This window comes from Lactuca saligna, chromosome 9 (genome assembly GCF_052625555.1).
Source record: "Lactuca saligna cultivar CGN05327 chromosome 9, ASM5262555v1, whole genome shotgun sequence".
In the NCBI taxonomy this organism is placed as follows: domain Eukaryota; kingdom Viridiplantae; phylum Streptophyta; class Magnoliopsida; order Asterales; family Asteraceae; genus Lactuca; species Lactuca saligna.
Genome location: NC_136425.1, coordinates 42,568,542 through 42,640,630, shown reverse-complemented (window position 1 = coordinate 42,640,630; position 72,089 = coordinate 42,568,542). Strand labels below are relative to the sequence as shown.

Below are 72,089 nucleotides of genomic sequence, written 5' to 3'. Positions count from 1 at the left end.
TCTAGAACAACAAAAAGACTCGAAAGACGATCAAATTGAATAAAACACTATAACTTGATGATGAAGTGGAAATGGCGATATTATCAACCATGGTTTCACAGGTTTCAAAAGGGAAGGTGCATCTCAACATATAGTGTCTCGTGACAACTTGAAATCGCCACCACACTACTTGTTGTCTGTTGTATAAATGAAAATGTAGAAAATCCAAAACCAAAATTAAGCATGTGGTTTTGAGTTCGTCCTAAAAGAAGAGCATATGTGGAAAAGGAGTTGTGAAATTGATACAAGCACTTCAACAATTCGAGATTCTAGATATTTATGTAACCTATTCATCATTTGTAATCCGAAACTGAATGTTCAATTGACAAAGAAAACCATAAATTACCAAATAACTGATATCAAAAAGGTTAAACATGATGATCATCTGTCAATCAATCATCATAGCAAGAAGGCAAAACAGAACAAAAATAAACACATTCAGAAGGTTAAACATCATGATCATCTGTTGATCGTGTTGGGTTTTTGAGCATTCTAACACTCCTATGGTGTACATGCAACCCTAAATACCTTGGATCTATGTTTTCTTTATTATACATGAAAATATGAATATTCCAAGGTACTACCCTAACTAGCATACAATCTTTATGATACTTGGGTAATAACATATATAGAATACATACCTTGTTGATGTAGCTTGACTCCATGAAGATCGAGAGCCTAGTGCCCCAAGTGTGACACCTCAAATGGTTCACACAACATCATCAACACTTGGAATAACCATGAGAAGAAGACATGAGACATGGAAATCGACTTGCCCTCCATTTTATGCACTAGTGCCAATTTCTTGAACTAAAGGGGTCCTTATATAGTGTGCACATTAGGGTTACACCATGTAACCCATGACTTTACCCATTCCTTGTGCTCCATGGGTTTTAACCTCCATGGAGTATCCATGGGTCACCACATGGGTTAAACCCAACATAAGGAATCATGGATCATAAGCCTACATATATAAGAATGAATGGTTTACACAATTAATCCCCATATATTTAATTAGTCTCCTTTTGATCACTAAATTAACTCCAAATTAATTCTTGATCAATACTAATTAAATAACATGATCTCATATTAATATACTAGAACTTATAATATATTAATATGTCACAAATGTCTTCTTCTCATAAACGGTTTATCCAAATGTTCCTGTAACACCGTAGATTTCAAGGCAAAATTTTTATTTTGTTTAATCAAATTAATATTAAAACACTTGTTTAAAATCTCATACACATTTGAATTACAAAAACATAGTTCCATTTTCACTTAGTAGAAAACCAGGATCCTCCAGAATACAACTCTTTCTTTGGTGTGTACAATCGAGCCGGTGCCATCCCGCGTTACTGAAAGAACCTGAAACAACATAACATAACACACTGTAAGCACGAAGCTTAGTGAGTTCCCCAATATACACCTTACGCACATACGCCTTTCCAGGCCCTGACCTTCTGGTCCCTGCACAATGCCTTCCGGCCCATGAGATAATCGCCTTCCGGCCCATAACGTATTCGCCTTCCGGCCCATAACATATTGCCTTCCGGCCCATAACATATTCGCCTTCCGGCCCATAACATATTGCCTTCCGGCCCATAACATATTCGCCTTCCGGCCCATAACATATTGCCTTCCGGCCCAAAAACATATACAGCACATAATACATTTACTCTAACACATAAAGCACATATATCGTATATCATACCTGACCTTTCTGTCACATAACACTTTGCCTTCCGGCCCATATATAAACATGCATATCACGCGTAGCAACTAACTTTCCATTTATAGCATATGAACATAACACATAACATATTCGACCTTTCGGTCACACAATCAAACCCTTCCGGGTACAGTATAGTGAGAAAACTCACCTCGTGGATGCTGGAAGTTAGCAACTCCTGAAATCACTTGCACCTGGTCCGCCGAGCTACAAGCTCCCTATAACAATATATCTCTTATTAATACTTTTATCTTCCACGTTAACTGACCCTAAGAAATCACACACACAGGTCAGCTCTGGTCAACGGTCCACGGTCATCTCGACTGGACTCGGCGAGTACCCTGGCGACTCGGCTAGTCTAGTCGTCCTCACAAAATCCTGGATATTCCCTTTCTACTCGTCGAGTATCTCTCTTGACTTGACGAGTTCCTCGTGGAAGAATCGCGGGGCCACCCCGACTCCACTCGCCGAGTCTGAAAAACAACTCGGCGAGTCCCAGTGAATCTTCAAGCTACTCGCCGAGTCTGCTCGTCCGACTCGGCGAGTCCATGCCATGCAGTCGATCAAACTGCTTCCTGAAATACCTATGGTCCTGAAATACACAATCATGGGACTTCTGGACCTCTAAACATCCTATTACTGGGGTATAAACGTTTGGGTAACAACATAATAATCCATCTAATCACCAAATGGGTTTCATAAACCCTAGATCCGTGTACACATCAAAATAACAGGAATGATCCGAAGTATTACCTGAAAACGTACTCTCTGTGTCCCCAAACCTCAGAACTCGATCCCCTTGATCTTCCTTTGGCCAAAACCCTTCCTCTTCTTGCCTAACAAATTCCTTCAAGGTCACTAATGGCCTTCAAGCTTGCTCTAGATGCCACAGTCGCTTAAGGTTCTTCTCAATCGGCCAAAAGACGAACAATGACGGCCTAAAAGGCGTTATATACGATCCAAAACCAAACGGCTAGGGTTCCTGCTGAACAGCGTCGACTCGCCGAGTCCCTATCTGGACTCGTCGAGTCCAGTCGCGAACCCGCGACTAGATCTGCGATCCTACTCGGCGAGTCAGGCTCCAACTCGCCGAGTCCCCCCTTTAAAACACCCCAAAATGTGATTTAACAATACTTTGAGATTTCGGGCTGTTACAGTTCCGATTCCATGCAACCCAAATGGACCATGTCGAGTCGGGTCAAGTACATACGAATTATAGTTATGGACTTAGGCATTAATCCAACAAATTGATCATCATAGTAGCCAAATGAGATTTTTGTGATGTCTTATATGTGTGTGAGACAACAGAGGGAATTTCTAATCTGGTGCGATCGTTGATGTGTGTGTGTGTGTGACAACAGGAAGAATCAGTGATGTTTATAGGAAATATGTTATCGTGATTTGTGATGCATTGGGCAATTGTGATATGAGGTAGTAAGTAACAAGGGCAATATTGTCCATTTAAAATGTGTTTTTAATTATAATGATTTACGATTATGAAAAAGAATTATAAATCATTAAAAAGTATCAAAAAATCGATTTGGGTATATATGATATTGAAAAACATTAAGAAGGGCAAACACGATATTAAGAATTTAGATCTGACAAATACAATATTTAGATGTTTAGTAAGGGCATATACGAAATTTCGCCTTTATTTTACTTCAAAAATATCAAATATATATTTGTAATTATGTATTTTATGTAATCTGATCTTTAGTTAATCCTTTCCTTTCATTCCATAAAAAAAATCGATAACACGTTTTTTCCCTTCTAATCTAACCTAATTCTCTTATTTTATTCATTGAAAAAACTCGACATCATAGTGATAGTGACTTATGTACATACATAAAGAATTCCTCACCTGCTACAAAAAGCAAAAACATCACAAGGAATGTTCTCTTCATTCTCATTTCTGTGAATTAAATCAAATAACCAATTTGTCGGGGATGTTCAATTGTGGGTCTAAATATTATTGGTTCTGAATTTCTTGACATTATATAGACAAATGTTAGCTCACACAGTCCTTTAAATTTTAAGAAAATGAATATTCATGATTTTTCAAAATAAGTAATCATTACTTTTATATTTACAACAAATTAATTAAAGATGTTCACATTTACAATTTAAACCTTATAGAACTATGATATACATCAAACCATATAAAAATATAATCTTTGTTTTTTTATACATTAGTATATCCTAGATAAAGAAGATTCAAGTTGCAGAATTCGAAGAGTTCATATTAATCATTACATTTTGTTTTTCAATTGATATTGCATTTTGACATTATTTCTATACATTTTATCGATTTGCACATTTGGACGTGTAAACATTTGTTCACCATCACTTAGACAAACACATTGATGATTTTTACAAACATGAGACCCAAACATTCCACAACGATGAAAGCAATCTATAAAACTGTTACATTCTGGTGGAACCGAATTTTGAGAACACGAAGTCACGTCCTTCAAACCTAAGACATAAATTAAAAAAGGTAGATGTTAATTAATATGATATATATATATATATATATATATATATATATATATATATATATATATATATATAGTTTCAGGTTCATTTGAGACCATTCTAATTTTGTGAGACCGTGAGACCAAATCTAAAAATAATTTTAAAATGCAAAATAAATGGAAAAATCCAAAAAATCTTTTTTTAAATATTATTTTCGGAACTTGAATTAACTAAAAAAAATTAAAAAAAAAATTTTAAAAATTTTAAAAAAATCCCGTTTTTTTTTTTTTTGAAAAATACGTGGAATATTCTAAATAGAATATTACACTGACATATTCTAAAAAATAATTTTAAAATGCAAAATAAATGGAAAAATCTAAAAATTCTTTTTTTAAATATTATTTTCGGAACTTGAATTAACTAAAAAAAATAAATAAAAATAAAAAAAAATTCTTTTTTTTTTTTAAAAAATACGTGAAATATTCTAAATAGAATATTACACAGTATATATTTTAAAAATAATTTTAAAATTCAAAATAAATGGAAAAATCAAAAAATTCTTTGTTTAAATATTATTTTCGGAACTTGAATTAACTAAAAAAATTAAAAAAAAAAATGCGGCTTACGGTCTCACAAAATTAGGCCGTCTCACATGAACCTAACCCTATATATATATATATATATATATATATATATATATATATATATATATATATATATATATATATATATATATATATATATATATATATTTAAAAACAATTACTATGTTTTGCTGAATTTTAAGAAGTACAAAACCTTATGCAATATATATAATGAATTTATGCAGCTTTTGAACCGATCTTTTATTCCCTACTCAGTAGCATGAGATCCGGGAAAAATCATTCAATTCTGGCATGCTTTTCCTTATATCAAGCGTTGTTCCACTCCGTACCACCATTTACCCTTGCTCTCTCTAAAAAACCTTGACTTAAATTTCTCACTGTAAACCCTTTCTTTCTCTGCGAAACCCCAAAGATCCGCAACCCCTAGCCAGATAGGAAAGGTTATCGGCTATTCTTGCTCAACGACGACCTTCAATCACCCCTGCTAGATCTAAACTGAGTGTACAGGCAAGGTTGTAAAAAACGCTCAACGTTACCTAGTCGGTGAATTGGGGTCAATGGATTAATCGGTTAGGCGGAGATTAATCGGGGGATTAATCGGGTACCATTAAATGCTAATTTATTGAATTTTAAAAAATTAAATATGACTAATATCATATCAAAGTTCGTAAATACCAATAATATGATAACATAATAGGTTAATATGATCAATACAACACTAATCATGCCTCAAATAGTTTCCGTTGAGATAAAACTTCTTCAAATTGTTAAAATTTCATCGTTTTCGAATGTTTCACTTATTATGTATGCAGGGATTAATCGCTAGGCGTCCTCTAATCGGTCGAGTAGTGCCTAGGGATTAATCGGAGATTAATCGAGACCTAATCGGGATTTTTACACCAGTGATACCAGGCAGTACCTTTACAACTACCAACCCCCGACACCACCGTCATAACCACCACTGATTCTCCTTTCTCTGATATCTTTCTCTATGTATCTCATTGTACAAATCTTACTAAAAACCTCAATCATCTTCTTAAGCCATCACCACTAACCCTAGGATCGATTGTCTATCTGATGTTAGTATAACCTCATGACGAAGATCATGTCCCTCTCACAGCCAGCCACTCTCCATAACCAGTTTGAACGTACGACATCCCCCCAAGTACTTTCATATTTGTTAACCCCATTCAATCTCTTTGCTTCATCTCTTTCGTTCACAAAACCTTGCAGCACCACTCACCCTTTCACTCTTTCTACACACCACCTAAACGTGACCACCATAACCACCGTCGCTCACCGTTGTCGCCCCTTCTCCCTCTCACAATACAACTATGCCACCACTGTTATTCATTTTTTTTATACCACCACCATCGCTCTCCCCATTTACGGCCATGGCCATTGAAGACACCCACCATCAAAACATGCTTTTCCTTCACCTACCATTCTTTTTCTCCCTGTTAAATAACTATATTCACTCTTCATCATGTTTCTCTATCTCCCTACGTTTTCAGAGGAAGAGGTAATCGAGTCTATTAGATTATCTTTCACAAATTTTAGGCAATCTGATTCTTGGTTCATTTTGGGCAATTCGTTGAAAGCCTACTACTTTCGGGTCTTCATCTTGTATTTGGTATTATTGAAATTGACCTCGATCACATATACATAACGCAGGATGATAGGAGGTTTGTTATTCCTTACACATCTACAAAAATTGAACTAAATTTTTTGATTATGTTCACTATGGCAGATCTGATAAAAGGCCTAAGAAAAGTCATGGTGAAGTACATATTGAGAGCCTTACATATATGATACTACGACGTAGATGAGGCCAATAAAACATCATCCTGCATGTATAGGCACCGAGTCTTATATATACCAATTTGGTGACCAATAAGCAAATCATGCTTTAGATATGCTCAAGGTTTTGAAAGGGAAATGTATCCCTATTAAAATTTTCAAAATTCCATCACACAGTGCTGGAAAGGATAAAATAGGTATTGTATATGTTTCAAGGTGATGTAAGTTAGAATCTCTATTCAGGGATGTGAGGAGTTGCAAGTTGTAGATGGAACCATCTTTTGATGTTGAGCTCAGGTAAGATATCTATGGAAGTTCGATTCATGTTTTAAAACCTAAATTTATTTTGTTCAAAAAAATGTTTTTTTTTTTTTTTTTACTTTTTGTTATTCTAATAACCAAATAACATGTTTGAAGGTTACAACAGGTAATCCTCATGTTGATTTTCCATTTTCTTACTGATGTATCTGAGAGTTCGAGGAGGTTGCTATGTATTGATGATACTTTCAAGAAAATGAAGAGATTAATCAAGATTCGGGAATATAAAGAAAACCCATCAATCAAACTCACTAATCTCGCCTAAAATACATGTTATTTTTTCCTCTTGGTTTCTAAAATCTTTGTTTTCTGCATTATAGAATTAAATTGTGCACTCAACCTTCTGATATTGAGCTCTTCTTCCCATTCTATTTGATGCCAAATCATTGGCTCCCCGAGCATAACCAGATTAGTGCAATTTCTCATGTATGAAAACTTTCTAGAAAGTATGGGATGCAAATATCCTAACATTGGTGACTTTCGATGTATTTGTATGTTTGAATCTTTATTTTAGGGAGGTTTTTGCATAGAAAACTATACAAAACAATAGCCTCATATGTTTGAATGTGTTTTTTGGTTGAAGGGTGTATTTTAGGAGAAAACATACTTATTGGTAATATTATTGTTTTGATTAGTCAGATGTGGAAGAAAACTACTTGGATTTAGGATTATTTCCACAATCTTTGTATCTATATTTTTTATTGTATTTGTATTTTCTCTTATTTCTGGATCCGAATGTATGAGTGGTTAATTTCATTTCGCATAGTTGTTCTGTTGGGTTTCAATTTAAAGATAGGGTTCCTCATGTTGTGCACACATCAATGATCTTTGGTTGTTGACCATGTATGTCCCCTACCCTTAATTAGGTGTAGGTTAGTGTTGTGGTTTCTATGGAACCTGTAAATGGAGAAGGAAGAGCACAAACACGAGAAGGAGACTTATTCAAGTTGGAAGATCTTTTTGTTCCTCTTTTTCTCCTCACTTTCTCACATCACCACCACGCCAAAAGAAACTCTATTATAGATCAAAGGTAAAGTATTCTATTATTCGCAGCAATTTCAGGAAGGCTTGTGTAATTGACTACATCCTTCTTATATTGACTTTTGTTGTTTGAGTGATAGATTTATTGCCTGAATTAAAGGTAAAAGGAGGTTATGATATGAATTAATGACGATGCAATTGTCACCATTCTTCTTAGATCATCTATAACGATAATGGTCTTTGGTTATTTGTCGATGGTTTTTATGGTTTCTTATTTGTATTTTCAGATTCAAACTTTGTCTATAAGGTTATTATTGGCCAAGTTCTTTAATGTAGTATCTTTCTTGTATGACTTGAAGATTTCTATGATGATTATATATTTGTCCCAATTTTGGTTAAGAGTATGTTGTTAATCATAGTGCCTTTTGATATCTTTTTTCCAGATCCATGTGTGTGTTAAATTTTGGTTAAGAGTATGTTGTTACTCATTTGTAGGTATATAAGAAAAGGGCTTATACCATGAAAGGGGTAAGGTATATTACCATTGTAGTATTTTCCCCCTTTTATCATTCAAAATACATAGTACAATCTTGATAATGTATGGGAGAAGAGCGAGCATAGTTACTTTTGAGTCCATTAGGCATATTTCCATCACCTTTAATGTCAAGTATATTCTATTTACATCAAAATTTATGTATTTTCTACTTTTAGTATTCAAAATTTGTTTTATAGTACACATAATGATCCTATTCGGTGAATTTAATGGAACCCATGGTATTGTTTGTAGTGATATCAAGTATGTCCCTCAGTTCATGGTGGCTCATTTGCCCCTGTTCATACTAGCTATTTATTATTCTAGATGTTCATCATTTGGGTCGACAAATAGTCTTTGAGCAGCTTTTTACATTATTCGGTGTAATACAAAAAATGAAGCATCTGAGTTCAAATGGATTGGACTCAAGTTTAAGAGGTTGCTCAAGTTTCAAAAAATTTGGTTCTTATTTGCTAAAGTTTTATCAACCTCTTAAAGTACAATGCTACACATGGTTTGCTACTCTAGAGTACAATGTTATTTCTGTCTATATGTTTTGGTCATGTGGTTTGTTGTTTATTTTTGTAGTGTTTCTTTGTATCTTTATGTAAGACTTTGGTTTCATCAAACACTTTTTACTTTTTTTTAATTATTGTTCCCAGCTTATGATCGTATATTTGTACATTGATTTCATGTTTTTATGTACTTTTGGATAATGATGTTTTTTCTTATGTATAAAAATACCATTCAAACACAAAGCAGTTTAACTCCTATAATAGGTTAGTTTCTCAAAGTATATGGTCCTATTTTGTAAAAAACTGGAAGCAAAATGCTATTGTAACTGCATATATTTTCAATTTTTATTGCCTTAAAAAGAATCATGATGCAAGAAATGAGTTGCTACTTAAATAACATGTTTTTGGTGATTTAATATTTTTCAATACACCTTTTCATTCTTGACCATCTTTTGCTTTTGTCATTATTTAATTTAGTAAAATGTGACAAACTTCTATTGTAATGTTATTTTATTAGGTGTTCTTCAGGTATTTCTTAGAATTTAGGATACCAAATTATTCTAATAATTACTTTAAGTATATTGAATGAAGTTTATAATTCTATAGAAAAAGATTTTGATGCAAGTGGCATGCATATTTTTGTTTTTTTAATCGGTTAAAATGTTAGCATTTTATAATATGAAATTATTCTACATAGAAAAATAGAAAATTATATATTTTAGAATATTTAAATATACCATTGATAAATAAATTAAAAATCATCAATAGTTATACTAAAATACATATAACAACTACATTAAAACTTATATCCTACAAACAAAATACTATTTTTCAAAAATCATACTTAAATAAACAATCAAGAATTGAAAAACTTAAGGATTACAAAGTGTGCTCACCATATGCTCTTTAGAATATAATATGTTTTCAAAAATACCAGTGACTAAAATTGTTAAAAAAAGTCACTGATTACCCTAAACTGCCAAAATGCTGCAAAGAACTACTTCACACCTAAAGAAAAGTATCACCGCATTAAAACTATCTGCCGAAACAAACTATTTGCACTCATCGCTTGGCACAGGTAAACAGAAAGTGTATATATATATATATATATATATATATATATATATATATATATATATATATATATATATATATATATATATATATATCGAGAACCCTTATGAGATTGCCCAACATACCTTAGATTTGCATTAAATTGCTTACATGCTAATTCCAATACAAGTGTTGTTTCATAGCATACATAAGTATCCTCTTCTTGAATTTTAAAATTACAAAAAATGAAAGTGAAAAAGAGAATGGAAGGCAAAAAAAATTCCCATCGTGTTCTCGGGTTTTTAAGAAATGAAAAGAAACAATTTTGTTTTCTTTCCTTCATGATCAATGCAAAATTAGATGGATAATTTTGATTGGGTAGGGGGTAGTATTCCTTTCCTTTTATTCCATAAAAAGCATTGGGAACACGTTTTCCCTTCTAATCTCACCTAATCCTCTTATTTTATTCATTAAAAAAATTCAAGACCATAGTGAATGTGACTTATGTACATATAGAGAGAATTGCTCAGCTGCTACAAAAAGCAAAAAGATCACAAGGAATGTTCTCTTCATTCTCGATTTTGTATGAATTAAGTCAAATAATCAATGTGTCAGGGACGTGCAGTTACGTATCTATATATAATTAGTTCACAATTTCTTGTCATTATATAGACAAATGTTAACACAAACGATCCTTTAACTTTTAAGAAAGCGAATATTAATGAATTTTCAAATTAGGTAATCATTAATTTTATATTTGCAGCAAATTAATTAAAGATATTCACATTTACAACCTAAACCCTATAGAACTATGATATACTTCAAACCATTAAGATAACAAATAAATAATCCAAAAAATTAATTACTTCCTTTAAAACAACAAATAAACAATCTAAGAATGAAGTATTTCCTTTGTCATTAGTTGGTATAGAAGAAAAAATTATTTAAGTTTTTACGAATATTATGAACTATTAAATTTAACTAAAAATATAATTAATTTTTCAAAAACCATGTCATTACAAAATCTTGTCAAGTTCAACATAATGTGATGAAATATTTTATATGATAAATAGTTCGTCGTTATTATTTTGTGTAACACCGTAAAATTTAAAACAAAATTTATCATTTTTAAACACATTTTTCCAAACACATTTATTAACAAAATCTCATAGTATCATAACTTTGTTTCACAAAATATTTCCCAAGATCAAAATACATAAAAACCCATGCGTGTGTACGAATCATGTCGGCGCCTTCCCGCGATCATCACTGGTACCTAAAACACATAACACATAACACTGTAGGCATAAAGCTTAGTGAGTTCCCCAAAATACCATACATAACACATACTAGCCACTCGAGGCTATAACTCTATGGGCTCGTGGGCCCTAACTCTGTGGACCCTCTGGTCCTAGCTCTGTGAACCTTCCGGTTCTAACTTTGATATACTCTAATATACACATGGCATAAATCACATAGACACAATGCAGTGCAACACATCACATAATAGCATACAGTAACTTTGTCACATGACTCTAATTACCACTCAAGGTAAAGTATAGTGAGAAGACTAACCTCAGATGTCTCGGTAAATCTCTGACTCGGTAGAAATACTATCTAGCCTCCACCTAATCACATAAAGTAATACTCTTATAAATATAACTTTCAAGACCAGACTCAACCCTCTCTAGGCACCCTCAGAAGGATAAAAGACCATTTTACCCCTCCTTTAGCTCAAAGGCCCTCATTGTTGACCAAAATCTAAAAGTCAACCAAAGTTAATGGTCAAACTTTGACCCGACTCGTCGAGTGCACTTAGGCAACTCGGCGAGTCCACACGCGTCTACTAACTCCCTAGTCTCACTTGGCATGTCGAGTCCCTCCCTTTTCTTGATGAGTCACACATGGCATGAATCGTGAGGCTACCCCGACTCAACTCGCCGAGTCTCAAGATTAACTTGGCGAGTTCCGTCTTCAACTCCAGTCCTCTAATCCCTCTTTGACTCACTGAGTTTTCCCCCCACTCGGTGAGTCTACTCGCTGAATGATTTATGGGAAACCCTAACCCTACTCGCCGAGTCTGATCTTTGGACTCGGCGAGTTAATGTGATGCAAAAACTCCATTAACCTCCTAAGATCATATATGTTCCTTAAACCCATAGATCTGACCTTCCCAAGCATCATAATCACCTAAAGTTCAGAACTTGACACTCATATAACATCTAGATGGTCCTACTTGGTGATTTAGCCCCAAAAATAAACTCCTAAGTTCATGGCTCCCAAAATAACCCATAAAGCTCCAAGGGTTAAGGTCTCTGGACCTCTTTGAGTCCAGATCCAAAGCATAAACTCGAGAAGGGACCAACTGCTCCACATATCCATTCTCTAAAGGGGTTAGAAAACCCTAACTCTAAGAATCAACACCAAAATTGAAGAATGGTCTGAATAAATACCTTAAGATGAAGTCTCTGAACTCTGAAATCACCAGATCCGCTTCTCCTTCAGCCTCCTCTTGCCTTGGTCACCTCTTTTTTGCAATCACACCAACAAAATGATCAAAAGTGACCTCTCCTCCCTCACAAACGATCTAGATCTCTTAGGGTCTCTCTCTAGGGTTTGATAGTCGCAACTAACGGTCCTAAGGGCCTTTCAATAGGTGCCAAACCCGGGAAATTAGGGTTTCATTAAACAGCGTGGACTCGCCGAGTCCACTCATGGACTCGCCGAGTCCGGTCATGAACCCGGATGAGAATCTGCGACCCTACTCGGCAAGTCTAAGCACCAACTCGCCGAGTCCCTCTACAAAATCCAAAATAAATGAATAAAATAATATACCTGGGAATCCGGATGTTACAATTCCCCCCACTAGAATCAGACTTCACCCTCGAAATCTCACTCTGCAAACAACTCTGGATGCTGCTCACGCATCTCGCACTCCAGCTCCCAAGTTAGCTCTGACCCTTTCCTATGTTGCCACTGTACCTGCACTAGAGCCACTTCCTTGTTCCTCAGAACCTTGATCTTCCGATCTCTAATTGCCACCGGTCTCTCAACATAGTTCAGGCCCACATCCACCTGAATATCCTCTAATGGTATCACTGTCGACTCGTCGACTCGTCGGCTATACACTTTCTCAACTGCGACACGTGGAAAGTGTCGTGAATCTGACCTAACTCCGCATGTAGCTCCAAACGGTAGGCTACCCTGCCTACTCTCGTGATCACCCTGAAAGGTCCAATATATCGAGGCCCCAACTTGTCCCTCTTCCTGAATCGGATCACTCCTTTCCAAGGAGAGACCTTCAGGAGCACGAAGTTGCCGACCTGAAACTCGAGCTTGAACCGACGCATGTCCGCATAACTCTTCTGATGACTCTGAGCGGTCAACAACCTCTGTCTGACCTATTGTATCTGCTCAGTCGTCTGAAGCACAATCTCTATACTACCCATCACACGTTACCATACCTCTCCCCAGCAAATGGGGGTCCAACACCTCCTCCCATACAACAGCTCAAAGGGTGGGATACGAATGCTCTAATGATGGCTGTTGTTGTAGGAAAACTCTACCAAGGGAAAATATGTGTCGCAACTTCCGCTAAAATCCAACACACATGCTCGGAGCATGTCCGCGAGCGTTTGAATTATCCGCTCGCTCTGCCCGTTAGTCTGTGGGTGATATGCTGTACTAAAATGCATCCTTGTACCCAACTCCTCATGAAATTTCTTCCAGAATCTGGAAGTGAAATGCACATCTCGATCTAAGACAATCGAGATCGGTACTCCATGCTGTGATACCACCTCTCTCACATACAACTCTGCCAGCCTCTCCGCAAAAGAGCTCTCGCTAATAGCAAGGAAGTGAGCACTCTTCGTCAACCTGTCTACAATCACCCAAATTTCATAAACGCCCCTCGCAGTCCTCAGCAATTTGGTGATAAAATCCATAGTAATCTGCTCCCACTACCACTCGGGAACCTCTAACGGCTGCAACTTACCATGCGGTCTCTGGTGCTCGGCCTAACCCTACGACAGGTTAGGCACCTCTCAACGAACCACGCGACGTCCCTCTTCATACAGGGCCACCAATACTCCTTCTTCAGGTCCAAATACATCTTAGTGGCCCTGGGATGGATCGAGAACTTCGATCGAGGTGCCTCTTCCATCAAAATGGTACACATCCCGCCCACAAACGGTACCCAAATCCGACCCTGAAATGTTATAAGCCCCTGGCTATCGGTAACGAACTCCGATACCTGCCTGATAACTCGCTCCCTCTTCTAGTTTTCTGGTCTCACAGCCTCAGCCTGGGCCCCTCGAATGGTGTCCAACACCGGAGTCATTACTGTCAATCTCATGCAAATGTCCCGCATCGGGGCGCTTTCCGCCCTACGGCTCAGGGATCGGCTACCACATTAGCCTTACCCGGGTGGTACAGAATCTCGCAATCATAATCCTTTACCACGTCCAACCATCTCCTCTGCCGCATATTCAAGTTGGGCTGATCCATCAAGTACTTCAGGCTCTTGTGATCCGTGTATATGGTACACCGGACCCCATACAGATAGTGACGCCAGATCTTGAGGGCGAACACTACTGCTCTCAACTCTAGATCGTGGGTGGGATACCTTATCTCATGAGGCTTCAGCTGCCTCGATGCGTATGCTATCACGTGCCCCCTCTGCATAAGCACCGCTCCCAACCCTGATATCGACGCGTCACAATATACCACGAAGTCCTCTATTCCCTCCGGAAGGGCTAACATCGGGGCTTCACATAACCTTTGGCGAAGTGTCTCGAAGGAGGCCTGCTGCTCTGGGCCCCATGAGAAAGCAACACCCTTCCGGGTCAACTTAGTGAGTGGCACGACGATCTTGGAGAAATCCCTGATAAATCTCTGATAATAGCCTGCCAATCCTAGGAAACTCCTGATCTCTGTAGGTGACCTCGGTACCTCCCAACTCATCACCGCCTCAATCTTGGCCGGATCGACCAAATATCTCTTTCTGGTTAACAAGATGCCCTAGGAACTGGACCTCTCGTAACCAAAAATCACACTTGGAGAATTTGGCGTACAGCCTCTCCGGTCTCAAAACTCCGAGGATCTCTCCCAAATGTTCCTCATGCTGTTCTCTGGATCTCGAATACACCAATATGTCGTCAATGAACATGATCACCGAACAATCCAACATCGTCCTACATACTCTGTTCATGAGATCCATGAACACTGTTGGCGCATTGGTGAGCCCAAAAGGCATCACCACGAACTCGTAATGCCTGTAACGAGTCCTGAACGCTGTCTTCTGGATGTCCTCATCTCACACCCTCACCTGATGATATCCCGACCTCAAATCGATCTTGCAGAACCAAGATGCTCCATATAACTGATCGAACAAATCATCGATCCTCGACAACGGGTAACAGTTTTTGACCGTCAGCTTGTTCAATTCCCTGTAATCAATGCACATCCAATGTGAGCCATCCTTTTTCTTAACAAAAAGGATAGGCGCTCCCCATGGTGAACTGCTCGGCCGAATAAACCCCTTCCCTAGCAACTCCTGAAGCTGCGAGGATAACTCCTGCATCTTTAGAGGCGCAAGGTGATAAGGTGCCTTGGCGATAGGCGCAGCCCCCGGAACCAAATCGATGCTGAACTCAACCTGCCGCTTGGGAGGCACACCCGGTAACACTTCCGGAAATACATCCGGGAACTCACGCACTATCGGAACCTCATCTACTGACCTCGGTCTCTCTGAATCAACCCTCGTATCCATCACATATGCTACAAATCCCTTACAGCCCTGCTGTAGACTCTGCCTCACTCTAGCGGCTGAACAAAATGCTGACCCAGAATGCGTACCCTCGCTGTACACGGTAAGAACTCCACCACTAGGGCCTCGTATGGTCACCAGCTGTCTCTCGCAGTCGATAACTGCTCCAGACTTGCTCAACCAGTCCATGCCCACGATGACACAGACATCTCCCATCGCAATAGGAACTAGATCAATCGGAAACTCAATGCCGAAAATCTCGAGTACACACCCTCGGATCACCTCGGTGGCATACATCGCTCTCTCGTCAGCTATGGAAACTCTCAGAGGTTGACTCAACGCCTCTCGACTAATACTAATGTGCTGACTAAAAGCCAAAGATACAAAAGACCAACTCGCACCCGAATCAAATAACACCAAGGCAGGTACATAATTCACAAGAAAAGTACATACGCATATCATAATATAATCTCAATATCTCAACATAAAAGTAAATATATGAAATAATACATACTAGCCACGACATCGAGCACTGCACGGACCTCCTCCGCGGTCAACTGGAAGGCTCTCCCTTGCGCCTTCGGTACCTCGGCCTTCACTGGCCGGCTCTCAGTAGCTCTGATAGCAGCAGGGGCATATCCCTGAGGCGCTCCCTGGGTAGTCCCTCGTAACTGTGGACACTCTGCCTTGCGGTATCCGGTCTGGTTACAGTGAAAGCATACTGCAAACCCCGTAGGGCAATCCTTGGCCATATGCCCCTCCTTACCACATTTGTAGCAAGACCCCGCTCTGCACACCCCTTCGTGGCTCTTGCCGCACTTGCCATAAGTGTGGCCCTTCTGACTCCCAGATCGCGAATCAGCGGGCTTGGCCCGCTTGGCTGCCGGCTGAGATTGTGCTGGTCGTCGATCCTTCACCTGAGACTCAGCCTCCTCCCTAGCCTGGGTCTCCAGCTCTATCTCCCTCTTCCGGAAATTTGCCTGAAGCTCAGCAAATGTCCGATACATCGAGTTAGCCACGAACTCCCGTATATCCCTCCTCAAAATACTCAGATAGCGGCTCATACGTGCCTGTTCGGAGGACACGTGCTTTGGGAAAAACATTGCCCGGTCATGGAACTTCCTCGTAATCATCACTGTGACAGAATCAGTACCTTGCTTGAGGGTCAGAAACTCCTGGGCCAAACGCTCCCTCTCCACCTGGGGAACGTACTCATCTCGGAAGATAGCAGTGAACCTCTCCCAAGTTACTGCAACAAGCCCAGCAGTCGAATAATGCGCCGTCACAAACTTCTACCAATCCTTCACTCCCAAGCGAAGCTGGTTTAGCGTGAACCGGACTCTCAAATTCTCAGGAGATGAGCAAGTAAAGAAACATCCCTCTATGTTTGATATCCACCTCATCGCTGCAATCGGGTCCTGGGTCCCATCAAACTCCGGAGGTTTTGTGTTGCTGAACTCCCGGAACAACAACGCATCACCACCCTACGGTCGAGCCGCAGTTACAGCTGCAGTGGCCGCAGCAACAGCAGCATCAGAAAGAGCAGCGTATATCTCATCGAATGTCTCTATCAGGGTGGTCTTGATAGACCCGAACATCTCTGGAATCTTATCGTGGATGACAGCAGCCACCTCATCATGAATCATCTGGCGGAGCTCCTCGTTGCTCACACCCCCTCCACTGGTCCCTGGTCTGTGGGGTGTCCCTACCATGATGCCTCTCTGAAATACAACATAAGATATCAATAATTTGCTCGGATGTACACACACTCGATATCCCAACCCTACTTGATCTTTGGTACCCTAAGGATTCTTACTTGGGTTGCGCACTGACCCGGTGCCTTCGGTAGTACAACCCAATACTACCGACCACACCGACTCAGCATTCACACCAAGTCCTCCTCCCAGAGTCCCAAATCCCAAGTACGCTATTCTCTTTAATCATGTGCTACTCACTAGCAGATCTCTCATAAGCTCCTTGCAGCTATCTAAGCACTCTCAAGCATCCTTAGTAGCAAAACCCCTAGACTAAGGCATCATATATCAGGCCACTCTAGTCCTAATAAGAATACCTAGTCTTACTCTAGCATTCATAATATAATTTATCATATAGCATGGCATCATGTTTCTTTTAAAACTTACTATAATGGTATTTTGGGAAATCACCGTTCGGGCGCTGGCTGATCGTACACACGGCTCCGCTCTGTTTGTCTCAAAACTCTTTTTACTCTCTTTTAAAAATTTACTTTATTATCAAATTTTTCCTCAAATCCTCAATTTGAGTTCAGATACGCCTGAAGATGCATCCGAATCCCTCAAACCAAGGCTCTGATACCAAATTGTAACACCGTAAAATTTAAAACAAATTTTCTCATTTTTAAACACATTTTTCCAAACACATTTATTAACAAAATCCCATTGTATCATAACTTTGTTTCACAAAATATTTCCTAAGATCAAAATACATAAAAACCCATGCGTGTGTACGAATCATGTCGACGCCTTCCCGCGATCATCACTGGTACCTGAAACACATAACACATAACACTGTAGGCATAAAGCTTAGTGAGTTCCCCAAAATACCAGACATAACACATACTAGCCACTTTAGCCTATAACTCCGTGGGCCCGTGGGCCCTAACTCTCTGGACCCTCTGGTCCTAGCTCTGTGAACCTTTCGGTTCTAACTCTGATATACTCTAATATACACATGGCATAAATCACATAGACACAATGCATTGCAACACATCACATAATAGCATACAGTAACTCTGTCACATGACTTACCACTCAAGGTAAAGTATAGTGAGAAGACTAACCTAAGATGTCTCGGTAAATCTCTGACTCGGTAGAAATACGATCTAGCCTCCACCTAATCACATAAAGTAATACTCTCATAAATATAACTCTCAGGACCAGACTCAACCCTCTCTAGGCACCCTCAGAAGGGTAAAAGACCATTTTACCCCTCCTTTGGCTCAAAGGCCCTCATTGTTGACCAAACCCTAAAAGTCAACCAAAGTCAATGGTGAAACTTTGACCCGATTCGTCGAGTGCACTTGGGCAACTCGGTGAGTCCACACGTGTACACTAACTCCCTAGTCTCACTTGGCATGTCGAGTCCCTCCCCTTGCTCGACGAGTCACACCTGGCATGCATCGCGGGGCTACCCCGACTCAACTCGCCGAGTCTCAAGATCAACTTGGTGAGTTCCATCTTGAAATCCAGTCCTCTAATCCCTCTCTGACTCACTGAGTTTTCCCCCAACTTGGTGAGTCTACTCGCTGAATGATTTACGGGAAACCCTAACCTTACTCGCCGAGTCTGATCTTTGGACTCGGCAAGTTCATGCCATGCAAAAACTCCATTGACCTCCTGAGGTCAGATCTGTTCCTTAAACCCATAGATCTGACCTTCCCAAGCATGATAATCACGTAAAGTTCAGACCTTGACACTCATATAACATCTAGATTGTCCTACTTGGTGATTTAGCCCTAAAAATAAACTCCTAAGTTCATGTCTCCCAACATAACCCATAAAGCTCCAAGGGTTAAGGTCTCTGGACCTCTTTGAGTCCAGATCCAAAGCATAAACTCGAGAAGGCACCAACTGCTCAACATATCCATTCTCTAAAGGGGTTAGAATACCCTAACTCTAAGAATTAACACCAAAACTGAAGAATGGTCTAAATAAATACCTCAAGATGAAGTCTCTGAACTCTAAAATCACCAAATCTACTCCTCCTTCAGCCTCCTCTTTCCTTGGTCACCTCCTTTTTTGCAATCACACCAAAAAAATGATCAAAAGTGGTCTCTCCTCCCTCACAAACACTCTAGATCTCTTAGGGTCTCTCTCTGGGGTTTGGTAGCCTCAAATGATGGCCCTAAGGGCCTTTAAATAGGTGCCAAACCCGGGTAATTAGGGTTTCATTAAACAGCGTGGACTCGCCGAGTCCACTCATGCACTCGCCGAGTCCGGTCATGAAGCCGGATGAGAATCCACGACCCTACTCGGCGAGTCTAAGCACCAACTCGCCGAGTCCCTCTACAAACTCCAAAATAAATGAATAAAATAATATACCTAGGAATGTGGATGTTACATTTTGTATAATCCACACTTACAGATTTTGTATTAATAACTCTTTTTTAATATATCTATTTATATATAGATAGATAGATAGAGAAAGAGAGAGAGAGGGAGAGTGTGTGTGTGTGTGTGTGTGTGTGTGAGTGAGTGAGTGAGTGAGAGAGAGAGAGAGAGAGAGTTAATCAGGTTTTTTTGAGAACCCAAAGATCGGTGAGAACTTGCGAGCTCATAATCAGTTAATCAATTTTAAAAACCAAAAACACAAATCTTATGCAAATGGTGCGTAAAAGCCATATCTAGACTAAAAAATGATTTGACGATTTGTTTTGGGGATTTAAAAAATGTGGATTTATGCACAATCAACTGTTATTTAGATTGTTGATGAGCACAATCAACAATCGTATGGACTACTGATTATGAATACATACAAATTTCCAAAATGAATAAAAAAATTATCAAATATTTTTTAAGTCTGCATATGGCTTAGATGCACCATTTCGAAAAAATTGATGTTTTTGGTTTTTAAAAATGATGAGAGGATTATGAGCTCGCAAGTTCTCATGTTTTTTTTGTTCGCCCAGTAACTCACGATATATATATATATAACAAAAAGATAAAGAAAAGTGTATTTGATGTTTATTTTATTTCAAAAATATCAAATATATATTTGTAATTATGTATTTTATGCAATCTAATCTATAGTTAATCCTTTCCTTTCATTCCATAAATAATTTGATAACACGTTTTTCCCTTCTAATCTAACATAATCCTCTTATTTAATCCCATGAAAAAACTTGACACCTTAGTGAAACTGACTTATGTACATACATAAAGAATTCCTCACCTCCTACAAAAACAAAAACATCACAAGGAATGTTCTCTTCATTCTATTTTTCTATGGGTTAGGTCAAATAACCATTGTGTCAGGGATTTTCAATTGTGTGTCTAAATGTTATTGGTTCTCATTTTCTTGACATTATATAGACAAATGTTAGCTCACACAGTCCTTTAAATTTTAAGAAGGCTTTTCAAATTAAGTAATCATTAATGTTATACTTACAACAAATTAGTTAAAGATATTCACATTTATAATCTAAACCTTATAGAACTATGATATACATCAAACCATATAAATATATAAGGTAGATTTTAATTCACGTCCTTCAACCCTCAGACATAAATTAAAAAAAAAAAGTAGATGTATGTGTGTGTGTGTCACACCCCGAAACCAGATTGAAGAAAACGTTCAGGGGCGGAGGACGTCATGCTTAGTATCACAACACATGCATGCTTAGTATCACCACATATGCATCATAGAAATCAAAGTAACAAACAATCATTGCATTAATGATAAAGTGTTTACATTTCATTTGATCCACAAAAGATTGGCTCCAAAAGTAAACAACAAAACAAAGACATGAAGCTACTATGCTCCATCTTCTGAATCCCTGAGCGTGTACCTGTCTACTAGTTTCCTGAGAATACAAGTTATTTTGAAAGAGTAGATCAACATTTAAGCTAGTGAGTTCATAAAAAAATTTGTTATCAAAAGTATACTCTAAGTTCTTTTAGAAATGTTCGCCTTTTCCTCCAGAAAATCCTATATTTTTTGATGTGATGAAAGATAAGTGAAAATGACTCTTACAATTCCTTCTGTGAGTACTTAATGGATACAACTTATATACAATCTATAGTAAACAGTCAATCGATTGTGTGAATCTGCCTTAAGCCCACAACCAAAAAAGGAACATGAAATGAGGCGGAAGTCACACATCCCATTGTTTGTTAGATCTTCATTATATTACCATGGCATTTCCACTAGGTGCTTACGGAGTTAACTGTATTAGTTCTTTTATATTTGATGAAAAAATTCCTTAATAAAATCATATATTTTCTTTAGTAAAATGGTAACCATAATAGTTCCTTCTATAATCACTCAGTTTATACAAGCTATATATCATCTTATATCGAACTGACAGTTAAATGTGTGAATCTACCCTAAGCCCACAACCAAACAAGGAATAGGAAGTAAGGCAGAAGTCACACAGTCGACTGCCTATCGAATATTAATTATATATAACCCTAATGTACAAACTAAGGAATTATAGAATTAACCATTTAAGGTCTTTTATGTTATACTAATTTAATAATACATATTAAACCTTTTACAGATAAGTTTCAAATTTCACTAACTCTATTGTGAAATATTGTTATCGATAATAAATTATATTATTTTCATAAAGATCCATCGAAAACTGTTTACTTTAAAAGAAATATGTTTACCATAGAAAATCCTATAATTTCTATAAAAACCCATTGGATGTCTATGTTGTTCTAAGTTTGAAAAGCACAAGTAGACTCCATATACTTACTATAATGATGTCTAGTTTTGTTGATATGTTAAACTGAATAAAGACTTGGTTGTTCTGGATACCTGATACGACGATACTACCCTCCTATGATTACCTAATACATACGAGTTGCATATAACCGAGATCGAACAGACAGTTGAACGGGTGAATCTGCCCTAAGCCCACAACCAAATAAGGAAGAGGAAGTAAGGCGGAAAGCACACATTCCACTGTCTATCGAACTTCTGTTTTATCTAACCCAAAAGTATACATTGGATAATCACATAGTTAGTATCCTTTGAGATTGTTCATGAAAAGTATATTACTATGTAAATATATCATTGTTATCTATTGTGAGTTTTACGACCACAATAATTGGACCGGTTAAACACGACGTATTGTAGTCGTCGAAAAGAATATGACATTTTTCACCCGCAGACATGACGGTCTGGCAGTAGCTAACAGTGAGGTGCGAGATTGTCAATCCTGTATAGATCTATACACAAACTCATGCTCTCCCTCCAGGAGACTCTGATCGTAAGGGTAGACTTCCACTGGTACTTATATAAGTACTCGAAGATGTGTCTCACAAGCTAGATTAATGACTTTACAAGTAATAATGCGGAAAACCCTTTTTATAATTAACAGATAAGTTTATAAGAAGACCCTTTTGTTCCTTAAGCTAAACTTATTAAATTTTATAAGCTCGTTTCTATGTTCTATTCAAAGTATCATGTTCTAAATATAGTTTATTGGTACAAAGACATCATAAACAATTTTATATTTTATAACACAACATTTCTTGTATTATACTTGTACTCCCCCCCCCCCCCCCCCCCCAAAAAAAAAAATTAAAAAGTTGAAAAAATACATGGGGGTATGCACTCACCTTATGTAGTGATTCAATTGAAGATTAGATATAGGATGATAAGTTCCATGAACGAAGTCCCGAGACACAAATGAGTTCTTATTTAGAATATTATTACACATATATGTATATAGTTATTGAATATAACAAAAAAGGTGTTTCATGAACAACCAAAGAGGCAAGAATAACTCACCAAAAGAGTGTTAGAAGCAAGTTAGGAGGCTGAAATGATGTTCACGGCCCTAAGGAGGGTTTACGGCCCAAGAACACTTGAGTGTTCACGGCCCATGTTGAAGGGTTTACGGCCCTATGAGTGGTTTACGGCCCAAAGATGTGAAGGACACTTGAAGATCTTGCGGATTGGTGAGTGTTTGAAAGCCCTTTTGTGTTATACAAAAAAGAGATATAAAAGGAAAGGAGTGTTTAAGGGGTGAAAAGGATGTTCTTGAATATGATGCTTGAGAGAGAATGGGATGAATCACAGCCAGAAGTGAAGAAATGAAGATAAAATTAATCAAACACTTATATATGAGGAGGTGATTCAGGCCGAGGAGTTCACGGCTCCGAAGGTTCACGGCTCGGTGGTTCATGGTTGTGAGGGTTTTAGATTCCTAAGGCTCTTCCCTTCCAAACTATAACACACTTAGTTACAAGGCTTCAAAAATTATAAACCAATAATCCATCTAATTTAAGATAATGGAAGGAATAAATTTAACCAAAGTTGAATTTATAAGAATAAAATTTTCGGATTGTCACATCATCCCCCGTTAGATGGAATTTCGTCCCGAAATTAGCTTTCTTAGTAGTACTCTTGAGGTCGTGCTCCTCTGACTAGTAGAATACCCATTCGTAGACCTAGGAAACTTTTCCCTGAAGTCCATGATAGGATTCATACCAGGTCCATCTATCATTACCTTGTGTATACAAGTCGTATATAATTAAGATTACTAAGGCGGTCGGATGTGCGACTCTGCCCCAGGTCCACAACCAGTCAAGCAATAGGAAATAGGGCAGAAGCACACATTCTCAGTCTGAAAAATCTTAATTATATACTACTCTCGCATATACACTTAGTAGCGATAGATTAACCGTATTCTTCCTTAGCCTCTTTGCTTGAACTTGAACTTGACCTGTTGGACGAGTGGTAGTTCCGGAAGGTTTTCTGAATATACATTGAAAATGTTTTGGTGGGGAAGGTACTCCTCGCATGAGTACTTCGGGGTCTAGAATATGAGTGACGGTTTTGAAGCCTATTTCGGGTTTGTCGTTACGAATAACGAGGATTTCATTAGTCGGTTGGTTACGGTGAAAAGTGTTCAGAGCACATGAAATTGGTATGGTGAGGACCACGCCAATCCATGACGAACGACATCGTCAAAACTCCTTAAAGAAACCAATGTTAGGCCAATTTGAAAGAAGCTTTTGTTATACGATGGTGTATCACGAGTGTACTCAACAATGTATTCTGTGTAGGCTTTCTAGTGCTTTCTCGATATTACCACTGCCACAAAACATACCGCAATAAGCGAGTACTAGCAGTGAGAGTGCTTTGATAACTAGTGACGATACTTTATATTTTGACCCTTCTTGGTACCTCTATGATCGCTTGGCATATACAAGTTATGTATAATTAAGATGAATAAGGCGGTCGACTGAGCGGCTCTGCCCTAAATCCACAACCAGACAAGGAACATGAAATAAGGTGGAAGCACTCACTCTAAGTCTGTAAAATCTTAGCGATGCATCACCCTGATGTACGTACTAAGCCATCATAGATTACCTGTGTGGATCTTTAGTTCTCTTATGAATGTTGTGACTTGCTCGGACGAATTAATAATTTATAATTACTTTTAAATTTTCCCCAAGTTTTAATATTAAATATAAATTTAAATCTTTAAAGTAATTTTTATTTTGAAGATGTATCACTGTTCGTTGGTGGTTTCGTGGCAGTCTCTCCTGTGGTGATCATCAATAATTATCCTTCCCCGCATGAGTTTTTTGCTATTGGCATTCTCTCTTGTAGTGCCCAGTCTCACCACAACCATAGTAGGCCTGGTTTACTTATACTCTGGGGACTTGGGAGATTGGTTGTGTCGGCGCCCTACAGAAACGAGTAGTGTGCCCTTCATACGGCAATTCATGCACTGCATTTCCTGACATACTCTGATGTGGTGGTAGTTACACTTACCACACCTCTAGAGAGTTCCAGCATATCGACTGATAGGCGCTGGAGTGGAAAGTGTTGTGGCAGCATGTACAGTAACCACTTTTCGCTCCTACGGGGGTTCCTATGTTGTTCACTCCTTCCTCTTGTTCACCAACTTTCGTTTATAGTCCCCTCCCTTTGCTAGATTGGGAACGGGGACCACCATGCCATGGCGAACTCCATGGTCAATGAGTCGTTGGGCCAGGGGTTTGGCGCTATCGAAGGTAGTTGGGTTAGAAGACACTACATCCCCCTGAATCGGGGTAGATAAACCCTAGATGTCCCTTTCTATCTTCTTACTCTCCAAGGTAACCATCCCAGGGCATAGCGCTCCCAGGTTGCTAAACCTGTTAGTGTAGGCTACTATATCTAAGCCACCCACGGTATGATCCCATAGTTCTTGCTCCAGCTTTTGAATTTCGACTCTTGGGTAGTATTCTTCTCTCATCGTCTCTTTTAGGTTCTCCCAACCCATCGAGTTAGCCACTGATAGGGTCAGTGACTTAACATGGCCATTCCACCATGTTAGGGCTCTGTCGGAGAAGGTGCAAGTAGCAAACTTCACTTTGCTCTCTTCCGGGCACAGACAGATTTCGAAAATTGAATCGGTTTTCTCGAACCACCGCATTAGAGCAATGAATCCCCCAATTCCATTAAAGGATCTGGGTTTGCAGTTCATAAAGTCCTTGTACGAACACTCTCGTGGGTGTCCGTGGCTACCTCTGAGGCTAGTTAGGTGGGTACCACTACCAGATCTAATGGTACCACTTGCGCGGATTTGATCTATGACAGTCATTGTTGCGGCTGTTACTGCTGCTTCGAAAGTAGCAGGATCGTGTTGTGGTGGTGGAAGTGGTGGTGGATTCTCTGTTATGTTATTGACTATGCACCTTGCAGGTCTACCGCGAGGCATCTTTTTGCTATGATGAATACAAGATGAAACGGTGATAAGTTGATAGTAGTGGTTATAAGTCGAATGTTGAATAACTAAGTTATCCTAGTTCTGAGTGTATCCGGTTCTGACTTTCATAAGGTTCTGAAACAATTCATAATAGCAATCTACATATAATAAACTTTATGAATTAGTAGTGGCTTCCCTCGAATGAATTTCTGTGAATTGCATAACTGATACAAGCTGTTATGAAAATGAAATAATCCTAACACAAAATGTGAGTAGTGTATTCACTAGCTCACTAAGTCATTTTAGGTTATTATTTATTAGTGTGACGCATAAGACGTTCAGTTTCTTCAGCTACTCCTTCCTTGGAAAACTCCTCATGAATCTCTTCTTGTTCCTCCTTGACTCCCCTGCTGACTGTTATGATGGAGTGGTTACATCTATCTAGGTTTGTCGTGTGAGAATGGGAGTGTCTAAAGAATCTATGAGATTAAGTGAATGATTATGGGGTGATCCTTACCAGGTCTTATAATTGCGCAATGTATACAAGTTGTATATAATTTAAGATTAAATAGACCTTCAAATAAGTGATCCTACCCTAAAACCACAACCAAACAAGGAACAGGAAGTAGAGCATAGATCATAAATTCTAAGTCTATAAAATCTTAATTATATAAAAGCTTGGGAATATACACTCCGAAATTATAGACCTACCAGTAAGGGCCTTTTTTAAAAAAAATCACATAAGTTAGCTATAGTGCCTAAAATACTCCTATAGTATTTTAATGGTATGAACTTGGTAAGTTTTAAACTTGTGGTTATCTTATAGTATCATAAAATACTACTATAGTATTTTAACTTTTATGTTCTGATCTAGAAATCCTTTGTGTATAGAGTTAGGTAAGTTTTAAGTTTGTTGCCACACGACATCACTCCCAAACACATGTTGGTCATATCTCAAATAAATATAGTTGATCATGCTATATTGATCCCATATATGATTACATAATCGTCCAGGTTTGACCACAGTGTCCAACCTTTAAATACTTCTATTTTATTCTTCTTGTGATACTTGTTCTAGTATGAATCAATATAAGCAGGTATGTATACATTTATAAAATATTGTTATATTTTAAAAATGTACTTTTAGTCAGAGCACTTCGGCCCCATTGTATTTATAGTTGTATATCTTTTATGGGTTGATATACTTAGCTCAATATAAACAATGCTCTGATACCAGTTTGTAAAACCCCCAAACCGGAACGACGGAACTGTTCGGGGATGGAGGACGGCATGCTTAGTATTACAACACATGCATCATAGTATTCAAAGTAACAAACAACCATTACATTAATAATAAAGTGTTTACATTTCATTTGATCCACAAAAGATTGACTCCAAAAGTAGACAACAAAACAAAGACATGAAACTACTATGCTCCATCTTCTGAATACCTGAGCGTGTACCTGTCTACTAGTTTCCTAAGAATACAAGTTATTTTGAAAGAGTAGATCAGCATTTAAGCTAGTGAGTTCATAAAAAAAAGAATTTATCAAAAGTATACTCTAAGTTCTTTTACAAAGTTCGTCTTTTCCTCCAGAAAATCCTATATTTTTTGATGTGATGAAAGATAAGTGAAAATGAGTCTTACAATTCCTTCTGTGAGTACTTAATGGATACAAGTTATATACAATCTAGAGTAAATAGTCAATCGATTGTGTGAATCTGCCTTAAGCCCACAACCAAAAATGGAACAGGAAATGAGGCGGAAGTCACACATCCCATTGTTTGTTAGATCTTCATTATATTACCCTGGCGTTTCCACTAGGTGCTTACGGAGTTAACTGTATTAGTTCTTTTATATTTAATGAAAATATTCCTTAAGAAAATCATATATTTTCTTTAGTAAAATGGTAACCACAATAGTTCCTTCTATAATCACTCAGTTTATACAAGCTATATATCATCTTATATCGAACCGACAGTTAAATGTGTGAATCTACCCTAAGCCCACAACCAAACAAGGAATAGGAAGTAAGGCAGAAGTCACACATTCGACTACCTATCGGATATTAATTATATATAACCCTAATGTATAAACAAAGGAATTATAAAATTAACCATTTAAGGTCTTTTATCTTATACTAGTTTAATAATACATATTAAACCTTTTACAGATACGTTTCAGATTTCACTAACTCTATTGTGAAATATTGTTTTCGGTAATAAATGACATTGTTTTCAAAAAGATTCATCGAAAACTGTTTACCTTAAAAGAATGATGTTTACCATAGAAAATCCTATAATATCTATAAAAACCAACTGGATGTCTATGTTGTTTTAAGTTTGAAAAGCATAAGTATACTCCATATACTTACTACAATGATTTCTAGTTTTGTTGATATGTTAAACTGAATAAAGACTTGGTTGCTCTAGATACCTGATACGACGATAGTACCCTTATATGATTACCTAATACATACGAATTGCATATAACCGAGATCGAACAGACAGTTGAATGGGTGAATCTGCCCTATGCCCACAACCAAACAAGGAATAGGAAGTAAGGTGGAAAGCACACATTCCACTGTCTATCGGACTTCAGTTTTATCTAACCTAAAAGTATACATTGGGTAATCACATAGTTGGAATCTTTTGAGATTGTTCATGAAAAGGATATTACTACGTAAATATATCGTTGTTATCTATTGTGAGTTTTATGACCATACTAATTGGACCGGTTAAACACATTGTATTGTAGACGTCGAAAAGAATATGACATTTTTCATCCACAGACCTGGTGGTCCGGCAGTAGCTAACAACGAGATGCGGGATTGTCAATCTCGTATAGATCTATACACAAACTCATGCTCTACTTTTAGGAGACTCTAATCGTAAGGCTAGACTTTCACTAGTACTCATATGAGTACTCGAAGATGTGTCTCACAAGCTAGATTAACGAATTTACAAGTAATAATGCCGAAAACCTTTTTTATAATTAACAGATAAGTTTAAAAAAAAAAGACCCTTTGTTGCTTAAGCTAATCTTATTAAAGTTTATAAGCTCATTTCTATGTTTTATTCAAAGTTTGATGTTCTAAATACAGATTATTGGTATAAAGACATAATAAACAATTTTATATTTTATAACACAACATTTCTTGTGTTATACTTGTACTCTCCCCCTAAACATTTAAAAAGTTGGAAAAAGACATGGGGGTATGAACTCACCTTATGTGGTGATTCAATTGAAGATTAGATATAGGATGCTAAGTTCAATGAATGAAGTCCCGAGACACAAATGAGTCCTATTTAGCATATCAGTACACATATATGTATATAGTTAGTGAATATAACAACAAAGGTGTTTGGGAAACAACCAAAGATGCAAGAATAACTCACCAAAAGAGTCTTAGAAGCAAGTTAGGAGGCTGAAATGGTGTCCACGGCCCTAAGGAGAGTTCACGGCCCAAGAAAACGTGAGTGTTCATGGCCCATGTTGAAGGGTTCACGACCCTATGAGTGGTTTACGACACAAAGATGTGAAGGACACTTGAAGATCTTGCGGATTGGTGAGTGTTTGAAAGCCCTTTTGTGGTATACCAAAGAGATATAAAAGGAAAGGAGTGTTTAAGGGATGAAAAGGATGTTCTTGAATATGATACTGATGAATCGCGTCCAGAAGTGAAGAAATGAAGATAAAATCGATCAAACACTTATACATAGGGAGGTGATTACGGTCGAGGAGTTCACGGATGTGAACCAAGGGTTCATGGTCCGAAGCATGATCACGGTCCGAAGAGGTTCACGACTCGGTGGTTCATAGCTGCGAGGGTTTTGGATTCCTAAGGCTTTTCCCTTCCAAACTTTAACACACTTAGTTACAAGGCTTCAAAACTTATCAACAATTAATCCATCTAATTTAAGATAATGGAAGGAATAAGTTTGAGCAAAGTTGACTTTATAAGCATAAAATTTTCGGATTGTCACAATATATATATATATATATATATATATATATATATATATATATATATATATATATATATATATATCGAGAACTCTTTATGAGATTGCCCAAAATACACTGGATTTATCATTAAATTGCTTACAAGCTAATTCCAATACAAGTGTTGTTTCATAAGACACATAAGCATCCTCTTCTTGAATTTTAAAATTACAAAAAATGAAAGTGAAAAAGAGAATGGAAGGCAAAAACAAAATACCCATCGTGTTCTCGAGTTTCAAGGAAATGAAAAGAAAGATTTTTTTTTTGCTTTCCATCATAATCAACGCAAAATTAGATGGATAATTTGGATTGGCTAGGGGGATCAAAAAATTTGGGAACATGTTTTTCCCTCTTGATCTCACCTAATCCTCTTATTTTATTCATTAAAAAAATTAAAGACCATAGTGAAAGTGACTTATGTACATACAAAGAGAATTGCTCAGGTGCTACAAAAAGCAAAAAGATCACAATGAATGTTCTCTTCATTCTCGATTTTGTATAAATTAAGTCAAATAATCAATGTGTCGGGGACATGCAGTTGCGTGTCTATATATATTTAGTTCTCAATTTCTTGTCATTATATAGACAAATGTTAATACACACGATCCTTTAACTATTAACAAAATGAATATTGATGAATTTACAAATTAGATAACCATTGATTTTATATTTGCAAAAAACTAATTAAAGATATTCACATTTACAACCTAAACCTTATAGAATTATTGTATACTTCAAACCATTAAAACAACAAATAAACAATCGAAAAATTAATTACTTCCTTTAAATAGTTGGTCGTTATTATGTTGTAGTAATTCCTACTTACAAATTTTGTATTACAAACTCTTTTCTAATATATATATATATATATATATATATATATATATATATATATATATATATATATATAGAGAGAGAGAGAGAGAGAGAGAGTTAGTCAGGTTCTTTTGAAAACCAAAAGATTAGAGAGAACTTGCGAACTCATAATCAGTTAATCAATTTTAAAAACCAAAAACATAAATCTACTGCAAATGGTGCGTCAAAGACATATCTTGCCAAGAAAAAATATTTGACGATTTTTTTGGGGGGTTTTAAAAATGTGAATTTATGCACAGTCAACAATTATTTTGATTGCTGATAAGCACAATCAACAGTCATATGGACAACTGCTGATTGTGAATACATACAAATTTCCAAAATAAATAAAAAAAATTATCAAATCCTTTTTTAAGCTTACATATGGCTTAGATGCACCATTTTGAGAAAAATTGATGTTTTTGGTTTTTAAAATTGATGAGAGGATTATGAGCTCAAAGGTTCTCACGCTTTTTTTGGTTCGCCCAATAACTCACTATATATATATATATATATATATATATATATATATATATGTATATATATATATATATATATATATATATATAAAAGATAAAGAAAAGTATATTTGATGTTTATTTTATTTAAAAAATATCAAATATATATTTCTAAATATGTATTTTATGTAATCTAATCTTTAGTTAATCCTTTGCTTTCATACCTTAACAAAATTGATAACACGTTTTTCCCTTGTAATCTAACCTAATCCTCTTATTTCATTCATTGAAAGAAACTCAACACTGTAGTGAAAGCCACTTATGTACATACATAAAGAATTCCTCACCTGCTACAAAAAGTAAAAACATCACAAGGAATGTTCTCTTCATTCTCGATTTCTATGAATTAAGTCAAATAACCAATGTGCCGGGGATGTTCAATTGTGTGTATATATATTATTGGTTCTTAATTTCTTGACATTATAATTACAAATGTTAGCTCACGTAGTCCTTTAAATTTTACGAAAATTAATATTGATGACTTTTCAAATTAAGTAATCATTAATTTTATATTTACAACATTAGTCTTTATACATTGATATGTCCTAGATAAAAAAGTTTCAAGTTGCAGAATTCGAAGAGTTCATATTAATCATTACATTTTATTTTTCAATCGATATTGCATTTTGACATTATTCCTATACATTTTTATCGATTTGCACTTTCGGCATGGTAAATTTTGTTCACCATCATTTAGACAAACACATTGATGATTTTTAAAACATGAGACCCAACCATTCTCAAACGATGAAAGAAATCTATAGAACTGTTACATTTTGGTGGAACCGAATCTTGTGAATACAAAGTCACGTCCTTCAAACCCGAGTCAAAAATTAAAAATAAAAAAAGTAGATGTTAATTCATATTATATATATGTGTGTGTGTGTGTGTGTGTGTGTGTGTGTATATATATATATATATATATATATATATATATATATATATATATATATATCGAGTACCCCTTATAAGATTGCCAAAAATATCCTGGATTTGTCATTAAATTGCTTACATGCTAATTCCAATACAAGTGTTGTTTCATAGCATACATAATCATCCTCTTCTTAAATTTTAAAATTACAAAAAACAAAAGAGTAAAAGAGAATGGAAGGCAATAAAAAATACCAATCGTGCAGTTGCGTGCATATATATAATTTGTTCTCAATTTCTTGTCATTATATAGACAAATGTTAACTCTTACGATTCTTTAACTTTTAAGAAAATGAATATTGATGAATTTTCAAATTAGGTAATCATTAATTTTATATTTGCAAGAAATTAATTAAAGATATTCACATTTACAACCTAAACTTTATAGAATTATAATATACTTCAAACCATTAAAAAAAATAAACAATCTAAAAATTAGTTACTTCCTTTAAAACAACAAATAAACAATCTAAGAATGAATTATTTCCTTTTGCATTAGTTGGCATAGAAGAAAAAAAAATATTTAAGTTTTTACAAATATTATGAACTATTATAAGCCTCCCAACATACTACATGTCTCTCTTCAAAGTTCCACATTGCATCATCGACACATTGGAAAATATTAGAAGGAAATTTCTCTAGGGTGGAAGTAAGTTAAAGAACAAGTTATGTTGAGTTTTAAGCACTATAACATCCCTATGGTGCACATACAATCCTAACGCTTTGGATCTAAGTTTTCTCTAGTTATACATGCAATATTCATTTTCCAAAGCGTGAAGCCTAACTAGCATGCAACTTTGATACATGAATCAAAAAAACTAGTTAGAAGAATACCTCTTATTTGTAGCTTGTATTTCTTGGCCTTTCAAGAGATTAGCACCTCAAGTGTGATTCCTCAAATGGTTCACAAGATACCATGAAAAAATGGAGGACTTTGAGAGAAAGGTTAGGAACACACAAAATCGACTAAGGTTTTCCCATGGAATTATTGGTCATTTTGGTAGTGCTAGGGGTTTCATTTATAGTGTGGAATTCCTATAGTTTCAACTTGTAAACCCTAATCTACTTCCTTAAGCCTTTAATCTAATAATCCATATGATAAGCCTTATGGACTAACACTTCATGGACTCTCACATAAACTTAGTCCATCACTAATCAATCATGGATCATTGGCCCAAACTATATGTATCACTGATTTACATAATCAATCCCCGCTAATTTAATTAATCTCTTTTGATCACTAAATTAATTCCAAATTAATTCTTGACCAATATTAATTAAAGAATATGATTTCTCAATTAATATATTATACTTATAACATATTAATAAATCACAAATAACCTCTTTCTCAAATATCAATCCTATCAAATTGTTCTGGTGAATGCAACCCAAAAAAGACCATGCTACTCTCAGGTCAAGTACATACCAATTATAGTTATGGGCTTAGATGCCTAATCCAATAGTCTCCTACTTGGATAATTCTAATAACTATAATTGTAGGTACGACTTCAAAAACCGACTAGCAATCGTAGCTCTCAAAAGCCATTGTCGAACTTTGATGCGTCCATTAGATAAGGGATCATATATTCCTGAATTCTACAAGATATTGTATGAGCTAAGATATGGATTATAATCATTCTCTCTGTTCATGTGTTGTTTCCTAATTTCCGATTTATGATGACTGACTAAATGAACAAATCAAATTAGTCCAGGATTGGCTAAGTGCTTAGGGTTTCATCACTAAAGCATCGAGTGGGCCACAGATATCGCTTGTATCTCTCTTAGGGTAAAAGGAATGGATAAACTTCGAATCATATGCTTGCTCTATTTACTCATAAAATCACACACAATGATATGTTTTATAACACCGTGTTACTGGTGTGTTTACATATCATCAATGTGAAACCAACTTGTAAACTACAACTATATGTCTCCGTTTCAAGAATATAAGATATTATTGTCTCACAATCACTCGAGATAAAATCCATGAAGTGATTCAGATGAGCGTGGTTTTAATCCAGTACTCAAATCTTATTACAGAAGTACTCATGAACATTGCAGCAAACTTGTGCTATGTCTAAACACTTAGACAATCTACAATCGGATTCATGACAGTCTTACATCATTACTTACTTCCAAAGTGTGAATGATTGTGGATGTTTGAATAACCTATTTGTTCGGGAAGTAAAACATGCGAAGTGAAACACAAGAATAAAACAATTAAATATGGTCTCAAAACTTTTTAATATAAATAAAATACTTATTATTTAATCACCATAATGATTAGATTTTATTTATTGTATAATGTTTTGAACAATCAACTAAATACTTGAAATAAAAAAAAAATAGTTCTCCCATGATCCAATCATGTACACTATGTTTTCCTATGGTCCTTCCTTTGTGAAATACATCAATTAAATCACATCTTCAATGAAACTCATTTCACAATTCCAAATCTTTCCCACAAGTGTAAGAATGCCAAATTCTTGCCACTATTAGAATATGTTAGATTCTAAACTATCATGCAATGATTCCTTTTATAATTTCATGGTACCAAAGTCACAGAGACTTTGCCAATAATATTACAAAACTTTCCACTAAAGATTGATAACAAAACAATTCCAAGGAAGCGAAGTTTCAAATTCAAAGTACATTCCTTTGAACATCCTTCTTGCACAAATAGATTCTTAATATCCATTTCCCATTATGGAAAAATTTACATATATACCATATGACAACTCATTATTAATATAATATGTATATTCATAATAATGTCAATATGGTCCATCCATTACTATATTCCAACTACAAGCGATCAATCCTTAGCAAACCTCAAATCATCTTTGACAGTTGTTTAATAACTTTAGTCATATTTGGCTCTAGTCCTCTTAATGCCCTAGGCATTTGGAAAGTTAGAACACATGAATACTATAGCACATGCAATCGATCCTATACCCGAAGCATATGGGACACGACTCATAATTTCTTACATAAAGACATGATACTTGACCAGTCTTTTGATATAATATTTCAATATATAGAATTTTCAATGCTGAAACATTTCAATCTGATATTTATATCTACTCATGACTAAGTTTGATTAATACTTCAATCTAAACTTTTAGATTTGAAGTGAAGTATAAGTATCCTCTCCCTTACTATAGCAAAACAACTTTTCAAACTTTGAAACTTTGCAAATTAGAACTTTGTTTCGTACAACCATTATTGCTAACATGCAACACTTCACATAATAATCATGCTCCCACTATCATGATAATTATATTCTTACCAGCATAACACTTATGCTCCCACTAGCTTTGACATGTACCCAGAAATCAATTGGACTTCTAGAAATCAATACTTATTGAATTTCTTTCCAAAGTTCATATTTCCTATACGAGATGCTTCGATAAGCCTTCATCTAAGCTCATACATCTTTCAGATTAAATAACACAAGTGTGTGTTTGAACCTTTCAGAACTTAAACTAATAAGTCCCGAATGTTCAAACTAATTTCCATTTTCTCACAATTCAAACTATGAAGAGGGATGTTGTAATCATAATCGAATTTAAGAACACAAGTAACACAACTTCTATCTCCTCAAAATCTACTTAGTGAAAGTGTTTCCTCACAATCATGTAAATGAATTGCAGAGAAAACTTTATCACTTAGATTTTATGGTGTATGTGTTCCTATCCATGTGAAAATGTCATTTCCAACCATTATCATAAGACAAGGTCTATGACAAAATTAAACTCATATGGACTGAACTTATTCAATCTTAATTTCTTGCCACTTCGCAGCACAAGGGCCTACCATGTCTTCCAACTTGTTGAGCAGATCACCCTTCCTGATCAATGAATTTTCAATGGTCAAGGTGTTTTGCCTTATGCAAACAATTGAGAACTCATAGAACTCTCATGCATAGTCAACTTTAACTGGAATGGGAACAAAAACAAGAATATGTCAACACGATAGGTTACAAACCTCAAGTCGTGTGCTAGTGATAAACGATAGGTTTATTCTTGATTAATGCTTGAAGCTTTTCAAGGTCTTTAAGACTCCCACTAACCTCTTGAAATATAAGATTCTTTGTCAAGGAACATTACTTGACAAACAAATATTCAAGAGTCAGTGTGGATTCTTATAAAGAATAACAATTCATATAATTGGTCTTAGTTGGTCTTTGTTTTATCCAAAACATCACAACTACCAATTTCAAATGCGTATGAGCGAGAACCATTTCTTACTCCACATTTAATGATGTGTTCTAAACCTACCTAAGATATGTCACTCAAGTTACAATCTTGGAGTATGAATCTAAGCCTTGATTTTGGAATGAATATGATTCACCTTTTTTATTTAACCATTTCAATAATTTCCGATTCCTCTTCTTAGCCATGCAAATGTGCTAAGGTGTCCTAAGAGGATCAATTGTTATATGGTTTTCATAATCATTAAGATGATCATAAAACACGATACTAAAGTACTCTCATTTCCATTCAGATTGGAGAAACTTTTATATTTTTGTCTAATTGATTCTTCTTATTAGATCTGCTATACATTGAAACATTTTCAATGATTCAGAATTACACTTAATCTTGTAAGCATAACCATATTTACTAAACTTTTAGTAAATCATGACGAATAGTCTTATCGTTTTTTGTGATGGACCTGACCAGTGCACAACTATGTGTACTAGATCCCTAGTCCTTCACTTGACTCACATCTAAATGTGAACAAGGAATTAGTCTTAATTTCCCAAAGATAAAAATTCTCATTCATCACATAATACTAGTTGCATGATTCCAAGTTTCTATCCAATTGAAACTTGGTGATGAGAATCTTTCCTTATTTGGTAAATTTTTGACACTACCACAAACGAAAAAATCAAACCCATTTTCCAATATTGCTAAAAATAGAAACATACGAACATCAATTTTCACAAATTTCATTCCAAGGAAATATAAGATAAGATAAAATCAAAATTTTCTTTATTTATAAAATTATGGAAAAAACTTGTCCTTACAGTGCAATTACAAATGAACACTATGTTACTACATATTTCTAAGCAATCTATCATAACTCCTAAGCAGCCGCTCAAAAATCTAATCATCGAATCATGTAATCGAAACACATCTCTTCGCGATCAGACTCAACATGCTTTTCCTTTAAGCTTCCTTTCTTTTCATCGATCCTACAAAACATAAAAATGTGATCTCGTCACATCATGGATTAAGAATCTTAAAAATAGGAACTTAATAGAGTTAGATAGTAGACTTACCTAAAGTAGAGTCAAACATTTGACTTTACCATCCTTGTGGTCGTTCAGGTAGATATAGCAGTTTTGCATCCAATTCCCCTTCTCTTGGCAGTAGAAGTAAACAAACTCTTTTGGAATGGCACACGGGACAATCTTAGACTTAGTCTTTCCCTTTCCATTAAGAAGAGAAGACTTTTCTGGACTTCCAATGTTTCCATTGTCAATGTGCATGGAAGTTTGGGAAGTAGATCTTTCAATCAAATTTGCTTTACCAGTGCGACAAATCATTACTGATTCAGCAACAATTAGCAAATAGGTATGATCAATAAGGGTCACATCGTGATCTTTCATATAGTAATCTTTAACAAACTGACCATACGACTCGGGAAGTGATTGAAGAACCAAGTCAACATCCAACTTCCTAGGGAAAACGACACCCAACATTCCCAGCCTGTCAATATGCAACTTCATCTCCAAGATGTGAGCACATACAGATTTTCCATCTTCGTGTTTGCTTGTCAATAAGGTTTGAGTGATCTTGAACTTTTCAAGTCGACGAACATGTAGGTCAGGGAGAATTATTGGAGGAGGTAGAGGAAGTGAAGTATGATTTTTGGGAACATCATCTTTATGATGAAAGCTTTTTCCATAACATTCGGGAAGACCATAGTTGTCAGAACTAGACATCTACAAGGGAGAAATTTAAGTTAGTTGATTAAGTCATTAATATAACACCCAAATGAAATATTAAGGCTAGGACCCGACACAGTAATTTATAATTCGGAAGAGGGATGTCGTAATCTAATTGCAAACTATTTGTCGGTAGATAAATGACGAAATACCAATTCCACCACGAAAAGAAAATTTTAAACGAATTAAGTTTTAAATGAAACTCCTAGATCTTTTGAGATTCATTGAAATTTTCAATGGTATGTTTAATCTTGATTATGCCCTTCAAGTTTATGACTAGGATACCGAGTATCACAAACAAGGTGTGAATAATCAGGCAAATTAGCTTGGTACTCTCAAAGTCGTTTATCACCTAATCAGTGTGCCGGTTACCCACACACGCTCTATTGATCTATGAAAAACTACGAGCTACCCATTGTCATCCTTTATTAGTTACATATTAGTGTGCCGGTTAACCACACACGCTCTACTAACAACCAATAAGGTGCAATGTGCAATTTCATGGGTTAGCACCAAATTCACATTTTTCCTAAGTAACTAAGATTGGGAATTTATAAAACATTTAGTTACTTGGTATTTCAATATCCTTTTAATGGAAGTTTGTGTCCTATCCTACTCGTTTAGATAACGACCCTCCACTAGTCAAGAGTGTGGTGGGTAAGAGTGGATACCCATTCAATCGTCATTTTATAGACAATTTCCTCGAACACCCCTTATAGACCAGCTTCATGAATGAGGTCTACTAAAAGTAAGACTGACCTTTTGCTTATACATATATAATATATTAAAATTTTAATTTTATATAGTATAAGGGTGTATTTTACACATTTAAAATACTTGTTTGTTTAATCTATTAATAAATTATACTCTTAATTTAATTAAACTTAAACTAAATAATTATGGATTTATTAATACTTTTTTTAATTAATCTTGTAATTAATCATCAACAAAGCCATAACTAAACATTTTAATTCTATGTTTAAGTTATGAAGCCAAAAGGTTTGGTATTTAATATTTCACAGTTAAAACTTTTTTAATCAAATCTTAAATTCCAAAAACTTGAGGACAAGTATTGAAACTCTTCAAACCCTTTTGGATTTCAAAACTTGATGACTAGTTTTGTAGCTCTTCAAGACCTTTTGAATCTCAAAACTTGATGACAAGTTTTGTAATCTCTTTAGTCATAAAAGAGACTTTCCGAGTTCCATAACTTTAGGGCAAGTTATGAAACTCTTCAAAGCCATTTTGATCAAATTTTAAACTAATAAAATAATCATATAATTTTATCTTTTACTAATTTGACCTAATTTCACTCATATGGCAAGATAATTTCAAATTCTACAAATAGTTGGTTTTTCACAAAATCAAGTAATTATCTTAAAATTTGAGAATCATCATGTTATTGGATGCGGATAATAATTACCATATCAGTCAAATCGAATTTTATGAGCCAAAACATTTTCTCGTAATGATCATAATCCAAAACAGGCCAAAAACTCAAAAATTCTCCCAACTGATGATCCAACTCATCGAGCCAGGCTATGGACTCATCGAGTTCATAGTCATATGAGTCAACTCGTCGAGTCCATTCATGGGACTCGTCGAGTCCAATATTCAGACAGAAAAAATCATAATTTTTTAACTTTGAAAACAATACAATTGCATCTATATAATAGAAAACACCCATGGCTCTGATAACACTATTGGGTTTTAAGCACTATAACATCCCTATGGTGCACATACAACCCTAATCCTTTGGATCTAAGTTTTCTCTAGTTATACATGAAATATTCACTTTCCAAAGCATGAAGCCTAACTAGCATGCAACTTTGAGACATGAATCATAAAAAGTAGTTAGAAGAATACCTCTTATTTGTAGCTTGTATTTCTTGGCCTTTGAAGAGCTTAGCACCTCAAGTGTGATGCCTCAAATGGTTCACAAGACACCATGAACAAATGGAGGACTTTGAGAGAAATGTTAGGAACACACAAAATCGGCTAGGGTTTTCCCATGGAATCATTGGCCCTTTTGGTAGTGTTATGGGTTACATTTATAGTGTGGAATTCCTAAAGTTTCAACTTGTAAACCCTAATCCACTTCCTTGGGCCTTTAATCCAATAATCCATATGATAAGCCTTATGGACTAACACTTCATGGACTCTCACATAAACTTAGTCCATCACTAATCAATCATGGATCATTAGCCCAAACTATATGTATCACTGATTTACATAATCAATCCCCACTAATTTAATTAATCTCTTTTGATCACTAAATTAATTCCAAATTAATTCTTGACCAATATTAATTAAAGAATATGATTTCTCAATTAATATATTATACTTATAATATATTAATAAATCATAAATAACCTCTTTCTCAAATATCAATCCTATCAAATTGTTCTGGTGAATGCAGCTCAAAATAGACCATGCTACTCTCGGTTCAAGTACATACCAATTATAGTTATGGTCTTAGACACCTAATCCAATAGATTATTCCAAGATTATTGCCCCAATTGGGGATGGGGGTTGGGAGTGTCGACTTTAAAAGCACAAAACTTAGCCGTGTTGATTAAATGGTGGTGGAAACTAATGAATGATCAGATGAGTCTTTGGAAATATGTAATTTCCAGTACTCACAATCTGAGAAAGAAACCTCATACTTATATAGCCAGAAATACATCCACTGGAGTTTGGTGTAATATCTCCAAAGCTATTACGGCTCTTGATGTCATGAATATTAACAATCAACGACTCTTTAACCTTATCCTAGGTTCTGATGTCAAAATTATCTTTTGGAAAGATGTTTGGTGTGGTACAACTCCCTTTCAACAAAAATATCATTATCTATATGCTCTTGAATCAATCAAATGTTGTCTCCATGGTGATCAAATATGTGAATCTGGAGTCTCCTTGGTTTGGAAACATGAGCCTACTAACCACATTGAACTGCAAGAACTGTTATATCTCTATAAGAACAGTGGCAACTTAGAAATCAATGCGACTACTAGTTCTTATGGTTTCAAGTTTGGATCGACAACAGGTGGGGAATACAAAGTCAACTGCTTGAAGCGTCTTATAGATTCCAAGTTGATGTCATATAAAGGTCCCACTGTATGTTGGTCAAAACACATACCACTAAAAGTCTGATGTTTTGTGTGACATACTGTATTGAACAGGATTCGGGTGGCAGAATTATTATGAACCAGGGATCTACACATTCCAAACCAAACATGTCTCTTATGTAACAAAAGCACGGATTCGGTGGGAAAATCTTTTCCTTCACTGCGAATTCGCTCAAACTGTTCAATCATGGATCATTATTTGGTGTGGGTTATAGGCTAGGAGATACACTGGAATTCTGGATCTCTTAAACTCTATCTCATGTTGGGATTATTGCATAAAAAGGAAATCGATTAAAGTCCAATCTTATTCTACCTAATTTGGTTCATTTGGCTCACTAGGCATGACAATGTATTCAAAAATATCAAAGTTAATCCAACTATTATTGCAGAAACATCATTGTCACTTTCTTTTCATGGTGCAATCACAAGAATTCTCATGGATGCAGGAATTGGATCGATTGGAGTTGCTCGCCATTTGAACATCTAAAACTATAATTCATTGTTCCTTTTCTTTATGTTTATGTTTTTTCTTTCCTTATTTGCCATTTTCTTTTCTCATTGTATTTTGGTCATGGTTTATCCACTTGCTATTCGTGTTCCCTTTTTAATGATATTTTGCCATTTCCAAAAAAAAACATTTCTTTTTGAAAATATATAAATTACTTATTGACTAGTCTTTTTGGGTTTAAAGTAAATCTTGTGTAAATTATGATCAAATTATCCCCTAACGTTTTAATATGCTAAAAACTAAAAAGTAAAAACCACTACATTTTATTATATGTTGTGTTGTCTTCTGATGATACACAATGCCTCATATATATATATATATATATATATATATATATATATATATATATATATATATATATATATAACGGTTAAGAAAATTTTGGACAACTTAAAATTGTCACTTGCTACCTACTAGGAGGTTACTTGAAGTTGCCATTATTTGAGTTTTGTAAATCACACCAAAATAGTCACTTGGTCGCCACTTGAAAGCATCGATGCTAGTGGCGGTCAAGTAGCCTTTTTCTATCGTTGGTTATCTTTAAGTTATGAATTTTATGTCATTTTTAGGCTATTTTTCCTTTCTCTATAGCGATTTATTTGAAGACAAATGTGTTTTGTTCCTTTATTTTGGCCACTTGTAAATGATTTATAACCCTCCATTTGATTGTAATAGGGAAAACTGCAAAAAAAAATGTTCTTATATATTGGTTTCATATCGATTTAGTCCTTATATATTTTTATATTCAATTAAGTCCCAAAAACTGATAATTGTATTCAATTTGATCATTTTACCCGGTTAACATGTCATCCAACTTTTAAAAGTTAAACTCTTGGCACAGATTTCAAATTCTTCTACAAATTTGATCTAAAATTTACACTTTTTGCTAAGAGTTTAAATTTTATTACAAATTTGGTCCAACTTTACCCTTTTGGCCCAAATTTTAGAATTTAGTTGTGAATTCATCCTAACTTTAGTTTTTTTACAATATTTTTTCTCAAAAAAATAGCTTTTCTATATAAAATCACATTTACACAAAAAAAAAATCGCATAAAAAATCTTATATTTTCTTTTATAAAAACATATTTATATATTTTTTATATACATCTATTTTATAATAAAAGCATTTGTATTCAAACATGTTTATATATAAAATGTATACAGACACATATTTTATAAAAATATATTCAAACATGTTTTTATAAACAAATGTATACAAACATGTTTATATATATATACTAGGTGTGACACCCATGTATTACATGAGTTTATTTAAAAAATATATATATATGAAATTTTAACAATTTGAAATGTTTGAATTTATAAGAAAAATAAGAAAAAATTTGAATTATTAAAATTAATGAGATTTTAATGTATTGGATACATTATATATAAACTCTTTCTAATAAATCTCTTACATATATATATATATATATATATATATATATATATATATATATATATATATATATATATATATATATATATATGTATTACCTTACATATTAAATATGGAATTTTAATTTAATAAAATGAAAAATAGAATAAAGTGACAAGTAGAAAATAGAAAATTCAAAAATTTTAGAAAATATCATGTGTTCAAATGAAGAAGAAGAGGACATGTGGCAAAAAGTTCTTTATTTATTAGGGAGGATATATATATATATATATATATATATATATATATATATATATATATATATATATATATATATAAACATGTTTTTGATAAAAAAAAATATCACTTGAGAAGTAAATTATCGACAATTAAATTATCTTTTTAAATGTATACTCTAAATAATAGTTATGTAAGAATTAATACAATAAATTATAACTCATATTCAAATTCAAAATGAATTTTGATCATTCATAAAAAATGTGCATCTTCAAATTAAAAAAAAAAATTTATTGTCATACAACTTTTGTTTTCAACCCACACAATGTTATATTTTTTGTTTTAAACCCACAATTATATATCAAAATGGGATAATTTCCAAGTTATAAGTTACCATCTTCCAAAGCAAATTAGATTTCACTATTAGGAGCTTACATTTTCATTACCTTTGTGTCAAAATTGGATGCCCAATCATACATGTTAGCGAATAAAAGTAATATTGATAGAAACTATTCGCACCCATCATTTAGCATAAGTAAAAGGCTTGTGTGTGTGTATACACACACACACATTTACTATGAAATAGGTGTTTGTATATAGTTTTCTATAAATATGTGTTTATATATAAATATATTTATAACAAAATAGGTGTTTGTATAGTTTTTTTGTAAAATATGTGTTTGTATAAAAAAAAATTATAAAAATGAATTTGTATATATTTATGTACTTAATAAATACCTATTTTTAAAAATAGGTATTTCGTATACAAAAAAGTTTTTTTTATAAAAATTATGTAGAAAATATAAGTTTTTATGTGAAAATATGTTTTTTTTTCATAAATATGGTTTTTTTAAAGAAAAAACATATTCAAAAATATTTTTGACAAAAAAAAAGTTGTAAAAAAACTAAAATTATGATGAATTCATAACAAAATTCTGAAATCTATGTCAAAAGGGTAAATATTTGACCAAATTTGTAATAAATTTTCAAATATGGGCCAAAAGTATAAATTTCATACCTAATTTGTAATAAAATTCAAAATATAGGTCAAAAGTGTAATTTTTGAAAGTTGAATAACATGTTGACTAGATAAAATGATTAAATTGAATACGATTATCGATTTTCTTATAGTTTTTCCTTATTAATAATAAAAAGCATCTATTTCTCCACGTGAATGTACACAATCACCCTGATTGCATGTGGAACCAAGTTAAATGCGCTTTACTCGTAAGTTTATTTGTTTGCAATTTACTTTTGTTATATCTTTGTATATGTTACTCTCATCGGTAGACATTGTTATTTGTTATTTGTTTCGTTGTTAGATTTTACACTCGTTCATGTGACATTGTTATTTGTTATTTGTTTCGTTGTTAGATTTTACACTTGTTCATGGGACCAAGCGTTCGATATCTATTTGGGATATGTTTGAATTGCTAAGGTAATAGTTTGGATCTTCCATAAGATCCCCCAACATATTGTACATATTACCTTGGTCTCTTGTACTAAAAAACGGTGTCATAGGGTGTTTAGGAATTAGGATCAATTGAATTTAATATTCAACGTCAGGGCCGCCCATGGCAAGTTCAAAGGGTTCAACTGAACAAATTGTCATTCTTGGAATGTTAAAACATACAAATCGTCTTTTACATTCATTGGTAATTGCATAATCTCTCACTCTCGATCTCATCAATTATAATGTAATGAAATCGTCATTGAAGATACAAGTCTTGATTATGTAATTTTGTTTTCTATTTTTTTGAAGTACATGTCGCACAGGTTAATTGTGTTTCCATCTTGAACATGTATTTCTGCTGCTATAGTGCTCTACCATTCATGAGTTTATTTCGTTTGATCTTATTTTTTGTTTTTGTTTACTTACTAGTCATTTTGTATAAATTGGATTTAATGATGTTCATTTGTGCAGGCATATTTTTGGTAATTTATTCATTGAATACATAATCTATATATATATTACAAATTTGTATTCAGATCATTATGTCCATAGTAAATTTGTTGATTTAATTATTATGTTTTTCATAATTTTGGTGGTTTGATTTTGGAATTCATGTGTACTTATCCTTGTTGGCAACAGTTTTTGGAATTATATGCATCTATTGTATTGTTCTTATTATGTGAATTAAAATATGAAAATCACTATGTATCTTGTGAACAAATTAGAAATGAACATCACAAATAAATTAGTACCGATGAAAAGTTAAACAGTGAACTAATTTTTATAGGAATGCTACATGGATAAAAACTTACAAATGGAAACAATGTTTTCCGGCATTCGACTTGGAATAAAAACTTGTCATTACCATATTTGTTATGAAATAATAAAAAAATATTAATTTATTTTTATATCTTTCTAATTTGAATAGTTTTAAGGCCTAAAAGTAATAAGTTGTACTGGCCTCCAAAATGTCAGGACTTGCCCTAATCCAGTACGTTTAGACGTTTCAAACTTCAGATAATTTATATAGATTTATCATTTAGTTATATCTTAGACATATCATCTAACAATATATCCGTGTGATTTTGTCACATATCAGACTAAGGATCTTCTGAATTCAATCATTACTATAATGAAGAGAAAAGTCTCAACACCACAAGGAACAAATTCAGACATACGGTTGTTAATGGGGCACAAAATATATAGTAGGTTACCTCTACGAATATTTAAAGTGTGGAAAATAATATTCTTGTTACATTCATAATAGTTGGATGGGATCATGGGAATATATACCATTATCCATATATTGATTGTTTTAGTAATCAGTAATAGTAGTTTTCAATAGGGATCGGAAGAGAAGATGTACACCAATGCATTTGAATTAGGAATACCAATGTTTTAATTTTCAGTTTTATTTTGGGTTAATGTGTAAGGGAAAATGATGTCCGGAGAAGAAATTATACTAGTTTCTATGCATTGCCATAAGTTGGACATAATAAATAAATAAATATATATATTGACATACCACTCACCTATCTGATGCATCAATTAACAAGTTTGTTTTAAGGTAATACTATATAATATATATGATTCATAAAAAACTTAAAAAGAGTTGTTAATTATTAATTTAGTAGTTGCCCTTTAGGCCTTTACTTGATTAAGATAGAAAACACAAACGTATTGATTGAAAAGTCATAAATCTTTAATAATCAATAATCAATAGCTACGTACACCAAAAGCCTTATTCAATTGTGGTTTAAAAATTGTTCAAGAATCAGAAGACTTGATAATGAAATTCTGGCGAGTGATAGGGTTGAGGACGACAGGAGGTCCAGCAGTGCGAGGCCATGCGTTTTTCATCCTCTCCGTTTCATCTTGCCACTCTTTCGACATTGTTTTTGGAGTTGTACCTTTTCAAAATATACAAATATATAACTCAATTTCTGATTATATAATTAAACAACTTTTTTATTTGAAAACATATATATTGAATCAAATTTATATGTACGTAGAGAAAATTATCTTAATAGCATACATGCACATATAATGATAAAGTTCATTAGAATAGAATGGAAATACTTGCCTCCAAATAGTTTTCTATCAGAAACGATATGGTCTAATGTGAACCCTAATGCAGTAACTCCCATGCATGCAAGAAGCATCTTCGACATCTTTCTTCCAATTCCAAATCATCTGATGAAATAAAAAATAAATAAAAGACAGATCGATCATAATTGTAATAGAAACACCCGTCAAGGATCCACAATGTTATTTTTTGAACAACCCAATTAACAACATAAACACCACAGAAATTTTAAAACAATTTCTTGTAAAAAAAATGGATGAGATCGAAAAGATAAAGACATAAACTGAAGAACTCACTCACCAAACTGAAAAGGTTCTTGAGAGGAGAATGAATGCTTATTACAATTAATATAAATAATAAAAATGGATGCTAATATTAGTTGTACATTTGTTACTTCTCAAGAAACTCATATGCCTATGAAATCGTCAAGATCTAACAACTTCCGTATTTGTCTTTCCCTCATTCCTATATAACTATACATTTGTTATTCTTAAGAAACTCATGCCTATAAAACAGCTCTTCTTTTTTTTTTTTTTTTTGAACAGCACTATAAAACAGCACGAGTCGTTTATTCAAATGCTAGTAATATGATACGTGGTTGTGAAATCGCATGTGTGTGTTTTGGTTCAGGAAATATTGAAGAAATTTTAATGCAATAAGCAATTCTTTCTTGTTTGATGATGATGATTCCACGTTTACTTTTGATTTTAAATAGATCTACAAAGTACAATCTGTTTGCTTTATAAATGTGAATTATCGTTTTCTTCGGGATATCTATCAATGGCTAGTTTGCAAGAAAATGTGTTGAGTTTGTGATTTGAGAAAATGAAAAGGGAATTCGTGGTGGTTTTTAGGGGTGTAATTGAGCCTTAATTAATTTCAAGCTCAAGCTAAACTCGAGACACTTTGATTAATTATTTAAAAACTAAAACACCATTAAATTACAATGCAAATACTTCAAAAACATTCATACAAAAGGTTAAAATCCATGATATTGTAGATTTGTAGACCAAATTTTACAGGAACATGCTAATCATTTAGTTCTAAAAAACTGTTCTCTCATTCGAACTCATCTCTCAAGAAGCCTCAAAATAAATTAATAAAAACAAAATTCGACATGAAATGGTTTTTAATGTTACAAAATCTCAAGACAATTTCCGTGACAAATTTGTCAATCCACATCCAATGCATTTAAGCATGACTGTTCCAGTCGCGGGGTCCGGCTTAATCACAAACTTAACACCCAAAAAATCTCTTATATTCCTCAACGTCTCAATCCCATAAGGCACAAGCTTTCCCACACGAATCTTTGATACATCTTGCGGACACAATGCACAAAGTAGAAACAACAAACCCTACAACACACACACTGAGTCAGACCCAACCTCTTATCAGACCCAGTAAGAAACATATTAAATTAAACAGTCTGAATCTGACCGAGTCAGACCCAACCCTTATACCTGGTGTGAAGAATCTATGACGCCACCTTGCTCGATCTCCCCAAGTAAAAGGGAAGCAATTTGCTCACCAACTTCTTCTGGTGGCATAAGTTCTTTCTTTTCATCAACATCCATCTCATTATCATCATTATCACCTCTAGCATAAGAATTTGTGGTGTCCACAGCTATAAAACATCCGGATGTTGTTTCAGCCACCAATGAAATCCCATAACCAGGTGAACTAATTAGAAAAAAAATTGCACAACTAAATTAGCAAACACACTTCAAAAAAAAAAAAAAAAACTATTTTTGACACATACTTTCCAGCTTGTGCACCAGCTTTATGATCAGTGAATATATGAACATCAGGAAGCAAACGATTGAAGATTCCACGAGCAGCATGTATCATTGTGTTTTCAAATTGAACTGATACTCTTGTTGAAAAACTAATTCCCCTGATTCTTTTCACCATACCTTCATCAGTCCATGTAACTGCCTGTAAAGTGTGAAAAGAAAAATGAGATATGAAAGATCAAAGATGTGAATTTGTATTAAATGGAGAAGAAGAAGAAGAAGAAGAAGAAGAAGAAGAAGAAGAAGAAGAAGAAGAAGAAGAAGGTTGACCTTTAAACTGTTGTGGACAATGGGAACTGATAGGGTAACTTCACCACCTCCTTTAGGAGCAACCCCACGGCTTTCAATCTTTAATTCTAATCCTTCTGAAGGAACTCCGAAACGTTTTAATAGAGGTAAAGTTGTTGATCTGAATGTATCAACGGATGGGTCTTTAGGATCGTTTGTTATCCCTGAAAGCAACATGTGGTTGATGATGTAAATCAGTAGAATGAAATTGAGATGAAAAGGGTGAAGGGAGTGTAAGGTTACCTTTGAGCTTAATGGAAAGGGGTTTTTTCCCAAACAAACCAAGAACAATCAAAGGTTCCAGAAAATAGCCAATTGATCTACTCAATCCACAATCATGCTCCAGATATCCCCCACCCATAACTATCCCAGGTTTGTATTTCAACTTCGTCCCTACCAATTCAACCAGCAAATCGATTTCACACTATCATTGGCTTCGAATGAACAGAGATTTAACTTAAACTACTATACAAATTAGCTTATATTCTCTTGAATTTCTGTTTTACTAATATGTAAACAAGAACATTCAAAAAATTGGAACATGAAATTAGAAAAAGAATGAGAAAACCTAGGATTACCAGTTTCGTTGATTTCGACATGACAGTCATCGGAGATTGTCTCGAGAAGTCGGAGAAACGAGACCTCATGAGGAAGGAGTCCAGGCCAGGTGGCGTCGGCACGAATATCCTCGATTAGAATCGGTGTTGAAGCGAGAGTTGATAGAAGTAGTCGTTGCCTTAGGTTTTGACTACCTTTAAGCTTCATATACGATACCTTCCCCATCTTTTCTTCTCTACTTTAGCTGCCGCCGATTCAAATCTCGAGTAGCGAAGGAGCGGCGGGCTGCCGGAATTTACAGAGGCGTCTTTTTTCCTTAAACCCTCGCACTTCGACAGCTAAAGAATCAAGGTTTGTACCAAAAACAAAAAGGAAACGGCATAAAGAATTTATATTTTACTTCTTGGGTTTTATGTGAAAGAATTATCAACAAATTTAGTCTTGTAACTTAACTAAGTTACAGAGATGGTCCCTGTGATTGTCCACAAATTGCACTCTGTTTTTTTTTTCTTTCTTTCTTTTTTTTTAGACAAAACTTTAAAAATGCTCCTTGTGGTTTTTGAAAATATCAAGTTTAGTTCTTAAGTTCAAAAAACCTCACAGATGGTCCCTATGGTTTCAAAACTTTTAACAAATGGTCCTTCCACCTAACTCCGTCAGTTTTCTACCGTTAAGTGAGGGGCATTTTCGTTATTTTAATACACAGGGACCATTTATGAGGTTTTCTCTATTTAAAATATATATATATATATATATATATATATATATATATATAATTATTGAATTAAAGGCTCTCTCTCTCTCTCTCTCTCTCTCTCTCTCTCTCTCTCTCTCTCTCTCTCTCTCTCTCTCTCTCTCTCTCTCTCTCTCTCTCTCTCTCTCTCTCCAATCAATTTCTAGCTTATTTTCACCATAACCCTCCAATCAATCCAATTAAAGGCATGTGTTTGTGGCTTTAGGAGATTTTTATTATCTAAACATAGCTTGTTATATTAATATCAATCATAGGTATTCTTGAATCAAGAAATTGAAAAACAATATCAACAATCATATCAATCATCAAGAAACCTCAAAAAATCCTACCCACATCACTTACATATACATATATTATATATTCACCTTCTAAACTCAAAATATTTTGCATTCACCTCTGAATAATAGATTCAGAACTCATATGAGAAGGGTATACAGATTACAAAAAATCTTTAGAACTATACCATTACCAGTTACCACCATATATGTGTTTCATTGACGAATATAACCAGACAAGAACAATACAAAGAAGAAGAAAAGGCTACTGTAGATAAGAATCACCTTTTGGCCAGAGGTGAGCGTGTTACCCCAAAACCAAACTGTTGATTCTGAGCGAACCTCGCAATCTCCAACACTCTTACTCTGAAATAACGTTTGTGCCGCACTACACGTCGGACACCTCCAATCGTCCGACAATTTATCGAACGACAAACCAGGTGCTATCGGGTATGATGGATCTCCGGCGGTTTCTTTGTACAAGTATCCACACGACTGGCACTCGAAAATTCCGGTGTTTAGGACTGCGAATTTCTCTTCTAGTATGTGTTTGTTGAATTCTTTTGTGGTCTCTACCGATTCTGTTGGCGGATCCAAGATGGGTTTGTCTTCTTTGGAGACATCAATGGACTTGGAAGCGATTTGGAGTTTTCAGTATATGGGAATATGTGAAAAAACGTAGGGTTTGCAAGGGAGGGTGAAGTGAGATTTTGGTATGGGAGAAGAAGAAGACGAAGAAGAAGGAAGAAGGCTGAATGAGACGAAATGTTGTTGATGTTGTGTGATCGGAGAGAGAGAGAGAGAGAGAGAGGGGCCCTTTGATTAAATAATTATATTTTTTTTCTTTTTTTTAAATAGAGAAAACCTCATAAATGGTCCCTGAGTATTGAAATGACGAAATGCCCCTCACTTAACGGTAGAAAGCTGACGGAGTTAGGCGGAAGGACCATTTGTTAAAAGTTTTGAAACCACAGGGACCATTTGTGAGGTTTTTTGAACTTAAGGACTAAACTTGATATTTTCGAAAACCACAGGGACCCTTTTTGAAGTTTTGTCTTTTTTTTAATAATCCTCCGTTCCTTAAATTTCTATTTTGTTGCTACCTTTGTTTATATTAACTTTTGAATTCTGGTAGTTAAACCCAAGTTACTTCTTTGGATAAAACTTGTGAAAAATGTTTGGATAAATCATCCTAGGATCAAACAATGGGATGGCATTTTGGTGTGGTTAGAAGAAGGGTGCACGAACCAGTTCTAACAAAGGGTTTGTCGTCATCAAAGACAAGCTTTTTTACGAAACCTCGTAATACCCAAGAGCCATAGTGGGGGATGAGAACCCATTTTATTAACTTTTGAAATGTTTAAAATATATTTATCCATTGTTAATGGACATGTCAATGCAACTTCTCTTTTAATATCTTAAGAGAGCACGGAGTCATTCCCTTCTAACCAATTGAAATTTTTCTCTTTTATTTTTCTTCATCTTTCCCAACTTACAACATACAAAAACCCTATCTTTTTTAACACACTCAACCCATTCAATTAAATAAAAATACAAAACAAACAATGCAAAACCTTAATTAACAATAGAGTTACTGACGGTACCACTCCCACTTCAACGGGTTGTTTAATTGGTTTTACTAACCCAGTTCATCATCTCTCTCTTTTTTCTCTATCTCATTTTCTCTTGTACCCTGTGTTTTAAAACTTATACCTTAGTTGTTTTGTATTTTTTTAATTGAATGGGTTGAGAAAAATACAATTTTCGTGTGTTGTGGGTTGGAAAAGATGAAGAAAAAGAAGAAACAAAAATTGATGTAACAGTGGGTTCAATGGGTTGATATTGAATGATTCCCTCCTCCCTAAGAGAATAGCCGAAAAACTCCAACCTAACAATAAATATTGAATGATGATTCTTAGGGAAGACGGTGTCCTAGCGGTTTGGGCAATGAGATTGGGAGGTACAGTCGGCAAACCTTTTTTTTAACGACAAAGATAACATATCCATTAAAGAGAATCAGCAGGGAGCTGGGAAAACACAGTACATATAGATAATGTTATTAAGAATAGTGATGTAGTTAAAATAGACTAGACAAAGATAATGTTGATCTAGGAATTTGAATTTGAAACCAAAACAATGACTAAACTAGAATTCACCAAATGAGAGCAAGTATGTTTGAAGCATCTTCGACCTTTCAATGTAGCAACACCTGCATTACATGTAAAATTATTGTGCTTCGGTTCTTTAATATATAGTCTCCATGATGGGAACCTTTGTCACCAGTAAGTTGCGGATGCATACTATTCCTCTAGAAAGACGAAATGCGATCAAAATTTATTTTCCATGAGGATTCTCCAGGAACGCATAGCCAGAATCTTATGAAAATTATGCAACTACATCCAAAATCCAGGAAGTGTCCATTTGAGTAAATTTTGTTGCATTTAATCGGTTTTGTGAACCTAGGGACTTTGAGTAAATTTTGTTGACTAATCATTCAATGCATGTGATCATTGATTCCATTCATTACATTTATTCCTTTGCTACTTTAATTTTGCATGTACTCCTTGGTTTTTTTCATGTTTTTTTCTTTGTTTTGAATAAAACAAATACTCAATAGGACATAGATGCAACATGCAAGATATAGATATGTGAATTTGATTTTGATTGTACTATGTTATTGCCGGAAATCTTGAATAATACTTAATTATTTTTACTTTTTTTGTTTATACAATATATATATATATATATATATATATATATATATATATATATATATATTTCAAGATTGAATGGATATATAACCAATAGTATAAACACTATCACATCTACCACTTCATTCAATTCCTTTAATTATCTTCAATGGATTCTCGAGGCAAAGCTAAAAGAAACTAGTTCTAGCCAAAGACGCAAAGTCACACAAGGCGGTTCAAGTCAAGATATTCCATTTTTTTCTCAAGATTTTCAAATTCAAACTATCAGCAATGCCAAAACTACCAAATCTACCAACAAAACCAAAACTACCAACAATAATATTTCTCAGTGCAACAATCTTACAACACATTTGGGCTTTCAGAAGAAAATCAGAGTTATAATCCATGGAATCAGTTTTCTTAGAAGCCCAATTCAAATCTTCTCAACCCCAGAATTTTCAGTTTCATGATGCTCATAATGTAGAATCTAACAGTTCTAATGACGACCCGACTCCCAAAAGAAACGAAGAAGAAACCAACGAGGAGTTCCAAACCATTGCTAAGAAAAACGCAACTATACACACCGCTAGAAGCAAAAGAAACTGGTGGAACATGACGAGTTAGATTTGTCTAGGGCATATGTTGATGTTTCTAAACATAAACAACGCGGAAATCAACAAAGGTTCAAAGCATTTTTTTCGGGGAGAGGGTTCCAGAGCATTTTAGTGTTCAAAGGAGAGGTTCGGATTGGTCACAACACCAATTAAACTCAATATGGAAAGACCTCCAAAAGAAATGTAACGCTTTCAATGATATTTATAACCATAAGATGAACAATGTGGCTAGCGAGAGATCTAAGGTTGATGTTTTACAATCTTCACTAAGCGAATATCGGAGGACTATTAATCAAAAAGGTTTTCCTCATCAACAAGCTTAGAAGTGGTTGAAAAATAACGTGAAATGGGCATTGGTTGCAAAAGCTGGTGAAGACTCCCCGCCTCCTTCTTCAAAACGAACCAAAACATCTCCATCCAACGCCTACACATTATCTTCCGATCCATAGTATCCTCATGGATTCTCCCCCCAATAACAATAGTCGTTTAGTATTGAAGAATCGCCACCTTAGAGAAAAAGAAAATGAAAGAAAGTGACATCGGCATCATCAATAGAAAATGAAATGTTTGATCTCGTCAAACGAATTGTCAGGATTAAGACTGCAACCGAAACAAAGGTGGAACAGAGACAATGATACTGGGAACAAAAATTACGCATTTTCAAAGCTAATGAAGAACGGAAAGCTCAGCTGTTGGATCGGGAGATAGAGAACAAATATATTGAGTATTTTCTCCGACCGCATGATCATTTGACTGGAGGTATTTTACGTACGATGCTTGAAAGGAAACAAAAATGTGCAACTAAGTATGGTTGGGAGTTACTGAACCCATGAAATTCAGAATGTTTACATCATTTGACTGCAGAATCTTTCTCTATATTATTATGTTTTTTCTTTTTCTTTTCTTTTTATTTTTCTTTTTATTTTTTTTATTAAGATTTTCTATATGTACCCTTGTTTCATTGTCTATATATATATATATATATATATATATATATATATATATATATATATATATATATTATACATCATGCATACTTATAAAGCTAACATTTTTTTTGAATCTCATGTATTTGAAACTTTCATTCTTTTTTCCTTTTACCACATTAATTTGAAACTCCTATGACTTTTCAATTTCTTTATAATAATAATTATAATTTGGTAATTAGGTTAAATAAATATCAAATCTAAAGTGTAATCATATATAAACCAAATTTCAATATTAAAATAATATCTTACTTCTATTTATAAAATTATGTTTTTAACTTTTAAAATATTATACTTAATTTATTAGCTTTAATATATTGTTGTATGTAAACCATTATCATTTTAAATCTATAATTTTTGAACAATTTTTATAAAATATTTAAATTATTAATTAAAATAAAATATTATAGACTCAACTTAAATATAAATTTTATTTAACTTAAACAATTCAAAGATTATTTTATAAATAGTTAAAAGTGATAAATTGCAGTGTCTTTCGAATACTAATTGTAAGTTGGTTAATAAAGTTAAATAAATATCAAACCTAAAGTGTAATCATAAATAGACTAAATTTCAATTTTAAAATAATATATTTACTTCTATTTATAAAGTTATGTCTTTAAATTTTAACATATTATACTTAATTTATTAGATTTAAAATGTTGTTGCATATAAACCATTATCAATTTAAAGTTACAACTTTTGAACAGTTTGGACAAAATACTTAAATTGTTAATTTAAATATAACATTACAGTGTCAACTTAAATATAAATTTCAGTTCCACTAAAAAAACCAAATAATATTTTGTAAATAGTTCAAAGTGATAAATTATAGTGATAAATGTAAAAACTAAATTGTAATATCAGTTTAACTAAAATATTTCCTAAATATATTTTTAAAATCGTTAAAAAATTTTAAATAAATAACTTATAATAACAATAGTTAAAAATAACTATATATAAATGATTATATTATTACCTTTAAAATCAAAAAAATAATGTTTGGTGTTTTAAATAATTATAATGATAGGAATTAAAACATTAAGCAAATAAATTTTAAAAAATTGGTTAATAATAACAACTATAAAAAATATTAAACCATATAATATATTTAATTTTATATCAAATTTAACAACAACGTTATTGTTATATTAAAAAAATACATATATTTGTAATACTTCAATTATATAGGTGTTTCTGCGCAACGCGCGGGCATTCGCCTACTATATATATATATATATATATATATATATATATATATATATATATATATATATATATACGGTAAGAAAATTTTTTTAGTAGGAAGGTAAGAAGTTTTTTTTTCTACATATTTTTTTGACAAAAGAAATAAATGAATCACCAGATGATTCACAAGAAAAAATTCCCAAAAAAACATCTTTATGATTTATTTTTAAGTAAATTACGAAAAAATTCATTTTTATGATAATTTTAGTGAATAATAACAAAATCATTGTATAAATAAATCATCAAGATAGTTTTTTGAGAATTTTTTCTTGTGAATCATCTTACAAATGAATCATCTAATGATTCATTTTGTTTGTTCGCGAAAAAAATATATAAAAAAAAAAAAAAAAAAACTTCTTACCTTCCTACCAAAAATTTCCTTCTTATTTGAACTTGACTCTCTCTCTCTCTCTCTCTCTCTATATATATATATATATATATATATATATATATATATATATGTGTGTGTGTGTGTGTGTGTGTGTTTCTTTCATTTTCTCTATATCTTTTCCCTCATTTCAAAATGAATCCAAACGTTCGGAAAATAGTAATGGAAGTTAACGATGATAGTTCATCATATATGGATGAATCTATCAACAATAATTTGTTACATGTATTGTCTCATGCTGCACAACTTCTTCTTCAGAATAATGCTAGTTCAAGCAACATTCAAAGGAGAAGCATTACTCACAGAGATCGTTTAGAGGCTGAACGACTGTTGATCCGACATTATTTTGCAAATGACTCGAACTATGGCCACATGCAATTCCATAGAAGGTTTTGTATAAGAAAATGTTTGTTTATGTAACTTGTTGGTGACCTGGAGATGAATTATCTTTATTTTCAAACAACATGGGACACAACAAATCAAAGAAGTTTCAGTGTGCTACAAAAATGCACATCAACAGTGCATCAATTAGCGAAGGGTTATAACCCAAACTCGTTAGATGAGTATCTAAATATGTCAGAAAGAACTTCTTGTGAAGCTCTTGAAAACTTTGGCTATGATGTTATCCAAATGTATAAGGTTGGATACTTATGTCGTCCAACATCCACTGACATTCAGCTTTTGTATGAAGCACATGAAGTTGGACATGGATTCCCTGGATTGCTTGGTAGCATTGACTGCACAAACTGGAATTAGAGGAATTTTCCAACGGAATTGAGAGACCTATACATGAGGGGTGACCATTAGTATTCGTCAATAATACTAGAAGTAGTGACGACACAAGATTTATGGTTTTTGCATTCATTCTATGGTGTAGTCGGTTTGAACAATGATTTAAACGTCCTCTATCAATCACCACTGTTTGATGAGAAATATCATGGAACAGGACCTGATTTTTCATTTTATCTAAATGATAAAGAATACAAACATGGTTACTATCTTGCAGATGGAATATATCCATCATGGGTTGTATTTGAGAAGGCATATCTATATCCAATAACCGATGAAATGATACGGTTCAATGCGGCACATGAATCAGCAAGAAATGACGTAGAACGTGCTTTTGGGGTCCTTAAAGGACGTTGGGACATATTAAAAATGCTTGCACGAGCTATGATGGTGAAGAAAAAAAATATATATTGTATGTTTGTATTATACTACACAATATGATATTGAAAGATGAGGGTGTTGAGATATCTCCTATGTATCAGCCCGAACCCCCCCCCCCCCCCCCCACACACACGCATACACACCGACGAAGTCGAAAACCAAGTAATAGTACATGAATCGAGCAATGTTGAAACACACCACCAGCTTTGATCTGATGTTACTAATCACATTAAACATGTCTATATTCCAACTCTAATAAATAACTAATTAATTCAGTTATTGTTTTAGGGTTTAAATTGTGTTGTCTTTTTTAAGTGTATTTTTTAATTGCCGTGTTTTATAATTATCATGTATTTTTTTATTTGTAGTGTAGGTTTTTAATTAAATTTTCTTTTTAATATTATTTTAGATTTTTTTTGTTTTAAATTAATAAAATTTAATTTTTAAATGAAAAAAAAGTTATGTTTTATTTTATTTTATATTTTTTAAATATAATTAAATAAAAAAAAATGATGTGGAAAGTGGGTTGAAAAAGATAAGGTATTCATATGTTGGTTGGGATTAAAAGATAACTGATATAAGAGTGGTTGAGTGAGTTGAAAGGAAATGATTTTCTTCTCTCGTAGTACGTAACTATTTACAGCAAATTAAAACACATATGTTTAACAAAACCAAAATATTTTTTTAATTTCTAAGTTTTAGATTTTATTTTTGGAAGTTTTTATTATTAGATCTATGTCATATCTTTTGTTTTTAGACAAACTTCAAAAATGGTCCCTGTGGTTTTCGAAAATATCAAGTTTCGTCCCTAAGTTCAAAAAACCTCACAGATGGTCCCTGTGGTTTCAAAACTTTTAACATTTGGTCCTTTTCGCTAACTCCGTTAACTTTTGGCCATTAAGTGAAGGGCAATTCTATCATTTCACTTCCACAGGGACCATTTATGAAGTTTTACCTTTTTTTTTAAAAAAAGAAATAAATATAATTATTTAATATTAAAGGGTCCCACCTCTCTCTCTCTCTCTCAATATAATGAGTGTTGAATTTGCGTCATCGTCACAAATCAACTAACTGATGCTTCCTCTCACCATCAGCGAACCCCCCTCTCTCCCTCCTCAATGTACATGTCTCTATATTCTCTTATTTCTTTAGTAGTCAAAGTATATCCAGTGTCCATTATTACTTTATATATATCACTACCATTTCACTCCATCTTTTCCACTCAAGGATTCCTTCGATTCAATAAACCCATCTCTTTAATCTTCTTCACTCCTGCTCATCAATGGCGTCCCCTAATCAATCTTCAGCTTTAGACCTCATCCGCCACCACCTTCTAATCAATGATTTATCCTTCCTTCAAACTTACTCTGGTCTCCCCAATAATGATTCACACAGTGTCCAGACTTCTGATTTTCTTTTCCCTCAAATTTCATCTAGTAGCTCATCTTCTTGTTTGTCTTCATCCCTTGTTTTTGAACCTTTTAGCAACTCCATTTCTGATGAACAATTTGAATTTAACGTGATGCGCGAACCCGCATTCTGTAAAAATCCATGGAAACAGACTCGCGGTGGTGGTAGGGTTAGTGGGAATAGTTTTAAGGAAAGAAAACTGTCGATTAAAATAAAGAACAAAGGAAAATCAGGATCTACCTGTTGACTAGGTTGCACCAGGTGCATAAATGGAAAGATAATAGAAACTGGGTGGTATTCGACAAGGGTCTATGGGGAAGCAGTAGTGACGACGACATTTAATGGTGGTGGGTTATGACAGGAGGAGGCAGAGGGACTGCCGTCATCGATTTTGTGGTCATCGTCACCAGTGAAGTGAGAAATGGGGGAGAGTGACGAGGGGAGGTGGTCTTGGGTGGTGAATGGAAGCCTTCTCCGGAGGGTTGTAGATGGTGGAAGAAAGAGCTCTGGCAGCAGCAGTAGGGTAGGGATGTTGGTTTCCAGTAGGGAAGAAGGTGGTGGCAGTGGTGGTGCTTTGGTAGAGTAATGGTTGTTAAATGTGGATAAAATGGGAGGAGGGTAAGGGAGGTCTTATAGATCGTGTGTGTGTGTGAGAGAGAGAGAGAGAGGGTGGGGCCCTTTAATTAAATAATTATTTTTTTCTTTTTTTTTTAAATAGAGAAACCCTCATAAATGGTCCATGTGTATTGAAATGACAAAAATGCCCTCACTTAACGGTAGAAAGCTGACGGAGTTAGGCAGAAGAATCAAATATTAAAAGTTTTGAAACCACAGGGACCATCTGTGAGGTTTTTTGAACTTAGGGACTAAACTTGATATTTTCGAAAACCTCCGGAACCATTTTTGAAGTTTTTGCATGTTTAAGATTGTTACGATTACATGTATTTTTTTTTCAAATGTATGTCAATATATACATCCATATTGGAAAAACTAGTGTACAAATATTTAATTACAATATCTTTATTTTAAATTAAATCAATATAATTTGTTCAAAATCTTGAATATTCAAATAGACTAAATATGAAGTATAAAATAAATACAAATAATTTACGATATAGTAATATTTTTACAATATAGTAATTCTAGACTATAAAATATATAACTAGCATACAATACATGAAAGTATTGAGCTATATAAGTACTGATTTTACTCCCTCTAACATCAATCTAATCAACCTTTTATATATAATTTGACATTTCTTTTTTGTTTTTTCCCCTTTTGTTTTTTTGTTGTTTTTTCTATTATTATTATTATTATTATTATTATTATAAATTTCGATAACCATATAAAATTCGGACAACATTATAAATTCGAACAACATTTTAAAATTTGAATTATTATATAAAATGGAACAAAAGTAAAGTTTGTTTTCAATCCGTATAATGCACCACGCAAATGTAATAACGAACTTATTAATATATCCGTGGTAAATAAAGACAAAATTTGCTTTTGTTCCATTTTATATAATCGTTTGAATTTTATTATGTTGTCCAAATTTATAATGTTGTACAAATTTTAAAATGGCATTCGAATTTATAATGTCATCTGATTTTAAAAACCGATTTATAAAATAAAAATAAAAAAGAATTAAAAACCGATTTTTCATAATCGCTCGAATTTATAATATCATCCGTTGTATAAAATGTTGTTCGAAATTTATAATAATAATAATAATAATAATAATAGTAATAATAATATTAAAATATATAATAATAATAATTAAAAACCGATTTTATATAGCCGTTCGAATTTTATAACGTCGTCCGAATTATAAAATTTTGTTCGAAATTTATAATAATAATAATAATAATAATAATTAAAAAAAAACAAAAAAAACAAATAGGAAAAAAAACAAAAAAAAAAAAATCAAATCAAAGAGGGTGAAATTGATCCTACATGAAATTATGTTGTTAGGTTGTCGTTGATCTTTATGACGTGGCTTTGTTTGGCCAAATAATGACAAAAATGTATACAAGTCAATAGCAAAAGATTTTCAGTGACTAGCTTTTGACAAAGATATATAACAATATGAATCACTGCAAAATTAAAAGAAAGTATGGTCAACGCCCCTTTGACTACGATTTAGCGTTATCGGGCTACGGTTTCATGGCCCGAAGCATTATGATAACTGGTCTATATTTATGGTCATTCCGTTAGGCTCCAAAGCACCAACGGAACCCTTAGATCGTTAAATCTACAGTACCCACATCCAAAGGGGTCTAAATCTCTCTTTCCCCCAAGGCCCGAAGCATTATGATAACTGATCTTCATGTCACGGCCCCAAATTATGAAATGATTTGAAACAGGGTGTTATACCATCTATGTCATAACCGTTAATTTGTGTGGAACGAAGAACGACAATTGTAAGATACATATTATTAGACTTATATGGTTCGACCACCTGCGTAGAGTTGATAGCTACAACTATCAACCGACGAGTCGAATTAGGCGCTGAAGACCAGTCTTTATTTATTTCATTACTGGTAAAACATCAGGGATGAATATTAGCACACTATTTTTGTAGAACTAGTGTTATAGTGTAGTGTCATAGTTCGGTTATAAGCTAATTACAAATCCCATAATTTGTCTTGTTGTTGTATAAAATTGTAATAGCATTTATAAGGGGATTTTGTTCACTTATATTAGTTGAAAGAGACTATATGTATTGGGATAGTTGTGACTCAAAAAGACGAGTGTCATCGCCAAAACTTAGTAAAATGATACTTAATAATTATTGTGACATGAAAACACAATATTTATATGGGAGGAGTTTACCTCACTAATTAGGTGAAGGTTCTTAAATTAAGTAAGATAACACTTAAATAATTCTACGACACGAGAATACAAAGTTATAAACTTATTAGCAAAGTTTTATTCATATATGTGACAACTGTCAAACTTAGAGCCAAACCAAGTCTAAACCGTAACTGTGTACAAGTGAATAACAGTGATACAATAAGAACTTTAAAAGCCATAATGGCATGTTTATATAAATTCTTGTATAAACATACTTTGAAAACCATGCATTTATATTATATATGTTTATATAAGTTAATATAAGTCAAAACAAGTCAAAGGTATAAATCAAAAAACATGAAGGATACCCCACAAACACTTCGGCCAAGATTCCATTCCAAGAATCAAAGAACAATGGGGGTTTCGGCCAAAATTCCATTCCAAGACCGCAAACACTTCCTTTAGGGAAGTGTTGACCGAAAACTCCTTGGGCTCACAAAGGACCGAAAACCAAGTATCTAAAGTCCATTATGACCAAAAACCCAAGCTAATTGGACCTCGCTGTCTCCAACAGGTCACGGCGTGAGATGTAAATAGTGAATTTTTGACACGGCAACGGGAGACGTAAATAGTGAATTTTTGATAAAAGAATTTTTAGTCTTAGAAATCTAAACAAAATTTGTACTATACGTTAAACCGAAACATACAAAAAAAGAACGCCCAAGTCTGATTTCGTATGAGGTAGTTATGATTTTTTTAAGTTTTGGCATAGCAGTGCACAACCCGAAATTTGAATTTTAGTTCGAGTGGTTTTTTTTCTTACGCGAACTAAATGAGAGTTGAAGATCTCATTAATAGGAACTCAACGATAAAAAGACAGACGAAAACGGAATCCGTATGTAGAAGTTATGAATTTTACGCTGAGATTTAACAATATAATCTTCTCCTACTGTTAAATTTAAGATCGGTCAAGAATTAGCCAACAGAGTCTAAATGAAAGTTGTAGATCTTGTTTTTACATACGCATGGATATAAAGAATCTCGAAAACGGAGCTCGAATGCAAAAGTTATGAATTTTTAAAAATCGGCTGATTTCCACCTTATGTGCGATGCCATATGTCAGCACCAGGTTGTACCTCACTGTCTCCAACAGGTCACGACGTGAATTTATGTTTCACGACATGAAATGGCCTCAAGCCCCCCTATAAATAGAGGTGCCAGGTGAAACCAATTCCTCACACCATCCCATTCTACCTTCTCTCTCTAGAACTTCTCTCTAGCTCACTTTAAGCCCCTTAAAGCCTAGGTAAAACCCCTAGAACCTGAAGGAAGCCCCGAGGCTCACGGAGTCCCTAGAGAAGGGGTCTTTTGGTTCGGACACGCTGCTCCAAGCAAAGCCCGATTTTCTATAAAACCCGCTGTAAGTGAGCTACGCCTACACTATTTTTAATATAACTTCTAATTAATTATAGTAACATTATTAGGACCTTAAAATAATTATTTGGGCTATTATTATGAGTTGTATAAGAGTGTTGCTTAACGCTTATATAATAGTAATAATAGCTACACTATTAATTAGTCGCGGTTAACGTTAGACTAAACCCTAGTGGTATTAATATTAGGTTTTGTCCGAGGGAAATTGTTTTAACAATAACGAAGTGTTGTCCGAGTGCCAAGTCACCACCTTATCAAGTGAGTGAATGGTCCCTTTCATCTTACACATAGATATGAAGTATTTTATATAAACTACGTGCTATGTGTGCATATTATCTGTATACTTGCTATCTATGCTGGATGAACGATTTTATACATATTTTATATGATTTAAAACATATATGTATTTATATCTACATAATATGTTGGGTAAAACATGGGTAGACTAAATACGAGTTGGATGATGAGTTGAGAGGTGATAGAGACCATGAGGTAAGGGTGAGAGGTGGACGATGTGAGAACCTTTGTTCCCAAATGTTGGCCCCATCATCTAGCAGAGTATGGATGACAACCACAGACTATTCTCGACAGTCCAGTGGAACACTAGCAGGCTCGCAACCTATAGGTGTTGCGAACGATGTGTTCACCAGTGTACTCTAAAAACCCATTGACATGTATTGTGTGACATCCCCATTTTCACGGCCAAAAAAGACCGATTTGTTTATGCTTGTTTTTAAAATCAGAATACTCTTTTAAAGAAAACAATTGATTTATATCTCCTTTAAATCTATCTGTGAAATATGTCTTCGTATTAATACTTGTGATACAAAGAAAACTGAGTGGGTCAGGCTTGGGAGCCTAGTGAGCATATAGGGTTTTCATCCCACAATGTTATATCATATATTTATAAATATAGAACATTCAAACTTGTACAATTTCACCATATAAAGGCAACTCTTATCCCAACCCCATTGATCCTCACAACGACACGATCTAAACTCTCGTATCTAAAATTTTCCATTTTACCTGATCCCTACTCACGGATCTAAAATTATTATCTTCACCCGATCCATACTCACAGATCTAAAACTAACCTTTTCACCTGATCCATACTCACGGATCTAAAACTAACCTTTTCCCCTGATCCATACTCAAGGATCTAAAACTAACCTCCTGATCTGATCTATACTCCCGGATCAATAATTGTACCCAATCCATACTCCCGGAATAGGGACAATTAACTATACCTTAATCCTGATCTGATCCATACTCCCGGATCAATAACTGTGCCTAATCCATACTCCCGGACTAGGGACAATTAACTTAGTCTTAATCCATACTCCTGGACTAATAACAAGTTTGATCTATTTACCTGATCCATACTCCCGGATCTAAAATTAACCTCTTGGTCTAATCCATACCCACGGATCTAAAACTAGCCTCTTGATCTCATTATCCAACTCATCCTTTTATCACACACCAACTATCTCATCTACCCATGTTCTACCCAACATATTTGTAGATATAAATATATATTTTTTATACATAGTTTAAAACCTGTATAGCATTCTCATTCAATACCTATTCCACATAACAGATGAGGCACACTCACATAACACGTATTTCATAGAGAATAAATCAGATCTATGAGATAGAGGAAAGTAAATATACATTCACACACATAACAACAAAATTATACACATAACACGTATTTCATATAAAATACTTCATAATTATGCGTTAGAAGAAAGTAACCACACACTCACATGATTAGAAGATGATCGGACAGCACTACGACTTGTAGAAGTAGTATTCTTCGGTAGATCTGGAAGATCTTCACAAAAACCGGGCACCTCGCGGGTAGAGATTCGGCTCGGGAAGCACACTTCTCGGGATCTTTAGGGCCTCGGGACTTGCTTCGGAGCTCGGGAATGATACCGGGGCTTCGGGATATTTCTTGCACGAAAAACGATGCAAAAACGCGAGAAAACGGGAAGAAATGAGCAAAGAAGTAGGTTGCCCTTGACACCCTTTTATAGGGGGCTGAAACACGAATTACGCTGGCGTAATGGGGATAAGAACGTTGACTCCCCCCCTTCCGGATAATATCGAATTTATATTTAAATTAAATATCGAAAATATTTAATAAACTTCAAAAATTCATATCTTCCTCATACGAACTCCGTTTTCGACGTTTTTTATATCCCCGCGTAGGTAAGACTATGCTCTACAACTTTCGTTTAGACTCCGTCAGCTAATTTTGAATTTATTTTTATTATTTATTTTTAGTAGGCCGGGACAAGAAAACTCCCTTATAAAATCATAACTTCTTCATCCGACGTCCGTTTTCGCCTATCTTTTTATCGTTTTACTACAATTAATGAGATCTTCATTTATCATTTAGATTGTTTGGGCTAAAAACCGCTCGATCTCAAATCGAGTATTCGGGCTGCATACCGCTAAGTCGAAACTTAGAAAAATCATAACTTCCTCATACGAATTCAGATTTGGACGTTCTTTTTATGCACGCTCATGATTTAACGAACTCTACGATTTTCGTTTAGATTTCTAAGTCTAAATATCACTCTAACGTAAATTCACTTTTTACGTCATTCAGTATCGTGCCGGTTCTGCCGCGAAACTTCGACAGGTCATAACTTCTTCGTTATAACTCGGATTTCAGCGTTCTTTATATGCACGGAAACCTTGTAACATATACTATAACTTAGTTAAGATTATTTATTCTAAATAATCTTTTATCAAAAATCCATTTTTGACGCCTATCGTCTCTAAATTGACTAGCCCGGATCTACGGGCGTTACATATTGCGAGTGGACTCTCAAAAATGATACTGTCAATAAACAAAATAACCTTAGCAGTTGTGCCCAAAGGACGATACTGGCAGCTGTGCCTCATAGAGAATGTCACAATTCTGGCAGTTGCGCCTAAGTGATAGAAATAGCAACCTACTTGACAGTTGTGTCATTGACAACGATGGATTTCGTACCTATTCCTTAGGACAATCCTTAGAAATGAATGAATAAGAAATAGTTGATTCTTATGGTAGATCCTTAAGAGTAAAGAAGATAATAGGGATAGGTAATTGGGTTAACTGTTTGATGATTAAACATAATAATTATATTACTGTGGGTTGAAAACCCTATGTACTCACCAGGTTTCCCAACCTGACCCACTCAGTTTATTTATATCACAGGTGTTTATATGATGTCACATTACACTGAACGATTAAGGAGATATAAATCACTAGTGATAATGAATGTAAGTTCTATTTATGCATATGTCTGTATTGACGATGATATCCAAAATGTTTTAAAATGAATATAAATAATTTCTTTGGAAATGCCTTGATAACATATTTATCATGATTTACTGGGAACAAATTCCGCAATATTTTTATTAAAATATGTACTCTGAATTTTATAAAGCATAAACAAAATTGGTCTTTTCTGGCCATAAAAATGGGGATGTCACAGTTCCCTAGGCTTCGGGGGATTTAGAGTGGCTTGAGAGAGAGTAGAGAGTGAAAGACAGAGGGAATTTGCAAAGAAATTCGGGTAGCCTCGCATCTACTTATAGGGAAGGTTGGCCTCGGCTGCGCAGGTGTGTAATAGGTTCCGAGGGGGCGTGTGTCCAAAGTTTGCTGGGGAACATGGCCTTCTCCTGACCGGGTGTGCGAACGCGAGGCGTTCCTTCTTGTGCGAGGCGTTCCCTTCAGATAAGCTTTAGAATGTGTGGTTCGAACTTCAAAAATACATAACTTTCGCATACGAGCTCCGCTTTCATTGTTCTTTATATCCACGCGTAGCTGAGATCGTACTCTACAACTTTCATTTAGATTCTGTTGGCCAATATTGACTTTATTTTTAAAATTATATTTTTAACAGGATGGGATAGGAAAAGTTTGTTAAAAATTCCTAACTTCTTCACACGAAGTCCGTTTTTGTCTGTCTTTTTACCGTTAAACTACTATTGATGACATCTTCAATTCTCATTTAGGTTGTGTCGTCTAAAAATCGCTCGATCTATAATTCAAATTTCGGGCTGCATACAGCTATGTTAAATCTTAGAAAATTCATAACTTGTTCATATAAAGTCAAATCTGGACGTTCTTTTTATGCACGTTCTCGGTTTAACGGACACTACGACTCTCGTTTAGACCAATAAGGATAAAAAGCATTTTATCATAAATTCACTTTTTACGTCACACAACGGCGTGCCAGTTCTCTCGCGAAACTTCGACAGGCCATAACTTCTTCGTTATTACTCGGATTTCAGTGTTCTTTATATCTCCGGAATCCTTGTCACGACCACTACAACTTTCTTCATAAATATTCGGTTTATCTAACATTTTATTTTTGATGCTTATTTTTATTCTTAATTTATTATATCAACATAATTAAGTATAAAGCACAAAAATTCACATAATTCACATAATACTCAAATAATTCATCTTTATTACTTCGAAACGAGTTACAATTGTTGACCTAGACTATGACATCATCATTAATGCTTAGCCTAGAAACATGGGCGTTGCAATTCTCTCCCCCTTAGGATGATTCCATCCCAGAATCATGCATCAGCAAAACAAATGTGGATAGCAACTCATCATGTCACTCTCCGTTTCCCAGGTAAGATTTGACCCATTCGTATGTTTCCAATGCACAAGAACTAAGTCGACCATCATGCGTCGCAACTTCTTAGTCTTACGGTCAGCAATCGCCTCTGGTTCTCCAATTAGCCTCTTATTTTCATCCATCCTTAACTCAAAAATTGGAATTATGTCGGGAACTTATCCTATGAACATCCTCAAATAACATATGTAGAAAGTGTTATGCATACCATCTAGTTCTTTTGGTAGTTCTAGTTTGTAAGCTTGGTTCCCAATCATCTGAAGAACATTGAACGGTCCAATAAACCTTGGACTCAACTTTCCCCTTTTACCAAATCTTATAAGTCCCTTCCATGGTGAGACCTTAAGTAAAACCGAATCCCCAACTTCAAATGTCATCGGCCATATTTTCTTTTCAGCATAGCTCTTTTGACGATTTTGAGCTGCTAACATCCTTTCCCTAATCACCTTTAGCTTTTAACCAGTCTGATGGACTATCTCGGGGTGCATAAACTGCTTTTCTCTAGCTTCAAGCCAAAATGACGGCGTACGACACTTTTGTCCTTACAAAGCTTGATAAGGTGCCATCTTGATGCTCGAATGGAAACTATTATTTTAGGAAAACTCTACCATAGGTAAATGTTCATCCTAATTACCTTGGAGCTCTAGGGTACATGCTCTTAGCATATCTTCAAGTGTTTGAATCGTCCTTTCGCTCTGACCATCGGTCTGCGGATGGTAAGCTATACTTAAACACAACTTCGTACCCAATTCCTCTTGTTGATTCCTTCAAAACCTTGATGTGAAATGACTATCACGATCCGATACAATCGTTAAAGGAACACCATGAAGTCTTACTATCTCTATCACGTAAGTATTTACAAGCTTGTCCATAGACCATCTTTCATTGGCTGCTATGAAGTGTGCACTTTTAGTGAACCGATCAATGACTACCCAAATCATATTGTGACCGTTATTCCTCCTGGGAAAATTAGGCACAAAATCCATGGTGATGTCTTCCCATTTACCCATGGGTACAGGTAAAGGTTCTAAACTCTCATACGGTTTCTGATGTTGTTCCTTAACTCTCGCAAATGTTACGCACTCGACCACATACTTCGCAATATTGAGCTTCATCATCGGCCACCAGTAGTAGGGTTTCAGATCCATATACATTTTTGTGCTACCAGGATGAATCGAGTACATGACCTTGTGAGCTTCTTCCATCAGAAGATCTCTTTTTCCTCCCGTCTTAGGTACCCAAATCCTATCTTGGAATACCTTCAGCCCTTTACTGTTTGTACCGAACACTAACGATTTGCCTAAATGTTCTCCCTTTCGGTCATTTTTCTCTGAAGCTTCTTCTTGAGCTTTCTTGATGCTTTCCGCTATCATTGAGACAACTTCAATTCTTAACGCTCTTGACCTTCTCTTTTGAAGACTCACTTTTTGGCTTAGCACATTAGCTATAACATTTGCTTTACCAGGGTGGTAAAGTATCTTACAGTCGTAATCCTTAAGCAACTCTAGCCAGTGTCGTTGCCTCATATTCAATTCCTTCCGATTAAATAGATACTGAAGACTTTTATGATCAGAGAAGAGTTTGCACCTCGTGCCGTAAAGATAATGCCTCCATGTCTTTAGTGCGAATACTACCGCTGCCAACTATAAATCATGAGTGGGGTAGTTCTTTTCATGTTCTTTCAATTATCTCGATGCATATGCTATCACCTTATCCCTTTGGGTCAGATCACAACCTAACCCAACTCAAGATGCATCGCTATAAACTGCAAAGTTTTCAACTCCGTCATGTAAAGAAAGAATCTGTGCTTCACATAACTTCTTCTTTAGCTTCTCAAATGCTTCCTTGTGCTTCTTACTCCAAGTATAAGTAGCTCCTTTATGGGTCAAAGTTGTCAATGGAGCAGCTATCGAAGAAAAGCTTTGTATAAATCTTCGGTAGTATCAAGCTAATCCCATAAAGCTTCGAATCTATGTGGGACTTTTCGGTCAATCCTATTTCATTACAGCTTCAATCTTAGCTGGATCAACCTTGATCCCTTCTTGGTTAACCACATGACCCAAGAATTGGACTTCTCGAATCCAAAAATCACATTTGGTGAACTTTGAATACAACTTCTCCTTTTTCAGAACTCCTAACACTTCTTGCAGGTGCTTTCCATGCTCCCATTGGCTCTTTGAGTAAAACAGAATGTCATCTATGAGCACTATCACAGATTTATTGAGGAATGGTTTACAAACCATGTTCATCAAATCCACGAATGCTGCTAGATCTTTGGTTAGTCCAAACGACATAACCAATAACTCATAGTGTCCGTACCTCATTCTGAATGCGGTCTTCTCAATATCCTACTCTCTCACCTTCATTTGATGATAACCTAACCTAAGATCGTTCTTGGAGAAATAGCTTGAACCTTGCAGCTGATCGAACAAGTCATCAATCCTTGGCAATGGGTACTTGTTCTTTATTGTTGCCTTGTTCAGCTCTCTATAATCTATGCACATCCTCATGCTTCCATCTTTCTTATTTATGAATAACACCGGAGCTCCCCAAGGTGATGAACTTGGTCTAATGAAACCATTTTCCAACAACTCTTGAAGTTGCGTCATAAGCTCGTTTATCTCCATTGGTGCTAATCGGTATGGTTATTTTGCTACTGGTGTTGTTCCTGGTAACAAATCTATTCGAAATTCTACTTGTCTATCAAGGGGTAATCTAGGAAGATCTTCGGGAAAGACTTACGGATAGTCGCACACCACTGATATACTTTGCATCTCCTTCTTCTCTTTCTTAGCATCGATCACAAATTCCAAGTAGGAGGTGCATCCTTTAGATAAACATTTTCTGGCTTTCATTAGAGAATTATTCCAGAATTTACTATGCGCTTGTCTCCGTACACCATAAATGACTCTTTTTTAGGTGGGTTTACCCTCACTATCTTTGTCTTGCACAATATCTCAACATCATTAGCGCTAAGGTAATCTATTCCCAGTACGATGTTGAAACCATTCAACTCAATGGGTAACAACTCCTTGTGGAATTCGTTTCCGTTCAAGTCGATGATGATATTCTTAATGCAATTGCTAACAGGTATGAATTTTCCACTGACAACTTCTACGACTAGGGCATTATTAAGTTTTTCTATAAGCAATGCTAGTCTCCCACCAAATTTATGTGATATAAAGGAGTAATTTTCTCAGGAATCAAACAATATATTGGTAGGAAATCCATTTACAAGAAAGGTACATGACACGACATGTGTTGCATCCCTTCGCGGCTTCCAGTGTCATTTGGAAAGCTCTCGCCTTTGACTTCTGTGGGAGATTGGGACTTGCTGCCTCCTTCTTCTTTGGGTAGTCCTTTGAAATGTGCCCTTCTTCGTTAAATTTATATAAAATATTTTATATCTATGTGTAAGATGAAAGTGACTACACACTCACTTGATAAGGTGGTGATTCGGACAACACTTCGCTTCTTAAAATAATATCTTTTGATGAAACTAGGAGTTTTGCTTAAAAAGCGGGCTGTGTGCGGGCAGAGTTTCAAACCGAAAAATTCTTTTTCTCGGAGACTTCGGGTGCTCCGGGGCTTCGTACTAGTGCTAGGGAGGTTCCCTAGGCTTTGGGGGTGGGGGGGGGGGGGTTAGAGTGGCTTGAGATAGAATAGAGAGTGAAAGAAAGAGGGAATTTGCAAAGAAATCCGGGTAGCTTCGCATTTACTTATAAGGAAGGCTGGCCTCGACTGCGTAG

General features: G+C 34.7%; 3 protein-coding genes and 1 long non-coding RNA gene across 4 annotated transcripts; 2 read left to right on the top strand and 2 right to left on the bottom strand.

Moving 5' to 3' along the window:
• Positions 1–46,817: 46,817 nt before the first annotated feature.
• On the bottom strand, positions 46,818–47,651 carry LOC145018393 (uncharacterized). Its single transcript, XR_013666985.1, has 3 exons — positions 47,584–47,651; positions 47,281–47,390; positions 46,818–47,107 (listed from the first exon to the last, which is right to left on the bottom strand). It is a non-coding gene; the product is annotated as an uncharacterized LOC145018393 (long non-coding RNA).
• A 598-nt stretch (positions 47,652–48,249) lies between these two features.
• Positions 48,250–50,308, bottom strand: LOC145018470 (RNA cyclase family protein). Its single transcript, XM_078976349.1, has 6 exons — positions 49,943–50,308; positions 49,608–49,757; positions 49,347–49,528; positions 49,043–49,218; positions 48,744–48,963; positions 48,250–48,638 (listed from the first exon to the last, which is right to left on the bottom strand). Exons 1-6 carry the CDS (start codon positions 50,145–50,147, stop codon positions 48,429–48,431), a joined length of 1,143 nt encoding a protein of 380 aa, XP_078832475.1. The 5' UTR covers positions 50,148–50,308; the 3' UTR covers positions 48,250–48,428.
• Positions 50,309–57,039: 6,731 nt separating this feature from the next.
• LOC145016277 (uncharacterized) lies at positions 57,040–58,107 on the top strand. The gene is made up of 3 exons (XM_078974650.1): positions 57,040–57,283; positions 57,398–57,604; positions 57,755–58,107. The coding sequence occupies exons 1-3, from the start codon at positions 57,040–57,042 to the stop codon at positions 58,105–58,107; spliced, it is 804 nt and encodes a 267-aa protein (XP_078830776.1).
• Positions 58,108–59,329: 1,222 nt separating this feature from the next.
• LOC145016276 (uncharacterized) lies at positions 59,330–59,704 on the top strand. The gene has a single exon (XM_078974649.1). The coding sequence runs from the start codon at positions 59,330–59,332 to the stop codon at positions 59,702–59,704; it is 375 nt and encodes a 124-aa protein (XP_078830775.1).
• Positions 59,705–72,089: the final 12,385 nt, after the last annotated feature.

Coding starts and splice junctions, on each gene's coding strand:
- LOC145016277 (XM_078974650.1), top strand. CDS start 57,040: ATGGAAGTTAACGATGATAGTTCATCATATATGGATGAATCTATCAAC. Junction 57,284..57,397: donor AAGGTTTTGTATAAGAAAAT/GTTTGTTTATGT, acceptor GCACATCAACAG/TGCATCAATTAGCGAAGGGT. Junction 57,605..57,754: donor TGGATTCCCTGGATTGCTTG/GTAGCATTGACT, acceptor TCTATGGTGTAG/TCGGTTTGAACAATGATTTA.
- LOC145018470 (XM_078976349.1), bottom strand. CDS start 50,147: ATGGGGAAGGTATCGTATATGAAGCTTAAAGGTAGTCAAAACCTAAGG. Junction 49,758..49,942: donor TGTCGAAATCAACGAAACTG/GTAATCCTAGGT, acceptor TTGAATTGGTAG/GGACGAAGTTGAAATACAAA. Junction 48,639..48,743: donor TCATAGATTCTTCACACCAG/GTATAAGGGTTG, acceptor TGTGTGTTGTAG/GGTTTGTTGTTTCTACTTTG.
- LOC145016276 (XM_078974649.1), top strand. CDS start 59,330: ATGGCGTCCCCTAATCAATCTTCAGCTTTAGACCTCATCCGCCACCAC.